Source organism: Piliocolobus tephrosceles, chromosome 9, assembly GCF_002776525.5.
Source record: "Piliocolobus tephrosceles isolate RC106 chromosome 9, ASM277652v3, whole genome shotgun sequence".
NCBI lineage: Eukaryota > Metazoa > Chordata > Mammalia > Primates > Cercopithecidae > Piliocolobus > Piliocolobus tephrosceles.
The window spans coordinates 112,445,750-112,517,838 of NC_045442.1; positions in this window are offsets into that span (position 1 = coordinate 112,445,750).

The window sequence follows — 72,089 nt, forward strand, 5'->3', positions numbered from 1 at the left end:
TATAAAGTATGCCATTAGAAAATGGAGCTATAATCATTGTATTACTCTCAGGAAAAATAAACTTGTGATATTCTAGGAAATATATGCTAAGCCAAACTATGATTAAAATTCACAATTTTACTATTATAATGTTACTAGTATTTGTTTATTATTATATTTACTATTATTATAAATGTATTTTATATTATTTATATAAATTTGCTTTATATTATGTATATCTAAATAATATAATTACATATTACATAATATGTAATATTTGTTTATAATTCATATATTTATATTATAAATTTATTTCCTATGACTATAACATTTACAATTATTATAATGTTCACTATTATGTACTCAATTCCTAATTCTCATTTGCATCCTACTTTCTAAAGAATTTCAATTTTTATCATTAAAACCTGGTTTATTACCAGCAAGCAGAATGTCTTTAATTGAATCCATTTACTCAAAGTACAAAAATACAAGGTTCTTGGATATTAAGTTCAAAAATGTGTTCAGATTCAATTTGTAGATTATTAAATCTTACTAAAGTCCATTAAAGGATACCGACATGAGGCATATTTTTATACTATTGTTTTAATCAATAGAGGCTTAATATCCAGTATCTAAAAAGAATTCTGGCAAATCAATTAGGAAAAGACACATGAGCCAATGAAATATAAATACACACACACGCAAAAATAGAGGCATTTCAAGGAAAAGTAAGAGGCCAGAGAAAGATTTCTGATGTAACTAGTAGTCCTGGAAATGTAAATGAAGACCAAATCAAGATATCATTTTATACTCACCAAAATGAGTAAAAGATAAGAAGTCTAGCAATATTGCTTTAGCAACAATGTGGAATCCTGGAGATTTTTATATATTGTTAGCAGGATGTAAATTACTGTAACTACATTAAAAATTTAGCACTTTATCAATTTCTTATACAATTGAAGATGGGCATACTTTGCCATTAATCAGTTCCACACCCAGGTACATGGCCCAAGATGCACATGTGCACAGGGATATGAGTATTACGAACAAAGCAACATTGTTAGTAATGTTAGCAAAAAATAACAGCAGACAATCCAAATGTCCAAAAACAGAAAAATGAAAAACTAGAGATTAATATTAAAAATACTGTATAGCATTGAAAATGATTGACTTAATGCCACCAATGACTCTCTCAAGCATAATTTGACTTTTTTTCTGTTTTCTTTTTTAAAAATTTTCATTTTAAGTTCTGGGATACATGTGCAGGATGTGCAGATTTGTTACACAGGTAAACATATGCCATGGTAGTTTGCTGCACCTGTCAACCCATCACCTAGGTATTAAGCCCCACAAGCATTAGCTATTTATCTTGATGCTCTCCCTCCCCCAACACCACCCGCCTGAGCAGACCCCAGTGTTTGTTGCTCCCCTCCCTGGGTCCACGTGTTCTCATTGTTCAGCTCCTACTTATAAGTGAGAACATGTGGTGTTTGGTTTTCTGTTCCTGTGTTAGTTTGCTGAGAATGATGGTTTCCTGCTTCATCCATGTCCCTGTGAAGGACATGATCTCATTTCTTTTAATGGCTGCATAGTATTCCATGGTATATATATGCCACATATTCTTTATCCAGTCTATCACTGATGGGCATTTGGGTTGATTCCATGTCTTTGCTATTATGAATAGTGCTGCAATGAACACACACATGCATGTATCTTTATAATGGAATGATTGGTATTCCTTTGGGTATACACCCAGTAATGGGATTGCTGGGTCAAGTCGTATTTCTGGTTCTAGATCTTTAAGGAATCACCACACTGTCTTCCACAATGGTTGAACTAATTTACATTCCCACCAACAGTGTAAAAGCATTCTTATCTCTCCACAGTCTCGCCAGCATATGTTGTTTCTTGACTTTTTCATAATCATCATTCTGACTGATGTGAGATGATACTTCATTGTGGTTTTGATTGGCATTTCTCTCATGGTCAGTGATATTAAGCTTTTTTTCCCTTGGGTTTATTGGCTGCATACGTGTTTTCTTTCGAGAACTGTCGGTTCATGTTCTTTGTCCACCTTTTGATGGGGTTGTTTGCTTTTTCTTGTAAATTTAAGTTCCTTATAGACTCTGGATATTATTAGACCTTTGTCAGATGGATAGATGCAAAAACTATCTTCCATTCTGACTTTTTTCTTTTAAAATGAATTTTAATAAAGCTCACAAACAAAATAAAATAATACAATGTTTAAGGGACAGAACAACATGAACATCAGAATAGTAGTTACTGCTCAGAGCAAGGGTACAGGAGAAGGATATTTAAGATCTGCTCTGGCAATGATCTAGATCAGGGCTCAGCAAAGTATAGCCATGGGTCACATCTGGCCTGATGCCTGTAAAGCTTTATTAGAACACATTCATTTACATATTGTATATAGTGGCTTTCATGCTACAAAGGCAGACTTGAATGGTTATAATAGAGATCCCATCTAGTCTACAAAACCCAAATATTTCCTATCTGGTCCTCCACAGAAAGTATTTACCAATCTCTATTCTAGTTCATAAATTCAATGATAGGCTCCTGGCTCATTATGTTTTATAACTTACATATGTAACTTAGATATGTTGCATATATTCTTTTGTTTATGTTACATAATTGTTTCAAAACAGTGTTCCTAGAGAAATACATTTTGAAATTAGATTACTTGGATTGGCAATTCTTTTTTTTTTTTTTTTTTTTTTTTTTAAGACAGAGTCACTCTGTCACCCAGGCTGGAGTGCAAGTGGCGCGATCTCAGCTCAATACAACCTCCACTTCCCAGGTTCAAGCGATTCTCCTGCCTCAGCCTGCCAAGTAGTTGAGATTACAGGTGCCTGCCACCACACCCAGCTAATGTTGGTATTTTTACCAGAGACGGGGTTCCACCAAGTTGCCCAGGCTGGACTTAAACTCCTGACCTAAAGTGAACTGCCCACCTCAGCCCCCCAAAGTGATAACAGGCCTCAGCCACTATGCCAGGGAATTAGCAAGTCTTTATATCAATGTGGCTGGGGGGAAACTTCATCATGCCAGCACCCTATTCTAAAGTCATCACTTACTTTTCATTAGATCAATCATGCAAATTACCTGCTCCCAGTCATGGGGAGAATCAGCAAAATGAGCCTACCATAAATAAGGAAGATGATAAGAATTACAATAACATCCCAACGCAAAAGGTAGTTGGTACGTTGGTCTCCTGGGGCTACCATAACAAAATAGCTCAGACTGGGTGACTTTAAACAACAGAAATGTATTCTCTCACACTTCTGGAAGCCAAACATCTGAAATCAAGGTGTTGGAGTATGGGTTTCTTCTGGAAGCTCTGAAGAATCTGTTCCATGCCTCTCCTAGCTTCTAGTGGTTGCTGGCAATCCTTGATGTTCCTTGGCTTGTAGACACATCACTGTGATCTCCGCATCTGCCTCACATGGTTTTTCTCTGTGTGTATCTCTGAGTCTTCACATGACCTTCTTACAAGGATTCTAGTCATTGGGTTTAGAGCCCACCCTACTTCAGTACAACCTCATTTTAACTAATTACTTCTATGAAGATTCTGCTTCCAAATACATTCATATACTGAGGTTTTAGGCTGACATAAATTTTGGGGATAAACTATTCAACCCAGTACCCCTATTATCCCCAGATGAACAGACTGCACTTCTGTGCTAGGGTATAGAAAATTGTTCAACTCCTTATCACAGTCCTGGCAAGTATATTGTTCAGGGGTCTTTCAGGAAGACAGAAACTACTCTAAACATTTAAAATAGAAGGAATTTAGTAAAAATAATTGGTTACAGTGGTGTTTGAAGAAATCAAGCATGGGACAATGAGTCAACCTGGACATTAGCACAGAGGGAAGCCACTCTCACTCCTTGACTGGAGAGAGCATGGAAGTGATGTTCTCAGCATCCAGGGATCAGGATCATACAACAGTAGCTAAAGCAGCAACAAGCCTGTCAGGTGGAAATTGCAGCCAGTGAGGATATGGAGCAGCTGATTGAGATAAAACAGAGGGGTGGGAATAGGGCGGAGAGCAGGCTGGGGATAATCTGCCCTATTCTTCCACTGCCCTTTAAATTCCCACCCAGCCTCCCATTCACCATGCCCAACTGGAAGGCAACATCTCCTGGATAAAGCAGCCTGCAGGTGTTCACCTTACTGTCAAACAAAAGCCAAGCAAGGAAAGGCTACAGTGGGTCAGAGGGCAAACAGGCCATGACTAGCCCAGCAAACATAAATAAAGGTTAAAAAAATTCCCAGACACTTACAATTTGAATGAAAGATTAAAATCAAACGTTTTAAGAGGTATACTGGGCCTCAAATGCTTCTACTCTGTTCAGCCTTCTCACTGACAGGAAATTTCACTTCATTAGCAATCCCAGCTTCTCAGGAGGCTGAGGCAGAAGAATCACTTGAACCCAGGAGGCGGAGGCTGCAGTGAGCCCAGATCGTGCCACTGCACTCCAGCCTGGTGACAGAGCAAGACTCCGTCTCAATCAATCAATCAATCAATGGAAAATTCTTAGAAGAGCATAGTACATTTTTTAAACATTGACTACCGTGTACAACTTAATATGTTAAGTATGGTAAACCTAAGATTCCAAATACTTGTTTGCTCATTTGACCTCTGGGCTTGTTTTGAGCTTACATAAAAGCATTCTCTGTATAAATGACCACATTAATAAAGCAAGAATAATATATGTCTACTTTTCCTTTTTTCCTTCTTCCCCATTAGAATTAACGAAAGGAAAAAGCATGAAAACATACAAACATACTCCTCCTTGAGAATAATCCACTTACACATTCTGACTCAAATTTTCTAAACAATGTTAGTGTTTCAAAGCGCTTTTAATGTCTTACAGAACCACAAAAAGACTGTGTTCACCACGCATAGATTTGATAAATAGTATGGAAATGTTATCAACATTGATATTTTGTGAATTGTCAATAATCTGAGTGCAATTCACCACATCTATTAAGAAAAAGCTTAAAAAAAAAAAGGCACTGATGAAATGGATTGGTTCCAAAGATATTAAAATCCTCCACTTTTGGGACAGATACCAATTCTTTGCTTCATGTCATTTTAAATAAATGACATAATAATAAAATAAATATTCACTGATATTTGAATTGCTTTGATGCGAACGCATTCCTGGAATGATGGCAGCACAAACTATTAGGATTCTGATGATTTTGTGGGACTTGAGTGACGACAGTATCACATGTAGAAAACTGAAGATGGCCAAGACATGGACTTTGCTGGAGAATCTGCAATCTAAAACATAATTAACAACATCCCTGGCAGATGGCACAGAGTTGTCCAATTGTCTTTGGAAAATAGCAAGAGATCTATTTAAAGCTGCCCTTTAGATCTTTTTTGTTTTTTGAGAAAGAGTCACGCTCTGTCACCCAGGCTGAAGCGCAGTGGCACAATCTCAGTTCACTGCAACCTCCACCTCCTGGGTCAAGCGATATCCTGCCTCAGACTCCTGAGTAGCTGGGACTACAGGCATGTGCCACCATGTCCAGCTAATATTTGTATTCTTAGTAAAGATGGAGTTTCACCATGTTGGCCAGGCTGGTCTTAAACTCCTGACCTCAGGTAATCCGCACGCCTTGTCCTCCCAAAGTGTGGGATTACAGACATGAGCCACGGTGCCTGGCTAGCTGCCCTTTAGATCTTAAAGACTTGATAAACAGTAAGAATTCACAGGTTTGTGGTTCTTTACTACCTAAGCTTTTGCTGGTCATTTGCCTTCATCTCAGTAAAAGCACCAATAAATGGCCAATACATTCCTTAATGATGACATTTATAAAAGCATTAATGAAGTGATTTTTCAATAAAAATTATCTGGAAAAAATGTCATTAGACAAATTCACTGTCAAGCTATCCTGATAACGTCCTCAAAATTTAAATAAAATACACAATTTGATGCTTTTAGACCATAAAAGAGATATATTTGAACATTGCTCTGTGATCTTCAAAGGTGTAACAAACACAAATTAATGGACTTTTAAGCCCAGTAAATTGCTTTCTTTCCCTTTTGTTTCATTCGCATTTAAAAAAAAAATGTACTTTGAAAATAAAGCAAGCCAATAAAAGATCCATTTGAAGTATAATTATAATTTGTTGACCAAACAGGAAATTTTTCTATGCAATTAAGCAACCTGGTTATATAACAAACAATTAAGCATAATTGAATTATGCCTCAGTTTGAATTTCTGGTTGTTTTCAGGGATGGATAGCTGGGAATAGGTTTTATAGAGGTTAGGAACCTAGGCTTTGTAGAGGTTAAGAACCCAGGCTTTGCAGTCAACTACATCTGGATTAAAAACCAAGCTCTGCCATCTACTATCTGGGAAGTTACTTAAACTAAGCTTTGGTTTCACTGCTTTTTAAATGGTTGATAATTGTATATTACACCTTTCTTTTCAGAAGTAAATGGCATGGTGTCTTTAAAGTGCTCAGACCCTAATACTGAATAATTGCTCAGTAAATAACTTTACAATATTGTTTTATATCGTTATTGACGCATGAAGTTATAAAATCCCTAATTACCTGGTTTTCCCAAACTGTAACTAAAACAAGCAACTTCAAATGTCAATCAGGTCAATTCAGTTCAAAGTATATCCTTAAATTATCTGTATAAAATCTTTTATGAAAGGAGAAAGCCCAAAGAATTCTGTTCTAAGAATTATTTGTTGTTCAAATTCCCAGCGAGTTTTAGGAAACAGGTTATGCTAACCACGAAGCAGGGAAGAGCTCCAGAAATGAATGGGTGGCTCAGCAGCTGTTGAATAGACAATTAGGGTTTAGCCAGAAGGGTGGGGAGAAATATCTGGGAGGCCAAAGTCTTGCAAACATGACATCGAAAAATGTTTAGTCCTTCAAGGCATTCTAAACATCTAACTTTACGTTGATGGCAAAACGATTACTGCATAACTACTGAATTTACACTACAGAATCAACTACAGGCTAAGTCAATGTATCTTAAATATACAGGTACTACAGTAAGGTCTAACTACACTGTAGTTATAGTTACGAGAGCTAGGCGGTTAAAGGTGGAATCAAGAAGAACAGCTAAAATCTAATTGTGAGGAAAACAACTTCAGCCCAGTATTTAAGGCTAGAAGAGAGGATGAAAGGGATGTTTTAAGGTGAGGAAATAGTTCCCTCGCTGGGTTAAGGGTAAAGCCCTTAACCAGGAATGCCTTGGATGTTCTCATTCAGATTATTGTCTAGTTTTATTTATTTGTCTCATCAGACTGAGAGCATAGGCTCTGGAGTTAAACACAGCAGTCTGCAGGCGTTGGCTAACCCTCACAGCCTCAGTTTCCACACGTACAAAGTGGGAATAACTATACCTGACTCAGAATTGTTTCAAAGCCTAAAGAAGACAATCTATAAAAGCCATAGTGAAACAGGAAATTTTCCCTCACCCCTTCATGGGGCTCGCAAAACCGGTGACTCGTTTACTCAGCCTGCAACTCTCAATCCCTCACAGGAGGAGGAGCATGCAGGTGAGCTGTACAGGGGCCCGGACAAGTGCTTCTGGGCACTGGCAGGAGCAGAACTCTCTGCGGTCCCATGGCAGCATCTGGGGGGGGGGAACCTGAGACCCCCTGGAGTCCCAGAGGGCATGTGTTACAGTGCACTCTTTCAGCTTTGCCGTCCACAGAGGGCTTCAGTGTTTAACAGCTCACTGTGACAGCCCTCTGTATCCCAAGCTCTTGTTCGGCATCCAGGAATAATCAGGTTGCATGAACAAATTGAAGATGGTAAATGCAGTAAATTTTATTGCTGATAAAAGTGGTTCTCAGTGGGATGGAGAGCTGGGAAGGGGATGGAGAAGGAAGGTGGTCTTCCCCTGGAGTTCAGCTGTCCCCAGCCAAACTTTTCTCTAAGATCCCACCATCAAGCCCCACCTCTGAAGTCAACCTGCTTCTCATCAACGTCAAGCTGCTTACTCTCTTCTCTCCTCTCTGCCACTCTGCTGTCAGAGTAACCCGAGGTTTTTATGGGTATAGGATGCAGGGCAGGGTAGGCCATGGGTGGTTTTAGAAAAGGCAACATTCAAACAGGAAACAAAAATGCACGTTCTCACTTTGAGCCATGGTTCCAGGCTTGAGGGTAGGGCTTCACTAGGGACCCCACCCTCTTCTACCCAGTATTTGCCTGCCTCTTGTCTGTATCACTAGAACCAAGTCATCAGCCATTCAAGTAATCACTATTATTTCATTCTGAGTCAGACATTGACATGCTTTGATAATTCATGTTCAACTTTTCATGTTTGCATTTGAAAGGAATAATGGAAGACTCTCTACCTCTTCAATTTCCTACATTCTCAAGAATAATGCAAAAACTATTAGGAACAAAAGTAACTGGAAATGGTCCATTCATTTCTCTTCTAGTAACATTTCCTAGGGGGATAATTTGAAATATCAGCAAAGGTTTATGTACAAAGACATGAATATGCTTAACAATTACGCTTATCAAGAGTTTTTGTGCCACCAAAAACTTCTAATAATGCCTGAGAAGAATCAGATTCAAAATTTTATCTGCAGCCTGAACTCAGCCATTTTAAAATGCAAAGAAAACAAAGGACAGAAACAAAGACGTGCTTTGAAACTGACCTTTACTTTCTGAACAATGCCTCCTGCCATAAGCTTTCTTCTCTGTGAGGTTTCAGATCTTCCCAGCTTTAGGCAGGAACATAGTACCTTCTGGGCCAAAAGTTGCCTGGAATACTGTCTTACATTATTCGGACTCTCTTTGCTTATAATTGTTTCCTATCATTTGCAATTACACATGGCCAAACTCTAATGGCCAGTATTAAAAGCTGTTTGCTGCTACAGTGGTACATTGAAATATATGAAGTCATGTTTATCCCATGCAGTAGGTTAATGTCTTCATTCTCTGAAATTCTTGAAACAAAAACCATTGCTTCTCTCCAATTCCTTCTGTTCCCACTCTTCTAGCAGCATCTCATACACAGACTATTGAAAGAGTTTCAGCACTACTGTTCCTTCTAATAAACTTCATCTCTCTCATCCATTGTGTGACTACAAAGAAAGAAATCATCCCAAACCAAGGTGCAAATTATATTATTCTCATAATAGATGCCTGTTTCCTAATTAACAAAACCATACTTTTTGCGATTTTGCATTAGTCTCAAGTTTTCAATCACTCCTTCCCCAGAACACAAGGTCCCTGGTCAATCTAAATTCTGCTGCATTCCCCTGGAAAATATGCTAGATAAAAATATTTCAAATGAATAAATGAATACAACAGTTAAAATGTACCCATCATTCCTCTATAATCCCATATAATCTAGCATCTATCATGTGTGTAGCCCCTATCAGATCACTTTTTAGTGTAACTACTTCTACCCCCATTGTTCTCTGCTAAGTATAAATTACTCAAATACAGGGAACGGTTTACACAGTTTTCTTTTCATAGTAATAACTCATGTTATCCTCGATCATTTCCACAATTATTCTGTGCATGTCAGTCTTATCTTTCACCAGGACTGTTCTCATTGCCGTTCTCTGGTAATTTATAGTGTGGCTGAGGGTGAGTCAGAGCTTCTCTTAACCACAGCTTCCTGGCCTGTAGAAGGAGACAGTTGGACTGTGTGATTCCTAAAGCCCTTTCTAACTCCAACAAGCTATGATTATTTTAGGGCCCGAAGGTAAAGGACCATAAAGGCTAAAAGGGTCCAGGTTTCCAAATGACTTTCACTTCAGTGTGCTCCATTAATATACAAGTGAGAAAGTCAGTTGTTATGCATTGCAGGTAAAGCTTATTTATATTCAGAACATTGGGAAGTTTCCATGTAATACACAAGAAATGTCTAGCATGCCAATGAAGTTTCTGTCCTTTGAGGACCATCCAACTTGAAAAACAGAACAACAAAATCAAAGAACTGCTGGAGGTAAAACGTGTCAATCTTTCATGTCTTTGGGTAAAGACGTGAACAGGCTTCCCATCAGACATGAATAAAGTCCTTTAATGCAGATACAGTTTTACTCTCCTTGCCAATAATGCAACCTAAAATCCAAATTAGTATTAGAATTTCCAAGGCTTTTGTGTTTAAGATTTTTAGTTTTGTATAAAAGCTATCTAATAATAATTCATTGTGTCTTAAATCTGTATTTTCTAAGTATCTACTGTATCCCAGCTCTGAATTCTGCATTACTAGCTGTGTGAACTGGTGCAAGTTATTTAACTTACTTGTGCTTCAGATCCCTCGTAAGTTGAATGAGGACAACAACTGTTTGCATTTCACCAGCTATGGCGTGAATTAGAATTAATATACATAAAACTCTAGAACACGGACTAGTACGTACTTACCCTTTGGGCTTTTTTGGTTTTTGTTTGTTGGTTAGTTTCTGAGATGCAGTCTTGCTCTGTTGTCCAGGCCTCAGTGCAGTGGCATGATCTAGGCTCACTGCAACCTCCCCCTCCTGGGTTCAAGCAATTCTCCTACCTCAGCCCCCCGAGTAGCTGGGATTATAGGTGTGCACCACCATGCCCAGCTAATTTTTGCATTTTTAGTAGAGACAGGTTTCACCATATTGGCCAGAGTTAACCATTTTTAAGTGATTTATTTAATTATTGGTATTACTGTTATCATTCTGTTATTGTTATTTTTCCATGTAAGGCATTCCACTAAATGTGTTGTAGGATTAAAAAAAAAAAAAAAAAAAAAGATATCACGAAATGTAATATCTGTATGTTGCTTCTCAAAATCTTTAATGTCATAGAAGAGGTAAAGATACTAAAAGAAGAAAGTGATGATGCCACATAAGACATAAAGATAAAATGCTATGAAAATTAAGAAAAGAATTACTTACATAATCTTCCATTATAGACCTTAAAACAGCATGTGACTTTTTAAAACATGCTTTTTGTTCCTCTCTGCCCCCACTCCGACTGCCCATTGGACTAAATGTTCCATGGAAGGTAGGACCATGACTAGTTCATCTTTGACTTACCTTGCCTTGCACAGAATACAATATAAAGGAAGGCATCAATAAATTTTGGTTTAATGGAATAAAAGTCTTGGAATCAAATAGATACCATTTGACTGTAAATTGAGCATCCAAATGGAAAAGTCTAAGAAGGAATTAGAAAAAGTAGAATTTTGAAAGTTTATTGAGTAGAGAAAGGCCTATATACTGAGATTTTTGCTTTCAGAAAAGAGTCTCATAGTTATCTGCAGAATGAACTGGGAAAGAAAAAATTGGTCAGAAGTACATTTAGATTTTCCTGTGGTTAACTCAAAATCTTCAATTTCCCAAGTTTTACATCTTTAATAAGATTTATATGAAACACTTCAATTCTATTACTGAAGTGGTATTAATTGGTTCATTATGAAAATGAAATCAGTACTTTCTAAATGTGAGGCTGATGTTGAAATTATATCAGTTCTAAGGTAAAATTAATGCTGTAGATACTGTCAGAAAGAAGGATCTTAGAACAGAGACTCAGCTGAGAAAATTTTATTAGGAATTCTATGATTGTGACTTTCTGTATATCTAGGGCTCCCTATAAGAATTGGAATATAAGCTATAGCCTTTTCAAAGTAATTTAGGGCAACAGCTTTACAGTAAGATGGAGAATGAAATTAACAAATCAGTCTCTTTTGTACTGCAGGCATTGCAGAAGCTGTGGTTAAAGTAAAATGTCACCCCTTTATGATACCTGACCAATCATCCCCTGCCCCTGCCAAAATTTGGAGTCATTTGCAACATACCTTCCCACATCACAAGACAATCACTTATTTTCTTTTTCCCTGAAAGTTTAGAGTAATTGAAATGTTGGTTCCTTGTATTTCTGAAAATATGGTGAGAATTTTGTTTCTGGCTATTTGGGGATTAACATTCTAATCCCTCTACCCCAACCTATGACACAAAAAAATACATACTAGATACATTCAAAAAACAAAACCCACATACTTTTAAATGCATTGTTAAGCTAAAAAGAAAGTCCAGAAAAATTCCCAAAGGCAAAAAAAATGAAAATAAGAATAAACTATAAGTACAGTGAGAAAGAGAATACGAAGTTGAAAAGGTCCTGGGGGCAAATGTCAATAACAGGAGCCTCGAGCTTTGGGGACTGAGATAACTCAGTCCAGGTGGATAACTGAGGATTAGACTGTGGGTCTTTGCCAGGGTAGAGACTGCTGGACATAAGCCCCCCATCAAAACAGACAACTCTAACGAGGTGGAAGAATGACCTGGGCAACTCAGGCCTGCAGCAGAGTTAAGAGAGCTAAGAAGAAAACCTCAGTCCCAGCTTCAGTTAAAGGAGAGAAATATATTAGAAGAATAAAAACAGTCTCATAAAAAATTCTAACCATAGACTGCCACCACATGTGGCTGGGGCTCAATTTCATATCATGTGTATGATTTGGGGAAGCAGAAGCCAAAATATTAATTAAAGCAGACCGAGGATGACAACACAAATCCTCTTGGGAAAAAGGCATCTTCCACTGAGCCCCAATGTGATTTCCTAAAGTCAAATATTAGACCAAAATAATTATCAATTACATAAGAAAACAAGATATCTTGTCAGTAAAAATAACAAAGAGGTTCAGAGCCCCAATACACAGAATTTTGTATTAATAATAATTTAATATCACTTTATAATAGATATTTAACACAATATATTAAATAATATTTAATATATTAATATTATATCATGTTATACTGATATTAACAATATATTGATATATTGATAATATGTAATATATTAACCTAATTAAAATTAATGCTATTAATCATAATATATGATCATAATATATTCATTATATAATTATCATTATACAATTATAATGTATTAATATTTTATAATATAATTGCATAACCGTATTATGGTAATTTTTATAATTATATTATAAGATTTAATTATTTAAAATAATTATTGTAAGCTAATTATAAAATATTGTTATATTATTAACATTAATATTAATAAAGTTTTATATTAATAGTATTCTAGTATTAATATGTGGAAGTTTATATTAATACTAGAATACACAGAATAGAAAATAATCAAAGATTAAAATGTTTAAAGAATAGAATGATAGCCAAGGGTCAAGAGAATATTAAAAATGACCAAGTAGTTTTGACAAAGAACCAAGTAAAACTTCTAAAAATTAAAAAAAAAAGTATTGAAGTTCAACACTCAGAGGATGAGTTAAATAGCACATGAAACAAAACCAAAGGAAAAATTAATTAAGTATACCTGAAGAAATTAGCCAAATGCTGCCCGAAAAAAGATAATTTAAGAGGTCTAGAGAATAGGATGAGAAATTTTAACATATATCTAATCACAGTCGGAAAGAACAAAGAGGTTAGGGCATAGGCAATATCTAAAGAATAATGTCTAAGAATTGTCTAGAAATTTTAAAGCTTAGAAATATTCAATCAGGGTTTTACTTAATCAAAAATAAAATAACAGAAAAATCACAGCCTAGACACAGCATACTAAAAAATTCAGAAAACCAAAGACAAGGAAAACATCCTTTAAAAAGTCATAAAAAGACAAAAGAATAAAACGAAGAAAGATAAAGAAACAAAAGAATCAACAGCAGGATTAAATGAAATGGAAGCCAAAATTAAAAGTACAGTATATTCCATTTATCCTTGTCACATCAATGAGCATGGGCTTCACCACTTGGGACCCTCTGTAGCAGTCTCAAAAAGAGACCCTCATATACAAGAAAACATAATATATGATAAAAGAGGCATTGCAAATCAGTAAAGATGAACCGGAGCTTAAATAATCATGCTGGAAAAGTGAGGTTGGAATAACTGATTAAACACATTAACATAAAAAGAAATGAGAACTCTATCTCATATCATACAAAAAATCAATTCCAGATTAAAGATTTAAATGTGAAAGGAGATGTTTCCATTTTAAAAAAATAAATAGGTTAGTATTTTTGGCACCTTGTGGTAAGGAAGACTTTCTTAAACAGGATACAAAGCAGAAATCATGGTTGAAAAATAAACTTGACTCATTAAAATTATGAAGGTTTCTTTGTATCAACAGATATTTTTAAAGAAACTATAAAATCAAATATCAGCCTAGAAGATACTATTGCAATCGGTAAAGCATAAGCTAGAATACATTAAACAATTCTCATAAATCAAGAAGGAAGAGACAAATGATTAATTGAAAAACACGTAAAAAGAAGAAATATGACCCGGTGCCATAGCTCATGCCTGTAATCTCGGCACTTTGGGAGGCCAAGGAGGGCGGATCACTTGAGGTCGGGAGTTAGAAACCAGTTTGACCAATATGGTGAAACCCCGTCTCTACCAAAAATACAAAAATCAGCCTGGCGGGGTGTGCCTATAATCCCAGCTACTAGGGAGACTGAGGCAGGAGAATCGCTTGAAGCTGGGAGGCGGAGGTTGCAGTGAACCCAGATCGCGCCACTGCACTCCAGCCTGGATGACACAGGGAGACTCTGTCAAAAGGGAAGGGAAAGGGAAAGGGAAAGGGCAGATCTAAAGGGAAGCTTTTTTTTGCCAGAGCCTGGTGCTGTTGTCCAGGCTTGAGTGCAGTGGCGCAATCTCGGTTCACTGCAATATCTGCCTCCCGGATTCTCATGCCTGGAGGACAGAGCGAGACTGCGTGTAAAAAAAAAAAAGAAAGAAGGAAGAAGAGGAGGAAGAGGAGGAGGAAGAGAAGGGGGAGGAGGAGGAAGAGGAGGAGGAAGAGGAGGAGGAGGAGCCCCCACCAAATGTTCATTGACATAATAAATTCTTGTAGTTATTCAATGAATTACTATTTGTGAAGATGAATGAATTACTGCTCCATACAATAGCAAAGATGAACTTCCAAAGCTAATGATGAATAATGTAAGGGTAAATACAAATTTAAAAAGAAAAAGGTTAACTTTCCCTGCTGCAAAGAGAGAGATACCCTTTTCCCCTTTTGCTTTCAGAGCAGTTTCTTAAGAAAACTTGTTGTGATAAATTCCTTCTATGTTCCTTTGAAATGTGTGTAAATCTTTTTAAAACCTAAATAAGACTTTTGGCAACTTTACAAACTAAGAATCTCAAGGACCTAGGAGCCCTCTCTTTGAAATGTAATCATAATGGAAGACAGTGCCCCATCTTCCCAGTTTCTGTCAGAGGCATGCAGCCTCACTCAGGTGGGCACCTTACTCCAAGACTAACTGCGTTCTGTCATAAAGGTGTGAGTAGTTTAGTTTTTCCTCTGGATAAAACCAATTAGCTAACACAGATGATGACTCCAATCACCAGGTGAATTTACCACAAACTATGACAAATGATGCTGTCAAGTCCTTTTACTTGAAAAGCAGTCATTGCTTTTCTTGAGAACATGTATGTGATGGGTTGTATTTGTGTAGCTATATGGAGGAGTGAGATCTCTGTCTTTGCAATCTCTTTAGCAGATTGCAGATTGCATGTGGTGTGCATCACATTGTGATTTAATGTTTATTCAAAAATAAAACGGTCTTCCTCCTCTTCTACCTTTGTGGAGACGTATGCTGGGTTGAAAGCTGTGTTAGTCAGAGGTCTCCAGTTAAACAGAACCAATTGCTGTGTGTAAGAGAGAGACAGATTTATTTTAAGGAACTGGCTCATGTGATTATAGAGGCTGGCAAGCCCAAAATCTGCAAGGTGAGCTAGTAGGCTACAGATGCATGAAAGAACCAATGTTTCACTTCCAGTCCGAAGGCTTGCAAGGTGGATACCCAGGAGAGTCAATGTTCCAGTTCAAATCTGAAAGCCATTAGGCATGAACCCAGAGAAGAGTTGATGTTGTAATTCAACTCCAAAGACCACCATCTGCTGGCAGAATTCATTTCCTCTTGGAGAAGGTCAACCTTTTGTTCCACTGAGGGCTTCAACTGCTTGAAGGAGGTATACCACATTATGGAGAGTAATCTGCTATACCCAAAGTCTACCTGTTTAACTGTCAGTCTTATCCAAAAACATTTTTCACTGAAACATCCAGCATAATGTTTGACTGCATATGTAGGCATCCTGTGGCCCAACCAAGTTGATACATAAAATTAACTATCACAAGTGCAACTCTTGTCAACTTCACACCATACACATCTTCTTAAACCATACTAATCTCCAAATAACAACAATAACAAAGTCATAGCTAACATGATAAAGTATTTTGCATACAACCAAAAACATACTCTTTCCCCAGAAGAGGATACAAAGTTCTTGAGTGATGTTAACTCTTCTCCATATTCTATAACTTAAATACTATGTTGTAAAATTAAACAGTACTTAAATACTATAAGTCAATATCTCTTACACTACATAATAACAGGATAACAGAGGGAAATAAAACAAAAATGCACAAATGTATTCACAACAAAATAAGGAAAAAATACTCAACAATTACAGTCTTTACTTCTGTAACTGATCATGTGGTCATAGCTGATATTAATATGTATAGCTACCTTCTCCCATTACCCATTCTGTATTTCTTTTGCCCTCAGCAAGTACCTCAGGTGGTCATGATTCTTTACTAGGTAGAGTGATCCAAGCTTCTTTCCTGAAGAGTCTGGGCCATTAGTTCCTCCTGGATTGGGTTGTTGTCATTTTCTATTGACTATAATCACGGGGCATAACAATAAGACACACCCTAAGTGACTTCCTCTACTCCAGATATACTCTTTCTTGCTACCATTTTAGCATAGCAGTCCAATTTCCCTTTGACAGTTTGAATCAGTTGTGCCAGCCAACACCATAACACCCTGCTTAGCCTGTTGACTCAGAGATATGAGGAGCCCAAGGGGTCCAGAAGGCAGTCTTAACTTCCCATTGAATGGAATAATTGTTTTAGTTTCTGGTGAATGCATTCCTCCCTCTGCAACTAAGACCCCTAGACGAGCAGACAATAAAGTTGCAGGAACAGGAAGCAAAAAATTTGCTAGCAGATTACTAGGAGTAATAGTGAGTAGTACCATTCCCATTTCCACTCCTTGATACCTGGACCTGTGAATCCTGTCTATGGGATAAACAGCACCATAGATTGGACTCTGATGCAGAGTATATAAAGCCTCCTGGAGAATGTTGACCTAGCCCTGCAAGTTTTTGCCATGTATCTGGTGCCATAACCGAGTGTTCAAAATGCCACTCTATCATTCTATCAAGGAAGCCACTTGAAGATGGTGAGCAACATGGTAAATACAATGAACTCCATGAGCACAGGCCCATTACTATACTTCATTTGCGGTGAAGTGAGTTCCTTAGCCAGAAGGAATGTTGTATGGAATACCATAGGGTGCAAAGGCACTCTGTAAGTCTACAGGTGGTAGTTTTGGCAGAAGACCAGTGTGCAGGGAAGGCAAATCATATCCAGAAGGCCTATTCCAATAAGAGTAAAACACTATCCCTTCCATGATGGAAGTAGTTCAATGGAATGACTTGCCCCAGGCAGCTGGCTGATCAGCCCAGAGAATGATGCCATACTGAGGATTCAGTGTTGGCCTCTGCTGCTGGAACACCAGACACTCAACAGCAGTTATAATCAGGTTGGCCTTGGTAAGTAAAAGTGGATATTGTTAGCCCATCCCTAATCTCTCTCTTTGCTGTGATGGTCATTTTATTCATGGGCCCGTAGGGTAGTGACAAGAGTGGCTGAGGAAAGAGGTTGGCTGGTATCAAAAGAATGGATCACGCTGTCCACTTGATTATCAAAATCTCCCTCTATTAAGATCACCCTTTAGTGAACATTCACATAGTATACAAATATCTTCATGTTTTTTGCCCATTTAGAGAGGTCTATCTATGTATCTCTCTCCCAGATTTCTTTATTACCAATTTTCCAATCCCGTTCCTTCCAAGTCCCTGACCATGCAGCCAAACAATTGGCCACGGCTTCTAAGTCAGTCTATAATTGCTTATCCAGTCAATTCTCCTTCCAAGCAAAATGAACAACCAGATGCACTGGTGGAAGTTCTGCCCAGGGGGAAGATTTCCCTTCACCGCTGTCCTTCAGAGGTGTCCCAGAAAAAGGCTGATTGCGACAGTTGTCCAGTTTTGGATATTACATACATATTACGCAAAACTATCTGTAAACCAGACTGAATTTACCCTTCCTCTGTTATTTGATCATATGGAACTCTCCATGAGGCTATGGGTTCAGGCTGAAAGAGAAAAGAAAGTGTAGCAGGAATGGGGACCATGGGCATTCGGGCCACTTCTTCATGTAACTTACTTGTGCCTTCAGGGCCTACTTGGTCCTGATCACATGTACATCACCTCCATTTGATGATGGAGTGCTGCTGTGTACATGCTATATATGCCCAACTTTATGGCTTAGTATGAATTTTGGTGTACCATTTTTCTAGATCAGATAAAACCCAGTTCATGATGGACAGCTCAGCTTCCAAGGTAACATGATGGCCCATAATCTACTAAGGCCCAGAAGCAAGTTAAGAATTGTTTATGAAAAAGAGAGTAAAGACCACGGGCAATGGCTCACGCATGTAACCTCAGCACTCTGAGAAGCAAAGGGAGGAGGATTGCTTGAGCTCAGGAGTTCAAGACAAGCCTGGGTAACACACACACACACACACACACACACACACACACAGCCAAAAAAATTATTTAGGCACAGTGGTACCTGTAGTCCCAGCTACTCAGGAGGCTGTGATGGAAGGATTGCTTGAGCTCAGTAGGTCAAGGTTGCAGTGAGCTATGATTGCGCCACTGCAATCTTGCCTGGGCCACAAAGCAAGACCTTGTCTCATAATAAAATTAAATTAAAATTAAATAAAAAGGAGCATAGTTATCCTCTTTGATTCTCCCATAAGGGTCAGCCAAAGGCATCAAACAGAATTCCTACCTACCACTGACACCTCAAACTCCATTGGATCTGCTGGATCATATGGCCCAACTGGCAGAGCAGTTGGCAGAGCAGCCTGGACCTGTTGCAGAACCTTCTCTTTTTATGAGCCCAACTCAAAACTAGTAGCTTTTTGGGTCACTTGGCATACAGCTGGAGTAATGCATCCAAATGAAGAATATGTAGCCTCTAAAACTTAAAAGAGGCCCACTAGACATTGAGCCTTTTTTGTTATAGGAAGGGCCAGAGGCAAACAATATATCCTTCACTTTAAAAAGAACATCTCAACATGTCCTATACCACTGGACCTCTAGAAATTTCACTGAACTAGAAGACTCCCAAATTTTAGACTGATTTATATCCCACCCTCTTACATGCAAATGTCTTATCAATAAGTCTAGTGTTGTTTCTACTTCTTGCTCTCTAGGTCTAATCAGCAAAATGTCATCAATGTAATGGATCAGTGTAATATCTTGTGGAATGGAAAGTCTAACAAGATCCCTGCACTCTAAATTACGACACAAGGCTGAAGACTTGATATACCACTGAGGTAGAACAATGAAGATGTATTGGTAGCATTGACAGCTGAAAGTAAAATCTTTCTTATGGACCTTATGGGCAGGTATGGAGGAAAAGGCACATTTCAGATCAAAAGCTACATACCAGGTGCCAAGTGTTAATTTGCTCAAATAATGAAACCACATCATCTGATACAGCAGCTGCAATTAGGGTCACCACCTGGTTAAGTTATAATAATCCACTGCCATTCTCCAAGATCCATCTGTCTTCTACACAGGCAAAGTAAGTGAACTGAACAGGAATGTGGTGGGAGTCACCACCCTTGTCTCTTTCAAGTCTTTACTGGTGGTACTCATCTCTTGAAGCTCTCTAGGAACATGATATACACTTTAATTTACTACTTTTCTAGATAAAGGCAATTCTAGTTGCTTACACTTATCTTTTCCCATCATGATGGCCCTGATAACACAGGTCAGAGAATCAATGTGCGAATTCTGCCAGTTGCTGAGTATGTCTATTCCAATTATGAATTCTGGAACTGGGGTAATAACCAAGATGGCTTTGGGGATCCACTAGGCCCACAGACCTCAGCTAAAACTCCACTGATGACCTCCAGAAGCCTCTATTGGCTTACAGACCACAGTAATGGTTTGAGTCTCTTGAAATCAGTACCACTTCAGTCAGTGTCTAGTACTCCCCTAAAGTCTGATTAGTTCTTTTTCCCTTGTGCATAGCTACCATAATAAAAGGCTGTAGTCCTTTGGGGGAAAGCTAGAAGAAAGGTTAACAGTATAAATTTTTAGCAGTGGACTAGGGTTCTTCCTCAAAAGGACTTAAACATCCCTTCATTCAAGGGGCTTCGTGTCTATAAACTGGTTCAAATCTAAGAATTGACATATGGGCTATGACTCTCTGTTTTTGTGACTCAGGTTAGACTTTTTTTCTCTTGACCTAGAGCTTTCTTACTTATATAGATCAAGGATGAATTTAATAGTCTTCCTATCTATTTCACCTCTGATAACCTAACATTTAACTAGCCAATCCCATAGTCAGCATGAGTCAGACTAATGAATCACTGCTTTGCCTCTACTGTTCATTACAGTAACTGTATCTACCTGCCTCGGGTTGTTGAGTGCCACCACTTAGCCCCTACGACCCCAGGATGCAATTATTCCCATTGCATTTAGTTTTCCTAATTCAGTGGCTGTAGCTCTCACTGTAAGTTCTGGCCTACAGGGAACAGGGATCACAGAGCTCTTCAAGAATATTGGGGCTCCTCTAACAAATTCATTTCCCATAGTTGTAGGGAAAGCTCCCAGGGCAGGTAAGTAGGTCTCAGATGACAAATTCATTCTAACATTCCAAACTCCCTAACCCTTTGAATGGCTTCCTCTATGGTAAACCAAGGCAGATATGGTATTTCAGATTCAATCAGTATGGGCCTCCTTTTGCTCCATGTTTAAATCAACCAACCAACCAACCAACCAATCTGTAAGAATTCTTTCTAACTCCCTGAACTATGACTTTAAATGCAGAATGTCTGATTACCGGACTCAAATCAATCAAATAAGCCTGATCCAACTTTATTGGTTCCTTCCACCACTATTCCACACCCTTAATATTCATTTCCACACATATCCACAGGTTTCAGTTCGTATAAATTAAAAAATAAAGAAGTTCTTCTGGACAGTAGCATACTTATGCATGACTCACACTTTGTAATTCACCTTTGGGGACCTCTAAAACTTCAGTCTAGTTACAGGCTGAGAAGCAAAGATGGGTATTTGGAATGAGTCGTAAGGAGTCTGAGCATTGTCTTGCTTGGTAACTGCCTCAAGGGAGGCTGTTGCAGTTTCTTCAGGTAATGCAGGGTTAATCTCCTCAATTGTGGTGGAGAGGCTGCTTTTTTACAGGCAACGGAGATGCATTCAAATTTAGGGCTTCAGTGTCCCCAGCTTTTCCATGGTTTTCACACACATTTTCCAACTTCCTGAATCCCATTCCTTTCTAATCATTTCCCTCACCTGAAGAGCAGACAACCTGTGAGACTGATAATTCAATTTGCTTTGTAATACAGTCACTTACAGGTTTGGTCTTCAGCAGTCTCAGCCCCACAGCTGTAGAAGTTAAGTGTTGCATTCTGGGCAGACATAGAAGCTTTCGGTTCATTCATTCTATGCTTGAGTTAGGAACTTGTATCCCTGAGTTCATCATTTTCTTTTCCCACTTTTACCAGCAACATTAGGAGCAACCAGCCAATCTCATTACAGTCAGTTTGACAAAAATGTTCAAAGACATCCTATGCCTCATCACCCAGATCTTTGCCCTTTTTAGGTGTTTAAATTAGGAGTATCCAATGGTGATATTGTGCTTATGTCCATTGCCACATCATGCCAAGGATGGTTAGACAATGATATTATATCTAGGTCAAATTTCTTAGGGTTTTTTGTTTTGTTTTGTTTTTTGTTTTTGAGATGAAGTCTTGCTCTGTCACCCAGGCTGGAGTGCAGAGGCACAATCTCTGCTCACTGCAATCTCCATCTCCCAGGTTCAAGCAATTCTCCTGCCTCAGCCTCCCAAGTAGCTGGGATAACAGATGCCCGCCACCACGCTTGACTAATTTTCGTATTGTAGTAGAGACAGGTTTCACCATGTTGGCAAGACTGGTCTCAAACTCCTGACCTCAGGTTATCCACCTGTCTCGGCCTCCCAAAGTGCTGGGATTACAGGCATGAGCCACCACGCCCAGCCAAATTTCTTAGTTTTGATCACTGTTCTACGGTTATGTAAGATATTCCCATAATTGTAAGCTGAGTGAAGGTCATCTGAGAATTCTCTTTACTATTTCTAGAACTCTTCTGAAAGTCTAAAATAATCTCAAAATAAAGGGTTAAATATTAATTTTTAATTTGAGGTTAAACCCAAAACCTCAACTTCCACAGTTCTTTGACTGACCTAGATGGTTATATGGACACCAACAACACAAAAGAAAATTATTTTTAGTTTGTAGCTGGACCGTATAATGGAACTTTCAATATTCAAAGACAATACATTTTTTAATGTCTGAATTAACAATGATTTAGTATACATTGGATTTGTGCCTGTATGAATTTTTTAACCAATATTTTGCAGCAATTCAAAACCAAGAGAAAACTTAAACACATCAACATTTTGTGTTACCAAAATACTGAAAGTAAAATTCTAGAAAATGTTAAAGAACAATATGGAATAATTCCATATTACTGTAATTCCATATTCCATATTCCATATTGCCCCCCAACCCACCATCTGCTCTTTGCCTGGGAACTTTTCCCTTAACCAATCACAGTCCCTCTTGCCATGGCTAACTGGGTCTGGAATACACACTTGAGCTTGAAGGCCGCAGTCAGTTGGCTGAACCAATCAGGTCCTCTCCAGAAATTCAGAATCTGGACACCAGACACTCTAGTACTGTATTCTGTTGATGCTAAATACATATTTTTCACATATTTTTATTTCCAAAATCATAATGCATCTTACAATAGCTTGTGCATTACATTTAATAGACAGCATTTTTCCTTAGTAATACATTAAGCAATAGGGCATGTTAGCGTATCTGAGATACAGGATCTAGTAAGTGCCTCCTGAGCATTTTGGTGGGAGACCACATATGTCTGTTGCTGCTACTTCTCTTTCTGTACACATAAGCAAAAAAGACAATCCTATGAAGAGAAAAGAAAGGATGAAGCAAAGATACAGAGGAAAAATGAAGAGGAGAGACTTGTAGCTATAGAGAGAGACAAAAGATTTACATGGAAGAGTAAGATTTGCTGCTTTGGCTTCAGACAATATTTCATTTTGTTTATCTCATTTTTTGTGTGGTCAAATGGTACTTTCATCCTTAGGCTCTCCAAATTGCTTTTGTATATTCATAATAAATCCTTCTTCACTAAAAATTATACACTAAAAGATATAGGTTACTCAAGGACACCACAGAGATCAGTAAATCAGCCAAGTTTTCTAGAACTTCAAAAAGAAATTTGTCATTTGTATTGAATGTGTTTAATAGGAAAGGTGCTAGTGTTCCTTAAACATTCTAGCAAGGTGGCTTTCACCAGGCCAAAAGAATAAAGATTATAAAAGGATGTTTAAAGAGGAAGTCAGATCTCATTAAGACAGGACAAAGGAAAAATAATGAAGAAATTAAGAAGACATGGAAGCACATAATCATCTTATACACAAATTCAATTAAACTGCTAAAATGAAGAACCGAGACATAATACGTGTCCTCTTTTGCAAAAACATCCCTGGGATAGTATATTCTTTGCCTCCTATATTTTCATCATTTTTCATAACAGCAATGTTTCTAATTTATGTCATGATTTTAGTATTTCAATTCTATAGGCATGGAAAGTGAATTCCTTATAAGTTTGCCTATCTGGTATCACAATTTTTATTGACTGACTTGCCTACTTGAATTTAGAATTTGGCAAAAATATATATATAAATAGGACACAAGTCATTGATACTGCAGCCTAATTTTTATTACATACTTAAATGCTCACTTTTAAATACCTTAATGAGATCATTACCATAGAAACTGAGGAAGTGTTATGCAGCACATTCTTTTGCACAGAATACATTTTGCATAACAAAATAAAAAAAGAACAGCATTTCAAAGGCAGTGATGGAGAGGTAAGTGAACTACCAAGGCTCTCCATGTTGGGGAGTACTTTGGTACTTGAGTCTTCCTGCTTTTGTCTTTTTTTCTGATATCTTGGGTCAGGTTGCCCCAAAGACAAAAATTTGTGTACAGGTAGTTTATTCTGGGAGGTGATCCTAACACACAGGAATAGGGGACTGGAAAGAGTAAACAGAGAAGGAAAAGCACATCACAATGTACATTTTTGAAATGTGGTACATATACACAACGGAGTACTATGCAGCCATAAAAAAAAAAATGAGATCCTGTCATTTGTAACAACATGGATGGAATTGGAGGTCATTATGTCAGATGAAAAGACAAATTTCACATGTTCTTACTTATTTGTGGGAGCTAAAAATTAAAACAATGGAACTAATTGAGATAGAGAGGAAGAGAATGGCTACCACAGGCTGGGAAGGGTAGTGGGGATAGTTAATGGGTACAGAAACATAGTTAGAATGAATAGGCCGGGTGTGGTGGCTCAAGCCTGTAATCCCAGCACTTTGGGAGTCCGAGACGGGCGGATCACGAGGTCAGGAGATCGAGACCATCCTGGCTAACACGGTGAAACCCCGTCTCTACTAAAAATACAAAAACTAGCCGGGCGAGGTGGCGGGCGCCTGTAGTCCCAGCTACTCGGGAGGCTGAGGCAGGAGAATGGCGTAAACCCGGGAGGCGGAGCTTGCAGTTGCAGTGAGCTGAGATCCGGCCACTGCACTCCAGTCCGGGCGACAGAGCAAGACTCTGCCTCAAAAAAAAAAAAGAAAAGAAAGAATAAGACCTAGTATTTGCTAGCATAACAGGTTGACTATAGTCAAAAATAACTGTACATTTTTAAATAACTAAAAGAGTACAATTGGATTGTTTGTAACAAAGGACAAATGCTTGAGGTGATGGATACCCCATTTACCCTGATGTGATTATTATATACTGTATGCCTGTATCGAAATATCTCATGTACCCCATAAATATATACACCTACGATGTACCCACAACATTTTTCTTTAAAGTGCACGTTTGACCTGAGCACCCCTACGGGCAACTGGAGCTGGGTCCTGCTGCTCTTATTGGATGTACTTCATAAGGACTGAAGAAGAAAGTATTCATGTACAGGCTCCTGCACCATGGGTCAAGGGCTAGCCCATGAAGTGTTCATGTTCTCACTCTTCCATTTTTATGCATAGTTTAAGGAGTGGGATAGATTTCAGTGGACATCCTACAGAACAGCAGCAGAGAAGTCCTGGGGCAGTAATATGAGATCGGCTGAGGCAAAGTGTCATCAGGTTATGCCTGCATATAGCTGGTTGCCACAGCAACAACTGTAGTACAAAGGTCATGATGGTATCAGGAGGAGAAGACAGAGGTTGAGCAATACTGCTGAGGTCCTATTCCTCTTCATATGACGTAAATTCTATATCCTGGCCAGGTGCAGTGGCTCACACCTATAATCCCAGCACTTTGAGAGGCCAAGGCAGGAGAATCACTTGAGCCAAGGAGTTTGGACAAGCCTGTGCAACACAGTGAGACCCCCATCTTTACACAAAAATAAAAATAAAAAAGTAGCTGGACATGGTGCATGCCTGTAGTTCCAGCTACTCAGGAGGCTGAGGTGGTAGGATCCCTTGAGCCTCAGAGGTTCAGGCTGAAGTGAGCCATGTTCACACTGCTGCACTCCAGCCCAGGCAACAGAGTAAGACTATCTCAAAAGAAAATGTTTTTAATTTAAAAACATATATATATATGCTGTATTTATTTAATAAATATGCTGTATTAATTTAAAAACATATATATATGCTGTATTTATTTAATAAAGTTTCAAATTAATGATTTAAAAAGTGAATTGGTTATCTATCTTATTGTCCAATAACAAAAGCAAATATAAATAAGTAGATCTTTCTTCTTAATGGGACAAATATCAAAGCATTTACTCTTAACATCATTGTGCATGATGCTGTGGTTAGCAATTGGCTGAAAGAACAATCCTAAATTATTAGTGGATATGAGTATGATTAATCAATTTATGATTCACACGGTCCTTTCAAAAGATGATTACATAAGTAAATTTATTCTGTTAGGATAAAAGGCAGACATAACCCTACTGTATTAGTCAGGGTTCTCTAATGGAACAGAAGTAATAGAACAGATAGATAGATAAAGAGGAGTTTATTATGGAGTATTAGCTCCCATGATCACAATGTGAAGTCTCAAACAGGCTGTCTGCCAGGTGAGGAACAGGGACGCCAGTGTGAGTTCCAAAACCTCAAAAGCAGGGAAGCCAACAGTGCAGCCTTCAGTCTGTGGTCGAAGGTTGAACAGTCTCAAAGCTGAAGAACTTGGAGTCTGATGTTCAAGGGCAGAAAGCATCCAGCACGGGAGAAAGATGGAGGCCAGAAGACTCAGCCAGTCTAGTCCTTCTATGCTTCTCTGCCTGCTTTTATCCTGGCCACACTGGCAGCAGATTAGATGGAGCCCACCCAGATTGAGGGTGGGTCTACCTCTCCCAGTCCACTGACCCAAATGTTAATCTCCTTTGGTGACATCCTCACAGACACACCCAGGAACAATATTTTGCATCCTTCAATCCAATCAAATTGACACTCAATACTAACTTCTACCATGTAGAACAAAAAAAAGGTGATTTCATGCCAATAATGAAGAACAAGTAGATTTAATAAAGTAGCATGAAAAGCTCCATATTCATTCAGTCATTATGGTAAAAAGGTACATTAAGTAAAGGAGATGCACATGCAACCCAATAATCTGCCACAGACATAAAAGAGCCATCTGATGAACACTAACTGTCAGGACAGCAGAAAAGAGTACAAAGGTAGGAGAAAAGAGTATGAAGGTATTGGTGCTTGGGGAACCAGGGAGGTCCTCAGAGAAGGTGTCCGGGATACCAGCTACCTCACGTGGCCACCTCCTTCTTCCTCAGGACCCCTTGAAGAAGATGGCCAAAACAGATGCTCTCGCTATTACAGGAGTCTTCAGATTTTGCTTTGGCTGGTATTTTTAATACCTAATGTTAATGTAACCTTCCCCTCTTTGACTCATATTTTCTCCTACAGAAAAAAACTCATCCCATTTTAGACTATTTCATATCAGGTTTATTTATCTTCCAACTTTAACTGTTCTAAAGCTGTACTTGTGCTCAAGCTTCTGAAATTGTGTCCCAGTGAACGTTGTAAAGGACTTGTGGCCATATTATCCATTTAGTGTCTCTACTCTATCTTAATATTCTGGAGCTATTTAGAAATCCTCCTATCTACCCAGAACTAATGTTCACAAAGTCTTCTTTATTTACTTCAATGTGTAGAATGCTTTCCCAACCTTGAAAGGAACTCCTGCCCTCTCCTGTTGAGGATGTGTATCAGTGACATTGATTAAATGGTGAGAGTGTTCTCATATAACGTGTATTTGTGTTATAATTTATTTATTAGACTGACTGCCACTAGCTCTATTCTGACTCTTTTTTTTTTTTTTTTTTTTTTTTTTTTTTTTTTGAGACAGAGTCTTGCTCTGGCTGACCCAGGCTGGAGTGCAGTGGCGCAATCTTGGCTCACTGCAAGCTCCGCCTCCCGGGTTCACACCATTCTCCTGCCTCAGCCTCCCCAGGCGCTCGCCACCATGCCCAGCTAATTTTTTGTATTTTTAGTAGAGATGGGGTTTCACCGTGTTAGCCAGGATGGTCTTGATCTCCTGACCTCGTGATCCGCCCACCTCGGCCTCCCAAAGACTTTTCCTTTTAATGATACATTGATGTCACTGATTGAGAGTTTCTCAATATGTTTTATTTTTCTAAATTAAGTTGAGTGATAATTTTAAATTAATTTTTCCGAATTAATTTATGAGTGTTTTAATACTCAAAGGTAGGTGACAATAAATTTTTCTTCTCTCTTCCAGTTCTTGTCCATTTGCTTCATTAGAAATTCATATATATATAATAACTATGGTGAGGAAGTTTCTAATTCAGAGATGTAGGCTATCAAGGGGAACATTCCTATTTTAAAGAAAAAAGTTAAACATAGGAAATGCTACTTAAAAGGATGCATGATAAATTGTCAGTAGCTCAAAAACTGTCCACTGTGTGTGGTGGTTTTAAAATGGCCTCCACCGAGGCGAGGAGATTGCCTGAGGTCAGGAGTTCAAGACCAGCCTGCCAACATGGTGAAAGCCTGTCTCTACTAAAAATACAAAAATTAGCCAAGTATGGTGGCACAGGCCTGTAATCCCAGCTACTCAGGAGGCTGAGACAGGAGAATCGCTTGAACTCGGGAGGCAGAGGTTGCAGTGAGTCAAGATCACACCACTGCACTCCAGCCTGGGTGACAGAGCTAGACTGTGTCTCAAAAATACATACATACATAAATACATAAACAAATAAATTAAAATAAAAAACTTAGATAAATTTATTTAAAAAATTTTTTTAAATGGCCTCCAATTTTTTTTGACACACCTCTCACTGAAAGGTAGCCTCTAGGTTCTCTTCTCTTGAAATGGAGCTTGTAAAAACTTTCAAAGAATATAGCCAAAGTAACACTACACCTGTGTGTGACTCCAGGCTTTAGGAACTGGCAGCTTCCACTTTTCTCTTGGGGTATTTGCTCTTGGAACGAGACATCGTGCTGTGAGGATCTACAAACAGCCCATGGAGAGGTCCAGCTGAAGCAGAACCAGACCCCCAACCTACAGCACTGAGGTCCCTGCCAGTGGCCTGCACCAATTTGCTAGCATCTTAAAAATGGATCTGGACCAGGCACAGTGGCTCATGCCTGTAATCTCAACACTTTTGGAGGCCAAGGCAGGAGGATCACTTGAGCCCAGGAGTTCAAGACTAGCCTGAGCAATATATTGAGACCCCATCTCTACCAATGAAAATGTTTAAATGAACCTGCTAGCCACCATCATGCAGCCCCAGCTGGTACCCAGCAGAGATGAGCTCCTTGCTGTCAAGCTCTGTCCACATTTCAGATCCATAAGAAAAAAAAGAAGAAATCATTACCATGCCAAGCCACTGTGTTTCAGGATTATTTATTTTACACCAATAGAAACTGGAACAGAGAATTTTATATAATATCTTAATAAATTCTTATATGTCTCACAAAGTTAGAAGAAATAAAATTAACAAGTAATAAAAGAGGTTATATGCACCTATCAGTTTTAGAGATATTCAGGTGCTCTCATTGTAAAGGGAAAGATGGTCACCAAAAGGTTAAGAGATTTGCCCAAAATTAAGAACTTAATGAGAAGAGGCATTAGGATTAAAATGCAATCCTTTGGCCTCCAACTTTGATATTTCAACGTCTTGCCAATAGCCTGTACCCCTTTGCTGGCAGCCTGTGTTTGAAAGGAATTTGTTTTCTAGGGCAGGTCTGCACTTAATTGGCATTCTTGAAAAGATAACCCCAGAGCTAATCAAGTTAAAGGAAACTCACATTACATTGGAAGTCAAATGCATATCCCAGATGTAAACATTTATTTTAGAATCAAAGTTCTTTTCTTAAGCCTCAAGCGAAAGTATTTATTAATTATTGGCAACAAGACTGTCCAAACACCTGGGTAGTACAGTCAATTATACCAACAAGCAAGGAACACAGAACAGCATAACCTCCAGCAATAACAAAAACAATGGCCAAATGAAAATGTTAACTCTTAGCAAAATAAATATGTCATGTGACAGGCTGTGATTGGATGCCACTTGAGAATCTAACTGACTCATCACTGAAAATAAATTAAAAACAAATATCCACTTGCCATCTTTATTAGTCCATTCTCATGCTGCTAATAAAGACATACGCAAGAGTGGGTAGTTTATAACGAAAAGAGATTTAAATGACTCATATTTCAGCATGCCTAGGAAGGGCTCAGGAAACTTACAATCATGGTGGAAAGGGAAGCAAACATGCCCTTCTTCACAGGGTGGCAGCAAAGAGAAGTGCTGCACAAAATGGGGAAAAGCCTCTTATAAAATCATCAGATCTGGTGAGAACTCACTAGCATGAGGACAGCATGAGGGTAACCACCCCCAAGATCAAATTACCTCCAACTGGGTCTCTCCCATGACATGTGGGGGTTATGGGAACTACAATTCAAGATGAGATTTGAGTGGGGACACAACCAAACCCTATCACCATCCTAGAAAACATCACTTGATGTTTCCATTTCTATCACAAATGTACTGAGAAGGGATCCTATGTAACTGGTATTTTCTACAGTGCTTGCATGTGATTAATGCCTAGTAAATTCACACCAGCAACACCAAAGAAAACACCCAGTGGTAGAGATGAGACAAACCTGACAAAGCCAAGCACACATTGAGAAAATCTAAGCATACGGTAAATCTCATGTGTATACTCAACCAAAATACCTAGAGCACTGCTCAGGAGTCCCTTCTACACCAAGACGATGAAACAGAAAATGTTCTGCTCTTCTGACTTGCAAAATAAAACAAATAATTCCCCACTCTTGTCTCTGTTTTTTCTCCCGCTTCAGCAGATACGAATCAAATGAATATATAAATCTGAATTATAGTTCACATTCGCTGGCTGTTATAGCCAAACAATTTCATTAATTAACAGACAATGTCCATGCCCAGAGGGAGGACAATTCCTTTTTTGTATCAAATTTTTCTCTGAAAACAACTTCTCTTTGGGCAATGACAGATGTCTGTTTTCTAGGGATGTTCTCTACTTTGATTTCTCTGATGTTAACACAACTGTATCTTTGTTTCCAAGAAATAGTTCAGAACTCATTTTGGAAATCTGTTGACGTCTATAAATTCTAACTACTAAATTATGACTACTAAATATAAACACCTATTATTAATTACACAAGGTACTTCACATCTTTGTCATAATAAAGTAGTTAAGAATCAGGAACCAGGTAGACTTGGGTTTCAGTCCTGATTCTCTTCTGTTAGCACTATGACATTGGGAGAGTTACCAAAGCTCTTCGATCTGATGTGTTTCTGTAAGGATTAAGTTGGATTCAACAAGGAAACAATATTTTTGTTTTTTGTTTTTGAGACAGAGTCTCACTCTGTTGTCCAGGATGGAGTGCAGTGGCGTGATCTCCGGCTCACTGCAACCTCCGCCTCTGTGGTTCCAGTGATGCTCCTGCCTCAGCCTCCCAATTAGCTAGTATTACAGGTGCCACCACCACATCTGGCTAATTTTGTACTGCTAGTACAGACAAGGTTTCACCGTGTTGGCCAGGCTGGACTAGAACTCCTGACCTCAAGTGATCCGCTCACCTCGGCCTCCCAAAGTGCTGGGATTACAGGCATGAGACACCACACCCAGCCTAAGGAAGCAATTTTGAAGATTTTTTTTTTTTGCCCATGGGTGAAGAATTGGCCCAATTAGTGATAAAACTAAATTTTGTCTGTCTCCAAAGCTCCTACTTTACCTACTATACAATACCATTTTGAGGACCATGTATGAATTATACATTGAAGTGCATGGCCTAGAGTTATTGTTCTATGCAGTGATGTTGTAACAGCATTTAAATATATTGTCACTGTAAAACTTTACACAAATCACCACATCTTCTAAAAAATATTACATCACCGTATGTGTTTTCATGAGGAAATAACCCCTCATAACAATTGTTGGAAGACAATTCTCCAGGAGTCCCTCTGAAACAGACAGCAGCCATGCTTACTGCCTATTAAAAGATCCAGGTTCCCTAAACTCAGCATCTTTCTCTCATAATGTAATCCATTGAGTGTGCAAATGTCATCTGATTCTCTTCACATCACCAAGTGGGAAGTGGGGCTTGGGCAATGGATGCCAAAATTCTGGTATTTTGACTACTCCTATTGCTATGGTTAATAAACTCTCCTTCATGTTTGACCCAAGATGTGTATTTGTTTTGCCAGCATTCATAAAACTGTGGTAGGCGAAAAAATAAACTCTTAGGAGAAACAGGCACTACAACCACCAAAGAGTAATTGGGTCTACAAGGAATATTAGCAGGCTTCATCATTTCCATCATCACTGTGAGTTGAATTGTGTCCCCTAAAACATGTTGAAGCCCTGGTCCCCAGTATTTAGAATGTGACCTTATTTGGGAATGGGGTGGTTGTGAATGATTAAGATGAGATCATACTGGAGTAGGATGGGTCCCTGATCTAATATGATTGGTGCCCTTATAAAAAGAGGAGATGACAGGGATGCACAGGAAGATGATCATGTGAAAACAGGCAAACACTGCAGTGATATATTAATATCTACAATACAAGAAACACCAAGGGTTGCTGGCCACCATCAGAAGCTAAGAAGACAAGGGAGGATTCCACCCAAAGTCTCAGAGGAAGCATGACAATGGCAAAAGTGAATGAACAATCTGAGGCTTGGGGAGTAGCCCATGAGAACAACAAATATGAAGGCTGCATAAAGCCCAAGCTGAACTCTCCTCAAGAGTTTCCTACTTCCCATGCCCACACACTGCATCCTACCACCACCTCAAAGAGACAAAAAGGAAATAGAATAAAATGTGTTGCTTTTCTGCAAATCAGAGAAGATAGCTTAGGTTGATCTGTTTTTCTCACACCTCACACCCAATCCATCATGAAATCCTACCACTAGCAATATATGTATCTAGAACTCCACATTCCTCACTAACTTCCCCACTATCACCTCCAAGTCCACCACTGTCTTTCAACTGAATTACTGTAGTGCTTTTTTAACTGACATCTCTCTTACTTTCTTGTGTCCCTACATTCAGTCTCCACACTGCAATAAGAGTAATCCTGGCCAGGCACAGTGGCTCACGCCTATAATCCTAGCACTTTGGGAGGCCAAGGTAGGCAGATCACTTGAGGTCAGGAATTCGAGACCAGCCTGGCCAACATGGCGAAACCCCATCTCTACCCAAAAAAAATAGAAAAATTAGCCAGGCATAGTGGCATATGCCTGTAGTCCCAGCTACTCGGGAGGCTGAGGTAGGAGAATCACTCAAACCCAGGAAGCGGATGGAGGTTGCAGTGAGCTGACATCATGCCATTGCACGCTAGCTTTGGGCAACAGAGTGAGATGTGTCTCAAATAAAAATAGAGTAATCCTATTAATTGTAAATCACATTACATCTCTCTGCTGTAAATCCTTCAATGGCTTCCCATTTTTCTCCATATCAAAACCTAAGTCCTCTGGGAGGCCAAAGCAAGAGGATTGCTTGAGGCCAGGAGCTTGAGACCAGCCTGGACAACATAGTGAGATCCTGTCTCTACAGAAAAAATAAAACACTAGCCAGGCACAGTGGTGCACACCTGTACTCCTAGCTACTTGGGAGGCTAAGGCAGTAGGATTGCTTGAGCCCAGGAGTTCAAGGCTGCAGTGAGCTGTGATTGTGCCACTGTACTCCAGCCTCGGTGACAAGAGTGAGATCCAGTCTCTAACAACAACAACAAAAAAAAAAAATTAGAAAATTTCTAATCTAAAATTCTTAGGTTAGAACAAACAAAGTCTAAGTCTTAAAATAACCACAAGGTTCTGTATAATCAGGCTACCTGCTACTCTCTCCTATCCCTTCCTACTACTCCTCCTCTACAGTGGCTTCCTGGATGATCCTTAAACATGTCAAGCCCACGCCCATCACAGCATGTTCCTCTGCCTAGAACAGAATGGTTTGTTCTCTCGTATTTTACAGATCTCTGGTCCAAAAAAAAACCTCTTGTAAGACAGTCCTCTCTTAACCACTCAAAAACAGTAACACTTTCTTCCTTAACGCTTCCCTACCCTGCTTTATTCTCCTAATATATGTTTATCTATATCCACCTAAGATATAGAAATTGGCTTACACATGATTATTGATCTGTTGTCTGTTCCCCTATTAGGTTGTAAACCCCTTAAGGTAAAGGGCTCTGCCTATTGTTTTCACTGCTATATTCCCAATGCCTAGAATAGTTTTTGAAATACAATACCCACTGAACACATATTTGTTGTTAAATGGGTGAAGATGAGATCCATGAATTATTTAGTGGATATTTTTGTAAAAGTAACTAAAAAGTCTAGACAGACATGCCCTACATGAACTAAAATAAAATGTGCTTTAGTTAAAAAAAATTAAGGAAGTCTTAGGCTATAGTCCCCAAAAGAGAGACGACAAAAAAAAAGAATGTCTTATTTCTCTTCAAATCACAATTCTTAATATATACCCATTTAACTAACTTTGTTTTATCAGTATAGAAAATTTTTTTCTTTCTATTTTCTATTATAGCAATAGTCATATCATTGGGCAATTCCTATTTCCCTTTCCTGCGGTCTATATATGATGGTTAATTTTATGTGTCACCTTGACTGGGCTAAGGGATGTCCAGAGAGCTGGTAAAAAAAAAATTATTTCTGCATGTATGTATGAGGGTGTTCTGGAAAAGATCAGCATTTGAGTCAGCAGGCTGAATAAAGATCTGTCCTCACCCATGTGGGTGGGCCCCATCCAATTTGCTGAGGGCCTGAATAGACCAAATGGAGAATAAAGGGAAAATTCTCTCCTCTCTTTGAATTGGGACAATCCATCTTCTCCTGCCCTCAGACATCAGAGCTCCTTGTTCTCAGGCCTTCAGACCTCCATCCCCAGCCCCAGGCTAGCCACCCCCAACATCTCCAACTCAGTTCTCAGGCTTCAGCCTCAGACTGAGAGTTATCTCATCACTTTTCCAGTTCTCAGGCCTTTGAACTCAGTGTTTCAAATCCCAGCATTTCTGTTTCTCTGAAGAACCCTAATACACTATAATACAACTTTTCTTTCTCAGAAAACAAGCAATATTTATGATAATTCAGTTATAATCCCATTCAGTCAGCGACCAATATGAAAAAACCAGTCCTCTACAAAAACTGATTCTACCGGACAATGCCACAAAAATAATCTCAGTATCTAAAATGAATGCAAATTCAGCAAGTAGTTCTCTTTCAAATTTGATATTTAACTCAAACATAAAATACATTGAATGTTTTCATGATATTTATTAAAATCCCTAGTCGGTTAAGTATCACTAATGGTACAATTCATTTTTCTCTCAAAGTCAAATTTACCTTTTTAAACTTTCATGCTTTTTAATAATTATATATAGTAAAACACATTAAAATTTCACCATATCTTCTCCTCATTTTCATTAGCCACATAATAATTCATGGTATTGCGCAACAATAATTTTGAGAGACATATACTCCAAACTCATCGAATTGTACATTAACTATGTACAGCTTTTTATATGTCAAGCACACCTCAATAAAGTGATTTTTTTCAAAGAGGCATGCAATGTAAGGAGTAGAATTTGCAATTATGTTCTTCAAATTCTGCAAATTTTTGAAGAGTAGAGCATTCTTCTAAATAATAATTTCAAACTCTGAGATTATGCAAACTAACAGAATTCAAATGTTTCACTAGCAATATATGACCAATAGGATGTAAGCAAAATTCCTATTGCCCAAAGTTAATTCATAAACTTGTCAAATACAGTAATGAGCTCTATACAACCATGTACATCACAAGCCTAGCAAGGCATTTACAAGTGTATAAACTGTTGGGATAAATTATTTCCTTCACTTCTTGGATTACAATGTTATTGGAACTTGGCATGTGGGGGAACTGGAACTTAATGAACTTTAGATGAACTGGGATATGGGCGGTTGCCTCTAATGAATCATTGTGACAGAGGCTGCTTTCCTTCTTTCTTTCTTTTTTTTTTTTTTAATAGGAAAGTGAGCCTACTGAGTTACAGTCTCTTTCCATCAAAAGCTCAATGAGAATTTGGAAGGTGAGTGGGAGTGTAAGACTCTGTTGTAATGAATAACTAAAATGGTTTGCTTACTGAACACTACTCTCCAGCAGCTTGCCAAGCATCTAGAAAATACAGCCTTCCATAGAGTTTTACAAAATAAACTTGGAAGCAATTTAGAGTACATTTCTTCAAGACAGTTCATCAGTCAGAAGCAACCTGACTTCCCACTGGCACACTCTGAATCAGCCAAGAGGACTGCCTTTCAGTTACCAGGATGAATAGAAGGTTTGGCTTGAATTTCTAAGAAATAAATTTCAAGACAAAGTAAGATTGCAGCAATTGCACAATTCTGGACTTCAAGTCAGGAGATAAAAATTCTAACATCAACTGATTCCTCTAAGAAGAATTTCATTTGTAAGGGATCATTCTCATACACCCAATATCGTGATTCTTAACAAAGGAGAAAAACTGTATTCTACGACCTACTCCTTTCATTTCCTCTCTTTTCTTTTCTCCTTTCCCTCTTCATATCAGCACTGCGGCTGTAAGTTTGCATCCCTATCTATTTGCCTTTGAATTGCAGGGTAACAGAGCTGCCATTTTAGTCTCCAGAGCAGGGGCAAAAATCGCTACTAATCACATAAGCAATTAATCTGAGTGCTTGTCACATAATAGCTGAATATCCATGGGGAGCTAAGAAAACAAATCAAGAGGAACGTCTTCTTCCTAATGCAATTTTTCTACTCCTCACTACTCCAGATGAAAGAACAATGCTTATTAATGACTGAGATATTATTTAATTTAAAGTAACATGATGATACGGTGAACAAGCTGCCGATAAAGCCCAGCTCATTGGAATTCAGCATAGCGGAAACAATGTCTAGCTGGCAGTTAAAAAGCAGTCCCAGTTTTATCCCCTGAAGACTTTTCAGAGGCCAGCCCTGCCAACTTATACTAAATGTGTTCAGTCATACACATTATTCAGTTAACACCTTCTGAAAAACCAAGCAGGCCAAAAAGTCTGTCATTAACTTCCGAATTTTCTCTACTTTCACTTTGACTTGGCTACACAAACTACCAAAGAGATAGACCCAGCCAGGCCATGGTTCTAATGATGTCGTGGGTGCTGTTACACAAGTTTGCTTACCTTGCAGGATTATATCTGGAGATGAAGATGAAAAAGGTAGCAGAGAAGGTTGCCAGCTGGCCAATGTCACCAAAAGGATGAACCTTCCAGATCCTTTCATCCTATCACCACTAATCATTCTAAATTCTTTATAGTTTGCTCTCCCTACCTGACTGCACCAGTTCAGGAACTAGACCATCTGGGTCAGAATTCCAGCTTTCCCTTTCTTGGGTGGGTCATTTTATCTTCTCTGTGACTCAGTTTCCACATCTGTAAGACAGCGGTAATACCAATCTTATGGGATCATGGTAATTATTAACTGAGTTAATTCTCATAGAAAAATGGCTAGCAAACACTTGTTGCTGTTTGTGGTCGTACTGGAAGGGACCAGATATTCTGTCTATACCCTCAATTGCTCATTTAGTATTTAACCCATAGTAGATATTTAGAAAGTCTGTTGGTTGAGTGGACTTGGGCAAGGCATTTGAATTCTCCAAGCTGGTGAGAGAGAGAGATGTATCTGGCGGTGACAGAGTAGGGGGAACAGAGCTGAAACAAGATGGGCAGATATCAGTAATTCTTGAGTCTGGATTCCATAGGGGTTATTCGCACTATTTTCCTTATTTTTCTATACATTTAAATATTTCTATGGTAAAATTTGAACCAAAGAATTAATTTGAGCTTTAGTTGTTTCACCTATGAAATAGTAATAGTCTGCTTGTAAAGTTACAGAAAGGATTAGAAATATGTGAAGTACAGAGTGTGCAACAGAAGGGCTATACAAACAGTAATTATTATTTTTACTCTTATTAACTGAGGAACTAAACCATTATACCAATTTGAACCAGTGATATTTAATTGCAGGCACATTGTTCTTCAGTCTATACCTTAGTTTTTGAAGGTCCATAAACTCCATTATATCCACGTACCCAGAAAACTTCTCAAAACCCAATTAAAATTAACTCAACACATAAAAGATTAATAAAATAAATCTCGGCACCAATTTATTAACTTGCAGTGGAGATGGTGGGGAGACTTAATTAGTAGTGAGAGAAGCCAAAACTCAGGAGCAGTATGATCCCAATAGGCATTTCTTTCATCTAGGAAATGCACAATAAAGTGGAATTCCTTCTAACTTCAGCCTCTCTCTCTCTCTCTCCTTCTCTCTCTCTCTCTGCAGAATACGTTTCCAGATTCTTAATATCAAATTTCCCTTTTCCCAGGCTACAGATTACCTCTCTTTCTTCAGATAACTTAATGCTACCAATTAAGCTATGATTATATTTCATTGCTCCATCTTTCCTAGAGTGAAAAATAGGAAACCAACAAACTAAACTCTCACCTCATCTCCTTCCTCTTCCAGGTACGGACCTACCCTCTCTCAGGCTTTCCTTTCATGCCATCTCTTCTTAAAAGATCGTCTGCATATGCCTTCATTCCCTCACTTCCAATTATTCCACCCATTCTAATTTGGCTTCCACCACTGATCAAAGTTACTCTCCACCTAAGGCAACCAGTGACCGTGCTGTCTGTTTAACGTCAAGAATAAAATAATTTAGTCTTAGAGTTTTATCTTTGTGCTGTGAAGATATGAAATATCTTAGTTATGAAGTTATTAAAAAAAAAATCTTCCCAGCATTCCACACTGGTACACTGATGATTCCTTCCCTCCACCATTTCTTCTTTTTTTCATTTATTTATTTGTTTGTTTATGTATTTATTTATTTTTGAGACAAAGCCTCATTGTTGCCCAGGCTGGAGTGCAGTGGTGTGATCATAGCTCACTGCAGCCTCAGCCTCCCTAGTAGCTGAGACTATAGGCATGTGCTACCACATCTAGCTAATTTTTTATTTTTTGTAGAGATTAAGTCTTGCTATATTGTAGAGGCTGGTCTCAAACTCCTGGCATCGAGCAATCCTCCTGTCTGGGCCTCCCAAAGTGCTAGGATTTGTAAGTATATGCCACCATGCCCACCCCCCATTTCTTTCTAAAGCCTTCTTTTCCCTGATCTCAAATTATTCTCTACTTTCTGGCCTTGCCTTTGCTGGCCCATCACCCCTCATTGCCTTTAGATGCTACAGGTTGTCTAGATTCATTTCTGCCCCATTCTTTCACTATTATATGCTCTCTTACTAGGTTTACCAAAATTTCCTAAATCAGGGTTTTTCACCCAGAGTTCTACTCTAAATTTTAAATCTATGTAATAAATGCACACTTAACATCTCCTCTAGGATGTCACAAAGTCGCTTTAATTGCAAAATGTACAAAAGTGAATTCATCCACCTTGCCTTGACCCAACTTACCTCGTGTGTTCCTCATAAGATATCTGGGCCTATATGCCAGAAAAAGCAGTAGTTTCCCCGACATCTCCTTTTCGTTTATTTCTTCATTTCCTATCTATCTATGAATTACATGTACTTGTGCAGGTATGTGCATGTGCACTTATGCCTCCTGGGGGATTGTTGGGTACTTCTGAGTGCCTGTTTAGGGTTTACTATAACTAACTTAAAGTGAAATCAACCAATAAGGTTGTGTGATTTGCTCTAGAAACATTCAGCTGCTCAGAGCAGGTACAAAGGTCAGATTATAGAGTTTAATTAGGATTGAGTTTTTCCAGGTTGTGGGAAAGAGAGTTTCTGGGGTGCCAGTTGAGTTGGTCTCCCCTGTGTGAGACACCCATGGGGAGCCATGGGCAGCCTCTGAGGAGAAAAGTCTCCTTATTGCCTTCATGTCTTTATGCCCTGAGAGCATAACGGCTCAGCGGCATTGCACAGGTTGCTCAGGGAGATAACAGTGCCTTGAAGCAGTGGAGTACAATCAGACATCTCAGTTCCTCCTGAAACCCGCTCCCACCCGTGTCAGTCCCCATAAGTTAAAGATTTTAAGTAGTTTAGACACACATCTTTGCTCAAGGAAATTCACAGAAAGGGCCACTGCTATGCATCTTATTGAATGACTCACGGGTTCTCCTACACTGATTAATCCTTTTCCTCATCCCTCCCTCCCTCTCCCGACTGCCCTAAGAACAAAGAGCTTGTAAACCAATTAACTGGGCGGAGCCCGAAAGTTCTGGGCCTTGAGTAAGCCTCTGATACTCCGGTCCCCTGGACCCGCCTTTACCCGCCTTTTAAATGCTTAATCTGTCTCTTTCTAACTCCTTTCTCTGCCGGACTCGGGGTACCAGCTGAGTGATGAGGGGCTGGTTTCCCCAACACAGATGAGTATACAGAAGAGAAGGACAAGGAATAGGGGGTTATTGCAAGAGAGTGATTATAATTATGAATCATAAAATCTATGATGAGTAGTAGAGAAGTTAATCTAAAAAGGAGTGGTGATTGATAAAAATAGTGGAATCAGTGGATGAAGGTCTCTCAAGAAAGTCAAAGAAAATGAATGGAACAGATTGGAGGTCAAGAATGAACTACTAGGCTGGGTGCGGATGGCTCATGCCTGTAATGCTAGCATTTTGGGAGGCCAAAGTGGGTGGATCACCTGAGGTCAGGAGTTTGAAACCAAATTGGCTAAGATAGTAAAACCCCGTTTCTACTAAAAATACAAAAATTAGCCAGGCATGGTGGCAGGCACCTGTAATCCCAGCTACTCAGGAGGCTGAGGCAAAAGAACGGCTTGAATCCGGGAGGCAGAGGTTGCAGTGAGCCAAGATTGCACCACTGCACTCCAGCCTGGGAGACAAAGAAGATCCTGTCTAAAAAAAAAAAAAAAAAAAAAAAAAAAAAAAAAAAAAGAAGAACTGCTAAAAATCAAGGAATTGAGGGCCAAGTTTTGAAGGAGAAATATGTTAAAATAGGGGATAAAGACATCACCAAATTCTTACAATTTTACTTTCTAAATATCTCTTGAACCTGTTCATTTGTTCCTGCCAACTCAACCCTATTCAATGTTACCATGTATGGGAATGTCTAATAATTCACTAATTTAATACAATATATATAATTGTTTTAAATTTTATTTCTAAATTGCCTATAATTGAGAGTACTTTTCTAGAAAACAGAAAACAATAAAAGGTATATCCACTGAAAATATCAACGTTTACTAGAGCCTTATATTTAAAAAAATTCATAAGCATGCACATTACAGAACAGGCATAACCTATAATATGCACATTGGTTAAATTCTGTACTTGTAAAAAGTCTAGGAGAAGCAACTGAAAATAGAAATTTTAAAATATTTCTGTAGTCACAGATTAAAAGGTAAATGTGGATAAGCAATATAATTCTCAATGTATTTTATTCTTCAGAAATACCTTAAACAACACTGCATTGTCAAAGAATAATATGTCTTCTACAATTAAAAACAAATACAAGAAATTGCATTCTTAATAAACATGGCATTGTGGCATAAGAGGATGTAGTTTAGTGCCTCTTGCAAGGCAATGGAAATATCAGAGTTGACAAATGAATCTCGTAGTAGAAACTCTATCACAAAACAGGCCAAGACATTCTGGCATATTGTGAAGATATTTCAAAGGTTCATAACTATTACTTCTGGTAAACTGTTGTAATTATATTTTTATATTTAAAAAGAATATTTTATAAATATGCTTGGTTGTGTATAATGAACATATAGACATAAACATCTTTATTAATGATTACATAGTTTAACCATATGACTTGCAGACAGAATTATTAGTTTTACATGTTTGCAAAAATGCTTCTAAAGGAGGACTTTTTAAGTTACCCTGCAAGCATATCCTTTTAACTAATAGAGTCATCCTTCTAAATGGCCAGAACTGGGTGATAAAATATGCCCTGCCAAATTCCACCTTTACAGATAAACTCTTCAAAATATAAATTTTGCACTGCTTTAAAATATTTTATTTTATTAATGTAACAGTGACAGACAAAGAGCAGGTACAAAATCCAAAGATGTGAACACCGTTTCTTATCACTGCTTCCCTTGAAGTTTCATCACAGAAATGGCTGTGAGAGCACACAGATTGATCTTTCTTACTTTTGAGACTGCACGAGGAAAAGACATTTTTCTAAGGTAACTAAAGCCCAATGGTAAACATTTTTTATTTCAACTCAACATCTAGAATTGCAACCTGGAGGTGAATCACAAATCCTCCATAATACATATAAGCCTCATAATTCTCAGGGAAATTGAGCAAAATGTCTATCTTAAAGGAAGGGTGCTTTAAAGGACACCTTATTCCACAGGTGTCATAAGGCCCTTGCTAAAACACAAAGGAAAAAGCCTGAAAATGCAAATGATACTTAGTGTGATTTTTTTAAGTACTATAAAGGGGACTGAGAGAGGAAATTACAGAGATTACGGAAATGAGAAAATAAAAATGAAGTAATAATACTAGGTTATTTATATGGTTCCTATCCTCAGATTATAGCTATCACTAATGTTACTGAAGATAGAGTATTAATCATTCAAGTAATTCTTTTTAAAAAACATTTTCTTAAATTTTTAAATATAAAATTTAGAGAAAAATAGTGTTTCAAAGTACAGATTATTGTTCTTTTACCTTTTGGTCATTCTGCTACTCGTTATCAGAGAATGGAGGGAGAAAAGCTGACTCCCAAACCAGATGCATTTTGCTACTTACTTCTAGTTCTCAAGAACATTTCGGTGGCCAGGACCAGGTGTATCATGAAGGGGCAGTAATTTACAACTGGAAGCTGACTGAATGAGAGTAAAGTAACTCATTGTTCTGGCCCACATCTTACTGTAGAAATATCACAGAAATACTGTCTTGATTCTACTTACCTGATATTTAAAGAATGAAAACATGAATGTCCTACTAGATAGCACTAGTACTATGTAGCTATGTACATATGTACTATGAAGCTAATGGATGTTAACCGCAAGGTATTACTATTGTGTAACTGTCAACAAGTATTGTAATAAAAATCTCTGACTCATTAATGATTTTAATAAAATTGACTCTAATTTTTTTGAGACAGAGTCTCGCTATGTTGCCCAGGACTCAAACTCCTGGGCTCAAGCAATCCTTCTGCCTCAGCCTCCCAAATAACCAGGACTACAGGCACACCATCACACCTGGCTCTCTTTAATTTTGTTACTCGGAGAGGTTCAAGCTAAATTCCCTAAAATAACATGGAACTAGGGAATGCACTAAAATATAAATAAAGTCTCCAAACACATTTGATTCAGATTCGTGTCATATCCATGATAATTCTCTGGGAATAGATTATTTTGATTCACTATGTCATTAAAATTTTTTCAAAATTTGTGTTCTGGTCTTATTTCTAATTATACAGATAACTGCAATGTGACATGAAAATGGATGTTTCACTGAGATCCTAAAAGTGTGGTTCCTTGGTAGAGAAACAATTGATATTTGAGGTAGAATAATTCTTCAAACCTGGTTCACCAAGTCCAGCTTTGACATCTCGGAATTAGAGCAGAAGCCATGGTAACAAAATCCCAAAGGACTGGGCATTCAAGGGAAAGACATTTAACCAGCACATCACTCCCTGCTCTATCTCATTCCTTCAAGTCCTCCACCACACCCCCAGGCAACCACTGATCTGCTTACTGTCACTGTATTTGGCATTTTTTAAAATTTCATATAAATGAAATCATATAGTGTATAATATTTTTATCTAGTTTCATTTAGCATATTTTGAGATAAACTGACATTGTAGTATGTAACAATAGTTCGTTCTATTTTATTGTTGAGTAGCATTCCATTGTATGGATACACCACAATCTGTTTACCCATTCATGTGCTGGTGGACATTTGGGTTGTTTCCAGTTTTTGACTACTGCAAAAAAAAAAAAAAAGCTGCTATGAAAATTGGACACATGTTTTATTTTCTTGTGGTTATATGGCAGGTAATGTGGTAGGTTATACGCTAAGTATATGTCTAAGTTTTTAAGAAACTGACAGTTTTCCAAAGTGATTATCATACTTTTTATATTCTTACCAGCAGTATATGAGGGCCCCACCACATCTTGATAAAATTTGCTTTCTAATTTTATTAATTCATCAGGTAAAATAGTGGCATCTCACTGAAATTTTACTTGCATTGCCCTAAGCACAAATTATGTTAAGTGCTTTTTATGTGCTGGTATGCCAAACATACATTTTTGGGTGAACTGTCTGTGTTCTTACTCATATGCAATCTAACAGATAATAGTTTATTCAAAACAATAAGAGCAACAATGAATTTGGTGACTATAGCTTACGAATAAGTAAAATGAATGAGTCAAAAGAAACAGTATTTTCTTCTTTGTGATAAAAACTGTTATCCCATCAAAATAACCTGTTATGACAATAAGATGGTTTTTGTAAACTTCCTGGTAACAACAAAGCAAAAATCTGTAATAACTACACTAAAAACAAAAACCAAGGAATCAAAACATACTGAGAGAGAAAATTGCTTAACAACACAGGAAGACAGTAAGAAGGAAAAAAGGAAGAATAGAGCTACAAAACAACTAGCAAACAAATAATACGGCAGTGCCAAGTCCTTAGCTGTCAATAATTACCTTGCATGTAGATGGATTAAATTTTCCAATTAGAAAATAGAGTGGCAAAGGCCGGGCTCAGTGGCTCACGCCTGTAAACCCAGTACTTTGGGAGGCCAAGGTGGGCGAATCACAGGGTCAAGAGATCAAGATCATCCTGGCTCACATGGTGAAACCCCCGTCTCTACTTAAAATACAAATATTAGCTGGGCATGGTGGTGCATGCCTATAGTCCCAGCTACTCAGAAGATTGAGGCAGGAGAATTGCTTCAACCTAGGAGGCGGAGGTAGCAGTGAGGCCAGATCGCGCCACTGCACTCCACCCCAGTGACACAGCAAGACTCCATCTCAAAAAAAAAAAGAAAATAGAGTGGCTGAATGAATAAAAATCAAGACCCAACTATATGCCACCTACAAGAGACTCACTTCATTTGGAAGGACATGCTTAGACTGAAAGAAAATGAATGAACAAAAGATATTCCTTGCAAATGCAAACCAAAAGAAAGCAGGAGTAGCTAGCTATATTTCTATCAGATAAAATAACCTCAAGTTTCTTTTTAAACTATAAAAGGAGACAGGCCGGGCGCGGTGGCTCAAGCCTGTAATCCCAGCACTTTGGGAGACCGAGACAGGTGGATCACGAGGTCAGGAGATCGAGACCATCCTGGCTAACACGTGAAACCCCGTCTCTACTAAAAATACAAAAAACTAGCCAGGAGAGGTGGCGGGCGCCTGTAGTCCCAGCTACTCCGGAGGCTGAGGCAGGAGAATGGCGGGAACCCGGGAGGCGGAGCTTGCAGTGAGCCGAGATCCGGCCACTGCACTCCAGCATGGGCGACAGAGCAAGGCTCCGTCTCAAAATAAATAAATAAATAAATAAATAAATAAATAAATAAATAAATAAATAAATAAATAAATAAATAAAAATAAAAGGAGACAAAAAATACCATTATGTGATGATAAAGGGGTCAATATAAAATGATATATAACAATAATAAAAATATATGCACCCAACATCAGCACACTCATATATCTATAAAGCAAAAGTAGATCTAAAGAGAGAGACAGAAAGGAATGTAATAATAGCTTACTTCAACATTCCACTTTCAGCAATGAACAGATCATCCAAACAGAAAATCAGCAAAGACATATCAGATTTAAAATGCATTCCAGACCAAATGGACATAGCAGATATTTAGAAAACATTATATCAAACAGCTATAGAGTTCACATTCTTCACAAGTACACATGGAACATTCTCCAGGATAGAACATATGTTCAGTTACAAAATAAGCCTTAACAAATTTGAAAAATCAAAATCAAGTGTCTTTTCCGATCATAATGAAATAAAACTAGAAATCAATATCAGGAAGAACATTGAAAACAGTATATACAGAAATTAAACAAAATGTTCCTAAACAACAAATGGGTCAATAACCTTTTTTTTATTTTTTAAATTTCTTGAAGCAAATAAAAATGGAAACACCAAAGCTTATGGGATACAACAAAAGCAGTCCTTAGAAGGAAGTTGATAGCAATAAATGCCTACATCAAAATAAAAAAGAATCTCAAATAAACAACCTTACAATGTATTTCAAGGAACTAGAAAAACAAAAACAAAGCCCAAAATGAGTAGGACAAAAGAAATAATAAATACCAGAACACACATAAAATAGACCCTAAAAAATACAAAAGATCAGGAAAACAAAGTTTATTTTATAATAGACAATCTCAGAGTCAACAAACCTTTAGCCACATGAAGAAGAGAGAAGACTAAAAAAATACAATCATAAATAACAAAAAAAAGACCTTAAAATTGAGACCACAAAAATCAAAAGAATTGTAAGATTCTGCTATGAACAATTATGTTAACAGTTGGAAAGCATCGAAGAAATCAAGATTGAAGCAGTAATAAAAAGTCTCCATCAAAGAAAGTTTGGCACCTAATAGCTTCACTGCTGAATTCTACAAAAACATTTAAGGATGAACTAACACCAATTATTTACAAATTATTCCAAAACAGTAAAAAGGAGGAAACTCTTGTAAACTTATCTACAAGGCCAGCATTATCCTGACATCAAAGACAGACAATAAAACAACCACAAAAATGACAGCCCAGTATCATTGATGACTGTAGATGCAAAAGTCATCAACAAAATACCAGCAATCAGAATTCAACAGCACATTATAAAGATCATCCACTATTATTATCTGTGATTTATCCCAGGTATGCAAGAATGTTTTAACATACACAAAACAATAAAGTGATGCATCATATTAACAGAATGAAGGGCAAAAACCATATGATCACTTTAATAAATGTAGAAAAAGCATTTGACAAAGTTCAACACCCTTTATGATGAAAACTCTCAACAAATTAGGTATAGAAGGAACATACAACATAAAAAAGGTCAAATACGATAAACCCACAGCCAACATCATAGTAAATGGGAAAAAGTTAAAGATTACAACAATGTGTAAAAATAATTATACACAACAACTTAGTGGACTTTAATTCAGGTAAGCAAAATGGGCTCAACATTCAAAAATCAATTAAAAATCAATTAAGGTAATCCATCATATCAACAGGCTAAAGAAGAAAAAAATTACATAATCATATAAACAGAAGAAAAAGCATTTGACAAAATCTAGCACCCATTAATGATATAAACTCTCAGCAAACTAGAAATAGAGAGTAACTTCCTCAATCTGATGAAGACCATAAAATAAAAACTGCAGCTAACATCATACTGAAATCTGAGAAAATAGGTGCTTCCCATTAATATCAAGATGACAGAAAGGATGTCCACTTTTAGCACTCCTATTCAACATTGTACGAGAAGTCATAACTCAGGCAATAAGACAAGAAAAGAAAAGAAAACATATACGGATGAAAAAAAAAAAGAAATCAAACTGTCTTTGCTTGCAGATAACATGATTGTTTATGTGGAAAAGCCAAAAGAGGCAACAACAATAACAAAAACTCCTGAAACTAATAAACAATTAGAGCAAAGTTGCAAGACACAAGATTAATATTAAAAAGTCAATTGCTTGCTATACACCAGCAATTATCAATTGTGATTTGAAATTGAAAACACAATACAATTAACATTAGCATCTTTAAAAAAGCTATGTATAAATCTAAGAAAATATATACAAGTTTTATGTAAGGAAAACTATAAAACTCTGATGAAAGAAATCAAAGAATGAATAGAGAGTAATTTCATGTTTATGGATAGGAAGACAATATCATCAAGATGTCAGTTCTTCCCAGCTTGATCTATAGATTCAACACAATCCCAGTCAAAATTCCAACAAGTTTTTTTTTTTTTTTTTTTTTTTTTTTACAACTGAGTTTTATACAGTTGGATGAGTTTTAGTAATTGTGTATGTTCATGTAACTACCACCCAATTCAAGACATGGAGTATTTCCATCATATAATCCCAGAAATTGTTTTCATGCTTCTTTCTCATAAATTGCACTACCATTTAACTTCTGACTTTTACTACCATAAATTAGTTTTCTCTGTTCTTAGGTTTTTACATTTTTATTTTATTTTAGATTCCGGGATAATGTGCAGATCTGTTACATGGGTATACTGCAGAATGGTAGAGCCTGGGTTTCTAGAGTACCCATCACCCAAATAGTGAACATACAATTGATTTTTGCATATAGATGTTGTGTCTGGAAACTTTGCTGAATTCATTTGTTAGCCCTATTAGGTACTGTTTGTTTCCTTGCTTGCTTCAACAGATTCCATCAGATTTTCTAAATGGACACTCAGGTCATGTGTAAACAAAGATGTTTTAATTATTTATTTCCTTTATCATTCACTTTTCTTTCATTTTCATGTTTTTTTGCACTAGTAAAAAGTTCCTGCGTAGTGCTGAAAAGAAGTGGTAAGATCACACCTCAAGGAAAAACATTCTGCTTTTCACTATCAAGTATGACATTTGTAAATTTTCCTAACTGCCTTTATCAGTTTGAAGATGTTTCTTTCTAGTCCCATTTATGGAGAGTATTTATAAGGAACGGATGCTGAATTTTGTTTAATGCTTTCCCTGTATAAATTGATATGATCATATGGTTTTTCTCTTATAGTTTGTTAATATTGTGAATTACATTGACTACTTTTCTAAGGTGAACCAACCTTGTGTGGCTAACAACCACTTATCCAAGCTATTTTATCCTTTTCATATACTGTTGAATTTGCTTTGCTAATATTTTGTTTAGGGTTTTTACATCTATGTTCATAAGTGACATTTGTAGTTCTCTTTTAATGTCTTTCTAGTTTTGTGATAATTATATTCTTGATCTCTTGGAAAAAGTTGGAAAACATTCCTTGTTCTTTAATTTTTTGGAGATATTTACTTCCTTAAATGTTTGGTAGCATTCACCAATGAAGCCATCTGAACCTGTGATTTCTTTGTGAGAAGATTTTTAACTACAAACTCAATTTCTTTAATAAACATAGGACTATTCTGGTTGTCTATTTCTTCTTTATTTTTAACATGGCAAGATTTCATCGTGAGTCTATTTCTTCTTGAATGGTATTTGTAATTATGTACTTTTCCCATTTTTTCTAAATTGTTGAATATATAAGGATAAAGCCGTTCAGAATATTTCCATATTATCCTTTTAGTGTCTATAAAATCAACACGGATGGCCCCTATTTCATTCATTCTATTGGTAATTTATCTCTTTCTTCTTTTTTTCCCCAGTTTCTCTGGTTAGAAATGTATTGATTTTATCAATGTTCTCAAAGAATCATGGATCTCTGCTCTGAACTTTATTTTCTTTCTTCTGCTTATTTTTAGTTTTTTATTTTTCTAGTTTCTTAAGGAGGAACTGAAGTCACTGATCTGAGAAATTTCTTCTGTTATAATAAAGACATTTGGGGCTATAAATTTGGTATGTTGTACTTTTATGCTTTCCTTTTTTTTTTTTTTTTTTTTTTTTTTTTTTTGAGATGGAATCTCACTTTGTTGCCCAGGTTGGAGTGTAGTGGCGCCATCTCGGTTCACTGCAAGCTCCGCCACCTGGCTGCAAGTGATTCTCGGATCTCAGCCTCCCGAGCAGCTGAGACTACAGGCACCTGCCACCACGCCCAACTAATTTTTGTATTTTTAGTAGAGACAGGGTTTCACCACGTTGGTCAGGCTGGTCTGGAATGCCTGACCTCAACTAATTTGCCCACCTTGACCTCACAAAGTGCTGGGATTACAGGTGTGAACCACGGTGTCTGGCCCAACTTTTATGCTTATTTAGTTTAAAATATTTTCAAAAACTTTTTTAGTAAGTTCTGTGACTTATGGGTTATTTGGAATTACGGTATTTAGTTTCCAAATATTTGAGAATTTTCTAGAGAACTTTCTGTTAGATTTGTAGTTTAATTCTGTGTGGCCACAGAATATATCTTGTATGACTTGAATTGTTATAAACTAATTTAAACATGTATTTTGAACCAAAATATGACATATGTTGACAAATATTCCATATGACTTGAAAACATGCATTCAAGTCTTGTTGTGTGGTAAGCTCTATAACTGACAATTAGATCAAGTTGGTTGAGAATGTTTATCAAGTCTTTTATGTTTTTGCTGATTTGTTTTATCAAGCATATTTTATCAATTATCCAGAGAGGTATTCAAATCTCTAATTTCAACTGTGAATTTGTCTATTTCTCCTTATAGTTCTATAAGGTTTTGCCTTGTTTTGCTTCACGTATTTTAATGTTTTGTTATTTGGTTTAAAAAACATTTCAGAATGGCATGCCTTTTTTACCCAATGATCATTTATTCTTTTTTGGTAATATTCCTTTCTCTGAATTTTATTTTGTCTCTTATTAATAGAGACACTTTCTTTTGACCAGTGCTAGTACTGCATATCTTTCTTATTCTTTTACTTTTAAACTATCTGTGTCTTTGTATTTAAAATTGATTTATTGAAGGCAACATATAAATGAAGTCTTGCTTTTTTATCCAAGCTATCAACCCTGCTTTTATTGGGCTGTTCATAACACTTACATTCAATATGGCTATTACTATAATTAAGTCTACCATCATGCTATTTGTCTACTATTTGCTTCATCTGTTTTTTTTTTTTTTTCATCTTTTTCTTGTTTATTTCAGATCGAGTATTCTTATGAATTCATTTTCTCTCCTGGCATATTAGCTATAAACTTTTGTTTTGATATTTCAGTGGTTGTTTTAGGGTTTATAGACTACATTTTTAACTTACCACAACACACCTTCATCTATACTATTATATACAGTATAACAAAATTTCCAATAATGTACTTCAATTTCTCCCTTCCTTGTCTTTATGCTAGTTTTTACATTTTTACTTATATAGGCTATAAGCCCCATAATGCAGTTTTTGTTTTAATAGTCAATTATATCTATAAGTGAGATAAATAAGGAAAACATCACATGCCTTAACTGATGCAGTTACCATTTCCAGTGCTCTTTATTCTGCTGTGTGGAGTTTGAATTTCTAGTTCTGTGGATCTACAGTTTTCATCATATTTAACAAATTTTCAGCCTTTTTTTTTTTTTTAGTATTTTTCTCCTCACTCACCTTGGGGCAATAACATGTACATTAGTGTACCTGAAGTTGTCCTACAGCTCACTGATGTTCATGTTTTTACATTTCTTTTTCTCTGCGCTTCAATTTGGATAGTCTATTACAGTACTATGCCTTCAACTTTATTCATCTTTTCTGCCATGATATCAAACCTTACATCAGTCCAAGTCAGTGTACTTTTTATCTTCCACATTGCAGTTTTGACCTAAAATTCTGATTTAGATCTTTTTTATATCTTTCACATCTCTACTTAAGTTTTTGAAAAACTGAATATTTAAAACAGTGTTTAACAGTTGGTTTACTTATTCCACACTTTTGAGGGAAGACCCTTCTAAATACTCTACTCAATGTCCCATTCATTGTATAGTTTTCCAGGCTGGCTAATAAGGAAAGGTACCCTTCCAACCTTGATCAATTGCCCCAGACTGACCTGCTATTCCTTTCAGATACTTATTTCCCTGGACTCAAGTCTATTTTTTGCTCACATGCATATGGTGATAAGCACTTGGCTAAATATCCTATGGAGTTCTCATGCGAGTCTCAAGGGTTCTTTCTTTGTGTAAATCTCTCTTTTCCAGGACTCTGTCCTATACGCTACAGATGATTTTGTCATCTTGTACTGTCAGCTCCTTGTCTTCAATTCAGGATGTCTACTGGGCTCTGCTCACGTTCCTGCTTTCTGCACAGAAGCCTGGAAATTCTCTCAAGGCAATCTTGTGTGTTTCCTGTCTTTCAGACATCACTGTCTTTCATTACCTGACATCCAACATCTTTGAAACTGCTGTTTCATATATTTTGTCCAGTTTTTGTGTCAGGAGGTAATGTAAATTCAGTAGAGTTAAAACATTTTTAATTTCAGAAACGAAATTTTGCTTATGACTTAAGTGACAATAGGACTTCCTATTTCCTAAGAGTAATCAGACAAGGACTGGTTTTCAGTCAAGGAAGAGGACAAAGTATACCCACCAAATACATGTAGAGACATTACTAGAGAAAAAAATAAAATTATCTTTTCATTACATCACAGGCTGTTCTTGTTCATTGTACCAGTTATTCAACTACTGAAAAAATTTCATGACCAGGAGTATGGGGTTTACTCATCCATGCCATCCTTTACTGCTATTACTATAACTGTAACCTCTCTTTATCAAACAATAGTTGCAAAACATTGTCACGGAATGAGACATTTACTTTTCTCCTTGCAAAGTTTTCCAGTCAACATTTTCTGTCTATCAGCTGTCATTGGAGCTTAAAGAAAACCTGCTAGACCCTGGCCATATTAACTGCTCTCACAAAAGAGCTTGATAATGGAATCGGGATTCACTCTGCAAGTTGCTTCTGCAGTGCCACAGACACTGGAATATTGCCGAATTGGATCTGAGCTCTCCAGGCACTGTATTTGATAGTACTCTGACACAAACCTAACTGGCCTGTCTTAGACTACACGGAACTCCTGAATCAAAGGTTTTAATCCAGAACTTTTTTGTACTACAGCAATAAAAATGTTTCTAAAAGCAAGAAAAACATTTATTGTCATTGAATATGTCCTATTTCTAGACTTTTGTCAAAATTTCCATGCACTTAAAGCGGCCTAAAAATGTTTAAATACTTGATGCTTCAATTAAAGTATCTATTAAGTACCTATTTAGTGATGGGTACTGTGCTTTGGGAATATAGAAATGAAGTAAATCAGTTCTGTCTTTAGAATGCATTGAGGCTAGAATGGGTCCCAGAGTTATACAGACAGACAAAAATCAATTAAAGAGGCCACACACAGTAGCTCGTGCCTGTAATCCCAGCACTTTGGGAGGCTGAGGCAGGCAGATCACCTGAAGTCAGTAATTTGAGACCAGCCTGGCCAACATAGTGAAACCCCATCTCTACTAAAAATACAAAAATTAGTCAGGCATGGTGGTGGGTGCCTGTAATCCCAGCTACTTGGTAGGCAGAGGCAGGAGAATTGCTTGAACCTGGGAGGTAGAAACTGCAGTGAGCTGAGATCACGCCACTGCACTTCAGTCTGGGCAACAAGAGCAAGATTCCTTCTCAAAAAAAAAAAAAGGCAATTGAAGATTTGTCTTGTTTCCACAAAAGATCATACCTATAATAAGCTATTATAGAATGTTTAGAACTGTAGAATAATCAAAGTTTTTTTTTTTTAAAGTCACAGAAATGATAACTTTTTATTTCATTTTCCTTAAACCCTATCAAGCAAATTTTCATGTTTCCTACAGGAAAGTAATCTCAAACCAGGGGTCAGGAAACTATGGCCCAAGGGCCAAATCCCTCCTGCCTCATGTTTTCATAAATAAAGATTTATTGGAACATAGTCATGATCAGTCATTTACATATTGCTTACGGCTGCTTTCATCCTGCCACAGCAGAATTGAGTACTACAACAGAGGTTCCATGGCCCTGGAAACTGAACACATGTATTGTCTGGCCCTTGACAGAAAGTTTGCTGACCTCTACATTAGAGGATTCACTTCTCAGCTCTGCATCTCAACAAAGAGCTCTACCTAAACTAAGATGAACACTTGGCTGCTCTGAAATCTGCAATAAAAAAAATTAGACAACCCAACAGATGATTTCATATTTAACAATTTGATAATTTTTTACATGTCACCCACATCATTTTTGTTTGCTTATATGAAGCCAATTGCTTTTACTCCACCTACAGAAAAGGTAGAAATTACCCGACCATTAAACCCTTCATTACAGCCCTCCATGTGTGTTTGTATGTATCACTTCTTTCCTGAAAAACCAAAATATTTTGAGAATCTTAGTATATCGTAATGTAAATGGCATAATACAAATGCAAACTAACTCATTTTACCTGCACATGACTTCCCAAATATGCAACTTTTGTTAAATCTTTTCTTTGTGTTACCTTGATTGGGTGAATTTCACTTAGAAGTGTCAGCTATCTCTAGAACTATTTCTTGAGAGGTTTTCTTGGAGTCTTTTTGTAATAAGGGAACTTGTTCCTCAAAATCAACTTCTCACATTCTGCTTTTTTACCTTTACCTTTTGCAAATAGCTATTTACAAACAATTTTTTGAGCTACCTAACAGTTTAGCCACAATATAGCACATCTCTTCAAGTCATTCCATTTGGAATTGCTTGCAGGATATAGAGTCACATTAAAATGTTATCAATTACTCCCAAATAGATTATTAGGCAGCTAAACAGACTATGGTAACTTCAAATATCAAGAAATTTAGAGAACACATGTTCAGGAAAAAAATAATTTGGAGCCAGGCACGGTGACTCACACCTGTAATCCCAGCACTTGCAAGGCCAAGGCAGGCAGACTGCGGGACCTCAGGAGTTTGAGACCAGCCTGGGAAAAATTAGCTGAGCGTGGTGGCACATGACAGTGGTCCCAGCTACTATGGAGGCTGAAGAAGGAGGATCGCTTAAGCCTAGGAGGGGGAGGTTGCAGTGAGTGAGCCAAGATCATGTCACTGCACTCTAACTTGGGTGACAGAGTGAGACCTTGTCTCCTTGCCTCAAAAAAATAAAAATAAAAAAGTTATACAGGGATTTTCAGCCTCACAGGGGTCGGTGTTCCTAACCTCAGCATTTTGTATGGGTCAACTGTATAAATAAGTTTCCTTAAAAATAATAAGCTCTTGGCATTAACATATGTATCGCTCATATAACAATAGTGGAGAAAACATTTTTATTTCTATTTAGATAGATTCAAATTGGTAGTAATTAGCTGCTACAATGAAAATACATTTAGACAAGAAATATTCATCCCTATAGACCCCATTATTATAGGTGAACTTTATTTCTACTTCAATTAACCTACTCCCTCCCCAAAATTGTTCTGGAGTCTCAAAGCCCACTTTAGGCAAAATGAAATTGCCTAAAGTTTCCTGAGCTGAAGTAATGACTTAGAAAGAGTCCAGATTTCTGTTAAGAATTTGAGTGGGTCAGTGAGTGAGCTGACAAGCTCAGCGAGTCATTTCCCAGACCTCGCCACTGAATTCCTTAAACATAATTAGAGACATTAAACACCTTTGTGATTTTTCAGGGACTTTGACGCAGTTCCTCTCTGGTATTATACTTTAACCATTTTCAACAGCATTATGCTCTATCCCTGAATTATTCATGTTACTTCTTAGAAAAGTCAAAAATCCATTCTGAAGTATCCAAAATAAAAAGGCAGAGCTACTTTTCTAATTTAGTTTCTTTTTTTTTTTTTTTCTTATTTCAAAACCAGGTAATAGGATGCAGTTCAATTCAATTTTTTTTATTTGTTTTATATTTTTACACAGCAACTTTTGCACATATTATATGTAATAATATGCAATAAGAAACTGAATGTCATTACTCCAACTCCATCTTAATTGAGAAAAAAACTTATTCCTCCATGGTTTTACCCCTAAAGTACATTCTGCTTACTTGGCAATCAATTTAACTTTCATTATTGCTTCTCTTTTGAACTCCCATTTTAAAGTAAATATTTATATTTTTTAGTTTAAGTACCATTAGAATTATCTATAAAAGTCCATTGCTTTGTCCTAGTTCTAGATTTATTTCAGAAATGACTAGATAAAGATCACCAGTGTTATATATACATATATTCATTCTCTTGATTTGGCCTTCGAAGAACACATATAGAAGAGTAGAAGGAAAATAAGAGGCAGGGGCTGCTTTTTCTCTAACAATTTCAAATGCAAGGACGTGGTATCCATGAGAAAGAAAATACTGTATAGACCAGAGGTCCCCAACTCCCTGAGCCATGAACTTGTACCAGTCTGTGGCCTGTTAGGAATCAGAAGTACAGAGCAGGAGGTGAGTGGCAGGTGAATGAGTGAAGCTTCATCTGTATTTATAGCCACTCCCCATCACTTGCATTACCACCAGAGCTCCACCTCCTGTCACATCAGTGGCAGCATTAGATTCTCATAGGATCACGAACCCTATTGTGAACTGCACATGCAGGGGATCTAGGTTGTGTGCTCCTAATGCCAGATGACCTGTCACTGTCTCCCATTACACCCAGATGGGACCATTCAGTTGCAGGAAAACAAGCCCAGGGCTCCCACTGGTTCTACATTATGGTGAGTTGCATTATTATTTTACATTATGATGTAGTAACAACAGAAATAAACTGCACAATAAATGTGATGTGCTTGAATTATCCCAAAACCTTCCCTCTCTTCTCTGGTCTGCAGAAAAACTGTCTTCCACAAAACCAGTCCCTGGTGCCAAAAAGGTTGGGCACCACTGATGTAGACTACTTGAAATATCAATGCTTCTTTGCAGTTCCTCCCTCTAAACACTGACCACTTCAGAAACATCAAGGCATCTCACATATATGGCTTTTGATATTAACGATTTCCCTTAAGCTGACTTTTTAAGTGCATAGCGAATCCACCCAATCCACTTATACAGGATTCATATTCTAAAAGACTTCTCCAAAAGATTTTATTGAAAATATTAGCAAAATATATCCACATTGAAAAATATCAGCCTTGTGTTTCTACTATTTACTTATGTAACTCTGAAATCATAGCTTCTGTTTCAGAAATTATTGTTGTAAAAAGATGAAATTGAATAACAACCATAGCTATAACTTAATGAGCACTAAAATGTGCCAAACCTATAATAGATATATTAAACATAATATATTTAATGTCTCTAAAAATCCTAATAATAGTTTCCTTTGAGAAATCCAAGATTTCTTTTAACAAAGGATCAAAAACAAATAGCTGGCCAGGCACGGTGGCTCACACCTGTAATAATCCCAGCACTTTAGGAAGCCAGGCAGGTCAGGAGTTCAAGACCAGCCAGGCCAACATGCAGAAACCCATCTCAACTAAAAATACAAAAATTATCCAGGTGTGGTGGCACACACCTGTAGTCCCAGCTACTTTGGAGTCTGAGGCAGGAGAATCACTTGAATCCAGGAGGCAGAGGCTGCAGTGAGCTGAGATCATGCCACTGTACTCCAGCCTGGGCAACACATTGAGACTCCATCTCAAAAAAAAAAAAGCTAATAAGCCACTGAGCTAGACTATGCATCAATGAGTCCCAAACCACTTCTGAGTCCCAAACCAAAACCTATGCCCACCACTATAGTATATGATCTCTCATTAACAATGACGTCACTTAGTTTTAGACTTTTAGTAGTTTCTATGTGAATACCAAAATGTTCTGAATGTGAATCTCACTAAAATTAGCACTTGAGCTAAGAATAGGCTAAATATTTCTGAGCAGAATGTCTATTATTTAATGTCTTAAAATATCTATTATTTTAAATAGTATCAACTACTGTAGAAAGCTCAAATGACAAATTTACCTTCAGAAGAACCACAGTCTACCATGAATGCCTCACACTTAGTGTATCATACTGAATGTAAACATTTCTTAAGAAAAATTTAGGATGTTATGGTTGAATGTCTCTTATTTGGAGTTTTAGAAATTTCTTTAAACCATGGGACAATTAGCAGCCCCTCTGGACATATCTCCTGCCCTGAACTGTTTTGCTCAGATTCTCTTCTAATTCTCTAGAAAGCTATCTTCTAGATCATTTCCATCGAATCCTAAAAGGTAGCATAACAATCTGTAGATTCACAAAGCACTAAGCATTGAATGTAGTGGAATAATGTGTCTTACACATACACTTGTTATTACATTTCAAATTTATGCAGATTTTACTGATTAACAAATTACAAGTTATGTGAAAATATTATTTTCATAGCATTTGTGTTATATCAACCACCATGGAAAATACTATTAAGTAATAAAATGTGAAGGTTTCCATTAATTTATTTCTTCTTACTTTAAAAATAATTTCTCATAGTTGAAAAAGCTGGAAACCACTACACTAATCCTTAAACAGTAAAATTTCCATTCTATTAGGTTTATTGCAGTTTGACCAGGAAAAGTAGTGTAATATCTTCTTCATAAGTGTTCAAGATTATAATATCAGACAAGAAAAATCCACAAGCAAAAGACGAAAAGCCTCTAAAATATAATATTTCATCCCCTGCACCTAAGAACTTAAAAGAACAAAAAGCTCCAACACTGACATTTAGGATACCCTTCCATTCTCTCTTCCAGCATAAATAATATCCATTTTTGCAGCCTCTTAATACAAATAACTGAGATAAAGAGCCTGAAAATAAATGTAGTCTGATCTTTGTTTCTTCCCAGTTATTAGCATGGGTTTTTGAAACAATTTAGCAGTATGAAAGTGATGCATGGATATTTTGAGCAAAATATGCAAGAGTCACTCTTTAATTAACATCACCAAAGATACCCAAACACCATACGACAGTAATTAGAGTGTGGAGCTATTTGTTCTGTAGTATTAAAGAATGTCAAGACTTCCATTATTTAAAAGCTGTATTTTTTCAGCCCTTCATTTCATTGACTCAAATTGATTCTGAAAAGATCTAGCTCCATCATAAAACAAAATCATTTTAAGACCCCAATATGTTGTCATTGCTAGAAATTGCCTAGATATTTACTTTATAGTCAGAATTGATTAACCTTGATGACTCTGAATTAATGTCCTTCCAAAAGTGATTTGAGAAAACTAATTCTGGCTGTTGGCTAACCTTTGACCCACATAATTTCCCTTAGTTTTTTATCCTGAAACAGCAGAAAGAAGTTAACTTTGAATGTATACCTGTCAGACAATCTCAGCTTCATTTTCTGTCATTATATTATCTAATGCAAGTTGTTTGACTTCTTTGAATGCCCACCAATAGACTTCCTTCACTGTCTAACGAGAATTACATCAACACTGTTTCTTTATGCACAACTGACATAAAGTAGGATTTCGAAAAACAACCTATACTCATTTTCCTATAGGCTTTTTATTCACATCTCCTCTTCAGCTCTCAGCACTTGATTCTGACCTCTCAGCACATGGATTTGACCAGATCCATGAAATCTGGGGCTTACCTAGTATCAGCAAGAAGGAGGAAGAGCCAGTGAAATCATGATCGTGGATCTAGCCAGTCCGGTTTGCAACCGTTTCTCTTCATTTGCTTAATTCATCCTCAATGGATATGTTTATTTTCAAGAAACTTGTAAGTAGTAGTTGCTAGTCATATGACAAGATGAAATTCACATTTGTTTCAAATCCAGTCAAAAAGCTAAAATATATATCTATAATATTTTTTCATCTGTAACATCAAGCGTTAAATTACAAAAACAAAACGGTTGCCATCAATAAATGTTGCTGGAGTTCATGGAATTTAAAACATTAAATGTTTGGATGCTGTGAATCAGCTATGCAAAAATCTTTCACAACTTTGTTTTCCCTGAATTTTCTCGGAAATGGAGCCTAGAGTGTTAAAATATCCTTCCAGAATCCCCCACAGCTGGGTTTAGCCATGCAACTCACTTCCAGCCAGTGAAACTTAAGCAGAAGTCATTAGATAGGTTTTCTAAAATGCAAAAAGGTATACGTTTTGGCATTTAGCTTTTGCCGTTTATTCTTTCCCTTTCTTCTGCCTGGAACATGGATACAATGCCTAGAAGTACAATAGCCTTTTGGAACCATGGCCATAAAAAACACAATTTCAGCACAAAAGGAACCGAGGTATGAAGCTATTATACTATTCAACTAGCCTAAGATATCCTACTTCCAAATTTCTTGTTGTATGACATAAATAAACCTCTTATTCATTTTACCACTATCAGTTGAGTTTTCTGCTATTTCTAATTAAAATTTATCCCAGTGGACGCAGCCTGAGCAGAGAATAGAATTTTGTTCAACAGAGAAGAATGAGAAAAAAATCCAGGTGGGAAAAACAGGAGAAAACATAGCCAGATGCAAAAATGAACATCCTGTATTTGGGAGGAAAAATGAATGCAACAAATTCACTGACATCAAGCACATATAAGAGGTAGTAACAGACAAAATGGGTTTGTATCTATGGGAAGGGGTCCAAATATAGTCTCTGAATGTCCACAAAGAGCGGGAAATAGACACTCATTGAAGGGTTGACGAGGCAACAGAGGAAGGGATTTAAGACATGTATATAGTAGTCTGCAAGGAATTTTTCAGTTGCTTAGTCCTCATATACATAGGGCTGGTATATGTCATTTTTAAAGACCTAGAATGGCACATCTATTCAGCATCTATTTCTAGTAATTTGTTCTATGTATTCTGTGAAGCAGCCCTGATACTTGATCCATAGTAAAAACTAGGAAGAAGCCTCAAAATAAAAAAGCAAGGAAGTATTTATCCCTTAGGTACTTTTTTTTCTTTTGAGACAGAGTCTCTCTCTGTCACCCAGGCTGGAGTGTAGTGCCACAATCTCAGCTCACTGCAACCTCTGCCTCCTGGGTTCAGGAGATTCTCCTGCCTCACCCTCCCAAATAGCTGGGATTACAGGCACACACCACCACACTCAACTAATTTTTTGCATTTTTATTAGAGATGGGGTTTCACCATTTTGGCCAGGCTGGTCTTGAACTCCTGACCTCAGGTGATTCACCTGCCTCGACCTCCCAAAGTGCTGGGATTACAGGTGTGAGCCACTGCGCCTGGCCCTTTAGGTACTTTTGTTCTTTACATGGTATAAAAACTCTTTACTTTATGTTACCTCTCATATCACTTCTGTCACCAACTGATTTAGTCATTCCAGACTGCTACAACAAGATACTCTAAATTGGGTGGCTTAAACAATAGAAATTTATTTCTCATAGTTCTAGAGGCTGGGAAGTTCAAGACCAGAGTGCTGGCAGATTTGGTGTCTGGTGAGGGCCTTTTCCTAGTATGAACTCACAGGGCCTTTGCTTGGTGCGTGCACGGAGATTGGCAGGGGGCGCGGGGGAAGGAGGTTCTCATCTTTTCATCTTCTTTCAAAGGCACTAATCCCTCCATGAGGGCTCAACCCTCATGACCTAATTACCTCCCAATGCCCCAACTTCCAAGTACCATCACATTGGGGATTAGGGTTTCAACATATGAATATCAGGAGACACTCACATTCAGTCTATAGCACCAACTAATGCTGTAATGGTGGCAACTAGTCCCCAGTACCTGCTGCATCTGCAGAACAGATCAAATTGGACTTTATCAGTCCAACCTTTATACATTGGAAGAACCTATAGGCCTGAGCATGGGTTCTCCCAGAAGCAGAAGCTGATATAAGTTTTGAAGCCCAAGTCTCTTACTTGGGGAGGTAAAAAACACCAGTTAGGGAGTGGAGAAGTCAGTGAAGGAAGGGGAGGCATTCAACAGAGAGAGTTTCTAGAGCTCAATCCCACTGGAAAAGCCCTAGATTTAACCTGAGAAGGAAGGAACATGGTATATTTATTAGTCATTGGTTGGGCAATGTCATTTCTCGTGCCCTTTGGGCCAGTCATGGGCACAGGCAGAGGTGCATTCTTTAGTAGGAGAGAAAGTCCTCTGGAAATCCTCCAACAGGCCACAGTGTCTGGAAGTCTGATGGCAGGCACTAATGTAGTAAGGAAATAGGAGTGTAGAAATATGAGTGGAGAACCGTATTAGTCCATTTCATGCTGCTGATAAAGACATACCCAAGACTTGGTCATTTGCAAAAGAAGAAGGTTTAATGGACTTATAGTTTCATGTGGCTGAGGAGGCCTCACAATTATGGTGGAAGGCAAGGAGGAGCAAGCAAGTCAAATCTTACATGGATGGCAGCAGGCAAAGAGAAAGAGCTTGTGTAGGGAAACTCTTTCTCCCCCTTATGGAACCATCATATCTTATGAGACTTATTCACTATCAGAGAACAGAACAGGAAAGACCTGCCCCCATGAATCAATTACCTCCCACTGGGTCCCTCTCACAACATGTGGGAATTCAAGATGAGATTTGAGTGGAGACACAGACAAACCATATCAAGAACCAACAGCACGCTTGGGCTGGCCAATGACAGTTCAGGGATGATTTTAAGCAGCAAAGTTCTAGTTCTGCAGAAACTATAAAATGACCCAAACACAAGAATTGAGGAGTGACAGAAAGATTAAGGACACACGAGCAGAGCATAAGACTCTAGTTTTCCTTTTCTTTGCTGTATTTTAGAAACCAGATATGAAACCCAAAATTCCTCCAGAAAGTAGCAAAGAGGGAATACTCAAGTGGGACTTGCTTATACTCTAGAAAAATTATAATAGACCAGTAGTAAAAAATGCCCTTTTAGATAAAAGTTAAAAAACAAAAAAAAATTACTGGTTAAAATAACAAGGGTTACAATTATTCCTTTCACTTTTGACAAATCCAGGATGTAATCAATATGATAAAGAATAAGTCAAATATTAAGATCAGAGTCTAACATCTTAATACTAGGCAAGAATCAGGACAGGAAGCTGTGCTTGGAAGCCTCCATTGTGCTAAGAACTTCCACCATTGTAACTTTTTTTCCCTTCTAACAAACACCAATATAAGACTATGTGCCAGGCACTGTTCTATAAGTACAACACAATAAAATTAAAATAGAACTAAATAAACAAAACAAAATAGAAAGAAAAATAAAACTCAATTCCTTCTCCTGTATGTATGAATTACTTACTATGATTTATCCCCATTTTACAGGTAGAAGCGTAAAGAGGTTAAGGAACACCCTGAAGAAAAATCTATCTCCAAAGTACATGGTTTTAACCATTATAGTCTTCTGACCTCCTCTAAATGATAATTAGATAGATACTGGAGTATATGGCTGTGCCTAAATTCCATATTATTAAGACAAGTTTTGCCTTCTTATTACTATCACTGGCCTATCATTAGGCTGCAGGGGGAAGGTCAGGAGAGAAGAGCTGAGTCTGCTGGGCTAAATGTAACAATCACATCATCCAAATGTTTGGTATACCAGAAAAAAGCTCAACTGGCTAAAGTAAGAGTAAAGTAACTGAGACTCACACTAGACAATCTTGAATGCCAGCCAGTAAGTTTCATCTTTATTATCCTGGAAACACAATCATAAAGAACCATTGAAGAATCTAAGCAAGAACTTACAAGCCCTTACATGTGATCAGGTGTCACACTGAGCAACACAAATAGTGGCCATGTAGTAGTAAGTGTCAGGCAAGAGGGATTCCAGAAAATCACAACTATCTGAAAAAGCCTACCTCCTCCCGAAGGTCACAACATAATTGCTACTGTCACTCTAGTCTTCTAACATGCAAAATCCTATAAAGCAGTAACAGTTGAGTTCACACTGAAGAAAAAAAGACAGCTCGGAATTGTCATGTAAACCTTCATCATCACAGATGCCAATTATGTTCTCTGGATTCTTGAATTCATTCTCAAAGCAGAGAGAAAAATGCTATTTTCTTTCAATAAGAGCCACCCAGAATGACAAATATTCTTTCCTCAAGGTTGGGTTCCAGCTAGACCCAGAAAGGTGTTCAACAGCTGGTTTCTCACATCTCCATTTGACAGCCAAAGGCTTTTGGAAAATACTCATTTTGATATTAATGAGTTCAGGGAATGGTAGCTTATGTCTCTAGTCATCTAGTATCTATAGGAGATCGCCATTCACACTTATCTTCACATTTTTCTACCTACAAACATATCCCAGAAGTGCTTTGCAGAACTGACTGCCTCTCCAGATCCCTGTGGGTTTTTTTTCTATGTATGCCCACTTTCCAGTGCCAGAAATTTTGCTTAATCGGTATGGGCTAGAACCTGACGATGTACATTTTTTCAGATACCGCAGGTGACTCTGATGCAAAGCAGACTTGAGAACTACACCATAGCAGTAAAATGATGATGGTTGTTAACACTGTCTGCATTCCTGCATGTGCCAGGGACTTGGCTAAAGGATTTAAGTGTCTTAACTCATTTTTATCTTCATTGCAACCTTCTGAGGTTGGGACTATTATTACCTCCATTGTTAAGAAATCTGAGGCAGAAATAAACTGGGTAACTTTCCCAAAGTAATACAGTGGATCCAGGATTTAATACCAGGCAGTCTGCCATAAACATATACACACGCTCCTTACACCAGCTAAGAAAAAGCCATTATTTCTATAGCCCATGCAGTAGTTTAAGATCTTAATTCTTAAAGCTTAAATAATATTTAAATGAAATTGACTTGAATTATCTGTATTATCTTGCATATCTGAGATGTCTACACAGGGGCTGACAAGTGGTCAGGTGTGGCTTTCACTGAATTAGCTCAGTTCAAGCAGCATCCTGTCTACTGCATTCACTTGCCCACGTTTCATTCAAATAGAAATAAATAAAAAACTAAACTAAATGGTAGGTTTTATAGGGTAATGTATAGCAAACTTCTTCACCGATTTCTTAGGTGAAACAGAGAGTTTATTACTTTTTAAGTGTAGCATAACTTAAAATCGAATAAAGATGCCCTTTTATTAAAATTTCTCCAGTCACCTGACTAAGCTGGTTGCTCAGCCACACCCCACTGTCTTTTCTCTCTCGGTTTCCTTCTGTCTCATCTAGTCTTTGCTTTTCCATCACCCCTGCATTTCTCTTCATTCTGAAGTAAAGGCTGGGTGCAGTGGCTCACACCTGTAACCCTAGCACGTTGCGAGGCCGAGGTGGGCAGATCGCTTAAGCCCAGGAGTTCAAGGTCAGCCTAAGCAACATGATGAAAACCCATTGCTCAAAAAAAAAAAAAAAAAAAATCCAAAAATTAACCAGGTGTGGTGGTGTGCACCTGTGGTCCCAGCTACTAGAGAGGCTGAGGTGGTCAGATCGATTGAGCACCAGGAGGTCGAGGCTGCAGTGAGCCAAGACTGTGCCATTGCACTCCAGCCTGGATGACAGAATGAGACCCTATCTCTAAAAATAAAAAGAAAGACATTTAGCAATTGCACTGACTATCTCAGGTGTAGTCTTTAGCTTTAGTGGCCCACCATCAAATACTTACATTCAATTATAAGTGGCTTATCAAAGTATTTTCTTTTTCTTTTTTTTTTTTTTTTTTTTTTTTGAGACAGAGTCTCGCTCTGTCACCCAGGCTGGAGTGCAGTGGCCAGATCTCAGCTCACTGCAAGCTCTGCCTTCCAGGTTCACGCCATTCTCCTGCCTCAGCCTCCCGAGTAGCTGGGACTACAGGTGCCCGCCACCTCGCCCGGCTAGTTTTTTGTATTTTTTGGTAGAGACAGGGTCTCACCGTGTTAGCCAGGATGGTCTCGATCTCCTGACCTCGTGATCCACCCGTGTCGGCCTCCCAAAGTGCTGGGATTACAGGCTTCAGCCACCGCACCCGGCCCTATCAAAGTATTTTCTTACATAAAAGTACCAATTTCCCTGGATGATATTGTTTGTTTTGCTTGTTTTCCATCTTTAAGAATGTTCTCTTTACCAGGGACGGGGCTATGTCTATCGTTTTACAAAATAAATACGAGATATAGTCCCTAATCAAAGGTGGTGAGGTAAGACCATATGACTTGATTATGAATGACACAAGAAAATCTACAATGATAATATTATAAAGTACCCTAAACATCAGTTGGGATATATGACTGAATATAAATGAAAAATGTAAAAACATTAAAAGTTGAATTAAGAAAGAAAAAGATGATTTAATAAGAAATGAGTATATACATAAGAGCCCTGGGAGTATTGTAAACTTGGAAATTCAGAGAAGAGAAAAAATACAGTCCAGAGACGTAAAAGAAAATATTACAGAGAAGAGGACACCTTGGCTAAGTAGGATTCAGAGGATCAGGAATACGAAGTGGAAGACATTTGTATCTCACCCCAGATCAATTCAATCATAATCTCCCCAGATGGGATCTGAAGCATGATCTATTGTCCAAACCCTCCAAGTGATTCTAATACATACCCTTGTTAATCATCACTGTATCATCTAGTGCCTCATGGCTCACCTACTGAGAAAAATGTCAGTCAGGGTAACACAATTCATGACAAGGGATTATCTAATATGGGATGATTTGTCAAATTTTCTAATTGTCTTTACATTATACACACAATAGGTTCAAAATACTGCATCTGGACAACATGGCAAAACTCTGTCTCTCCAAAAAAATTTTTTTTAATTTTTTAAAGATCTAGTATATTCTAAATTATAACCAGAAGATGGGTTAGGAAATGCTCCTGAATTCTTATCACCTCATCTTACTGTGTGTCATTCTAGTTATACATTAGCAGCAGCAGCTTTGGAAGTGGGTCCCTGTCAACTGCCTGTCAGATGGACAAAGCTTACCCTGTAAGAGAAACACTGTAGAAGCACTACATACTTCCAGCTTTCATGGACTGTGCATTGTTATTGGTAGAATATGGGTAATAACCAAATCAATGTGATTCAAAATAATACTGGAAATTTTTTCCAGAACAAACTCAAGCTTCCAGAAGGACTCCAGGAAAGACTTTCACTTACAGTTACAGAGGACTACCTGCAATCAGCCATCTGTTGCTGAAAACAGCTAGAAATCCTGGACATAAAAAAAAATTAAATAATTAATTTAAAACCTGAAGGCAATGTGCAACCAAAGTTTCAAGGACTTGACAGTTAACATTCCTGAGAGAAGGGAAGTACAGAGAGGTAACTCCCAAATTCATCATCATATTTTTCCTCAAGTCGTTGACTTTTTAAAAAAATTCTATTTTTTAATTGACACATAATAATGTTACATATTTATGGCATACATAGTGATTTTCTGATACATAAAATGTATAGTGATCAAATCAGGGTAATTAGCCTATCGTTCAAATATTTACTATTTATTTGCTTTGAGAACATCCAATATCCTCTTCTAGCTATTTGAAAATATATATATTATTAACTACAGCCATCCTTCAGTGTTATGGGACACTAGAACTTATTCTTCCTAACTAGCTATAATTTTGTATCTTTTAACAAATCTCTCCGCATGTCCCCTCTCCCCTCTCAATTCCCAGCCTCTAGTATCCTCTGTGCTTCTTTTTACTTCCATGAGACCAACTTTCTTAGCTTCCACAAATGAGTGAGAACATGCTGTATTTATCTTCCCATGACTGGCTTATGTCACTCAATGTAATGTCCTCCAATTCCATCCCTCCTGTTACCACGGATGACAGAAATGACAGGATTCCATTCTTTTCATGGTTGAATGGTATTCCACTTTGTATATATATTACATTTTCTTTACCCATTCTCTGATATTGTTTACCTGGGTTGATTTCAAATCTTGACTATTGTGAATAGTGCTACAGTAAACACAGGGGTGCAAATATCTCTGATAGACTGATTTCCTTTGTTCTGGACAAATACCCAGTAGTGGGATTGCTGGGTCACGTGGTAGTCCTATTTATACACATAGACTTTTTTAAAAAGTGCTGGCTGAGAGACTAAAAAGCCACACAGGAAGCAGCAATTCAAAGGCTGAAAAGTTGAGCAGAGTTCAGCAGGGAGTTCAGTGGTTCATGGGACTGGGAAAACAAAAACTGGAGAGGGAAGGAGCTTAGTAAACACTCCTAACTTTCACCTGGGACTCACAAAGGGATATGCTATTGGAGCAAGGTCAACTAGAAATAGAACAGCTCTTTTAAAAACTTAAATAGAGCTGCAAATCAACTTAATTCCTGAAGAGATTGAATTGTTCTTCCCCAAACTACCTACATACCAGAATCAAAGGCAAATTCTCTGTGGAAGGACATAACATTGTGCAGAGTCCCAAAACTGTTCTATAATTTTCACATAAGACTACAAAAAAGAGTAATTTCTGTAAAACAGGGATAACAAAATTTATCCTATACCATAATTATGAAGATTGTAGAAGTCTGTAAGTTATCTGGTACACTGATGCTCAACAAATGAAAACTCTAAGAGTAGGCAATAAGAATATATTTATAGAATATGTAATTTTTAAAATACTTCCTTTTATTCTTTCTGCAGGAGACACTGGGGAGCTGATTAATAACTGTGTTATATGAGACAAAGGTGTGCTGGCTTTATGATTAGACTAACACTAGTATTAGAAACTACAGACAGATACTTTCTCTTGTCAGCGCCTAAGCAAGAAACCAGAAGTCAGCAAAGACAGCAATTCTGCATGAATGAAGCGAGCACAGCTTGAAAAGCACTTAAGCCTCACTTTTCTAGCCATTGTCACCATGTCAAATCCCAAGCTGTTATGTTTATCATTAAACAAAATTTCTGCATATAACATCACAACCTAATGTTTCATAATCGAGGGAAACTACCCTTTCACTATCGGTGCTCCTTAAGGACTAAAAATGGAAATGCATTATCCACACTTTTAAAGATTCTACATTGTACCTGTAGAATCTTTAGGTACACTCACACCTATGGCTCACACCTGTAATCTCCACACTTTGGGAGGCCGAGGTGGGTGGATCACTTCAGGTCAGGAGTTGGAGACCAGCCTGGGAAATATGGCAAAACCCCATCACTACTAAAAATACAAAAATTAGCTGGGCATGGTGGTGCACGCCTGCAATCTCAGCTACTCAGGAGGCTGAGGCAAGAGAATTGCTTGAACCTGAGAGGTGGAGGTTGGAGTAAGCTGAAATCGCACCACTGCACTCCAGCCTGGGTGACAAAGACCCTCAAAAAAAAAAAAAAAAAAAAAGTCAGAATAGTGTTGAATTAGGAATTAAATGTACCTCGAATTTATTAAGTGTTTGAAAACATGAGTTCTTGTTTTTATATCTTTAAAAATTGTGTTTTGGTGTTTATATACTAGTGGCTAAGAATATAAGGCATAAGAAACCTAAGTGCCAATAACAGCCGATGTAATACTAAATTTAGGTAAAGTTAAGGCTAAATTTAGTAGAACTCTTGGCTTCAATTTCACTTGTGCCATTTAGTCGTCAGACTTGAAATATCCAAATGCTACTTTCTAGGTAGTACCCAAGAAATAACTGTGCCCAGAATAACTATGTCCAAGATTTTAGAAATACCACAACATAGAAAGTATATTGAGAAGACATACAAGATGCCAAAAAAAATTTAGATTAAAATGTTTTTATAAATAAACAACTGTTTACAACTATTATGCCACAAACACTGCACTGGTGGTGACACGTTTGAGAGGACGCACTAAAAAGGGTTGGGAAAATTATGATTATTCAAGTCAGATTTTTCTTATAGTCCGCACTCTTGAACTCTAATCAGACATTCAAAGAAGTAAGATGTTCCTCAGTACAATAAAATTACTGTACTCTGTATGATGAGTTTCTTTCCCCCAAAGTATGGAGAAAAATTGAGAGATGCATGGAAAGTTCATGACTTCTGATGAATGCCAATAACAGACAAAACATAGAATATAGAACAAGAAGATCGAATAAACAAGGAATGACAATGACATATAGTGACAGTTTCAAACAAGTATCAAACAGGATTTTTTGATCACAGAAAAATGAAATACTAGATCCTTGATTTTTAAACAATTTTCAAAACCACTTCCACCTTAAAATGTATTCTGAGACTGGCAAACGAGACATAACAGCCGTTGAATATTTCAGCAAGTGGACAACAATTTTTGGCTGAAGCACTCTTTTTACTTTAAGAAAGATTCAGTTAATAATAGTAACAAAAACTAGCACAGACCTAAGAATTAACATGAGAATATTCAAGAGATATATAAACAAAATTATTATATTTTAAACCTTGTTCATGGGCACAAGATGAGACCAGAACAAAGAGAGAGGAACACCATGTTTTGGATTGAAGGGAAAAGTACCATAAGCCTATTTATTTTTCTCAAATAAATCTATCAAACCAATGTAATTTTCATCAAATGCGAACTTAAATTTTATAGAACTTTACAAAGTTATTCTACATTCAATTGAAAAAGTAAATGGGAAAAACAGGCAATAAAATCTTAAAGAAATAAAAAAGAATAAAGAATGATTCACTTGACCACTCAAATATCGAAACATAACAGAAAGTTTGGGAACCCCAAGGAAGGGTGAAGTAGATAAATCACCCTAAACAGTACAAAACAGACCTATGCACACACAAGGAATTAATATATGATCACAGTGCTACTTCAGATAATTGGGGAAGATTGCATTAAAACAGTCAGCTATATACTTGAAAAACTAAAGACAGATCTCTATATCACTCAAATAGAAAAATAAATTCCTGCCATGCTAAGGATCTACATGGTCTGGGAGTGGTGGCTCACACCTGTAATCCCAGTACTTTGAGAGGCTGGGACAGGAGGATTGCTTGAGCCCATGAGTTCAGAAACAACCAGGACAACACAGTGAGAACCTATCTCTACAAAAAAAAAAAAAAAATCTAATTAGTAAGTCATGACAGCGTGTACTTGTAATCCTAACTACTCAGGAGGCTGAGGTGGGAGGATCACATGAGCCCCAGGAGTTTGAGGCTACAGTGAGCCATGATCTTGCAACTGTATTGCAGCTTAGATGACAGTGAGACCCTGACTCAAAAAATAATAATGATAAATAAATATCTGAATGTAAACAATAAAAATACAAACTTTTAGAAGAAAATCTAGGATATTATATTTTGATAGGAAATGCCTTAAACAACTAAATCCCAATACCATAAAAATTTACAATTTGACTTTTAAAAAGCTAAATTTTGAATCATAAAAATCCCTTAATTATACTGTATAGAGAAAGTCTATAAATTATTTTTAATTATAAATGTCTCTGGGATATATGAACAAGAAATTAACAGAAGAAATACAAATTTCGAATAAACATTTGAAATGATAAAATCTTTAGGAACCATAGGAATTCAAATTTATCATCAGCCTAGCATAAATTTTAATAACTAATAAAATCTACTGTTGTCATGTCTTTATACTACTGACCAGAATATAAAATATCACAACCATTTTGGAGAACATTAAAATGTGCACAAACATAGATCCAAGGATGTCACTGCTATAAATTTATCCCTCTGAAATACTTGAGTATGTGCACAAAAGCATTTATTAAAGCATTGCTTATAACAATAAAAAGATAAGTGACTCAATTTAAAAAACTGTATATATTATGATGATCTATTATGTGGAATTATATTTACATGTTAAAAAGAAAATGGAAGGCTTAGTGTTTTAACATAAAAAAATTCTCCCAAAATATAAGTAAAACAATTAAGGTGGCACACCATATATACATTCAAATACCATTGTGTTTGAGAAATACAAACATATTATGCATACACATGTACATTAAAAGAAAGCTATCTGAAAATATAACAGTCAATATTAATAGTAATTAACCTTAGGAATTTAAGAGATAATTTCCTTTAAACTATGCATAGAGTAAGTGGCAAAAAATTATAGCCAACCCATTCTATTACATTGTAGTATGTACTTAACAAGCCTATACTGTCAATAAAATACTTTGATACATAATAAATATGTAACTAACCTTATACATTGACATTTTTTATTAACACAGAAAAAAAGCAATACTAACAGGCATCCACAGAAATGGAATTTTGAGTTTTCATTTACATTCTCAGTCTTATAGAAACATACCGGTGACAGTAGTCTCCAGATGTATAAACTCCAAACTATGGAATCAAAATGAAGCCAAGCTTAAAATTATCATTCTCCTCATCAGTTCTATAGTATTCACGATCAAAATTAATCTTGCAGAAGGTAAAGAGATACCATATATTTATTTTTTAATGGTTATTTTGCTTTTGCAATTTGCATACATTCATAGGTAAACTTTAATAACACTCTAGTTTCATGCAGTTATTTATTTTAACCAGTATTTTAATGCATTTCAAAGAGACCAGCTATTTATGCTGTAATAACAATCTGAAACTGGCTAGAACAAATCCTCCAAATCTTTATAGTAAATACAATCTCAATCCAATTTCTAATACCTATTTATTTTTTGACTGGGGAATAGCATACTGATTTTAAAGTTCATAAGGGAAAGTAAGTACTCAAGGAAAACCCATACATTTTTGAAACAAAAATAGTAAAGAATCTCAAAACTTACAAAAAAGACTCAGTAATTAAAATGGCCTATTGTTAATTCAGAAATACGCATAAAAATGAACACATACTTATAATTTCATATTCATTGAGAATGTGATATATAAATTATTATCAATAAAGAAATAGAGAGCCATTCAGTAAATGCTATCAGACAATTGGCTATTTGAGAAAAAATAAGTTGTACTCACTTAAACATAAGTTCTAAGTAGTGAATACAAAACAAATATTCCAAC